Below are 62,895 nucleotides of genomic sequence, written 5' to 3' on the forward strand. Positions count from 1 at the left end.
AGTGTAAATAGGAGACACAAGAGACTGCAGATACCGGAATCTAGAGCAACAAACTGTTTGCTGGGGAAACTCAAAGGGTTGAGCAACATCTATGGGGGGAAAGAAACTGTCGATGTTTCAGGTTGAGACCCTGCATCAGAGCAAGAAACAAGGAGAACAAGGAGTCAGAACGGAGAATAAGTCGCAAAGGAACAGAGCAGGGATCTGGGGCTACAGGATCCCCCTCACTGAAAGCAGAAACACAGATTAACAAGGTCACGGAAAGCAAACCAGTCACTGGGAGCCATTTCCAGACAAAAGAAAAACGAAACAGTTTTGTCCAAATTGAGATCAAACGTAGGCCACACAGGGTATACCATGCACAGTTCTGGTCTCCATATCCCTGGATTAGACCACACTGGGAGCACTGTGCACAGTTCTGGTCTCCATATCCCTGGGTTAGACCACACTGGGAGCACTGTGCACAGTTCTTTTCTCCGTATCCCTGGGTTAGACCACACTGGGAGCACCGTGCACAGTTCTGGTCTCTGTATCCCTGGGTTAGACCACACTGCGAGCACCGTGCACAGTCATGGTCTCCATATCCCTGGGTTAGACCACACTGGGAGTACTGTGCACACTTCTGGTCTCCATATCCCTGGGTTAGACCACACTGGGAGCACCGTGCACAGTTCTGGTCTCCATAGAAAATGAATATAGAGTCACTTGACAATGTCGAGAAGGTTTAAATGACTGGAGATGCTGCACCATATGACAGACTGCTGAAGTAAGTGAAAGCCCCAGGACCTGAGCAAGAGCATCAAATCGGATTCAAACTTGGCTCAGTGGGATGAAGCAAAGTGGTATGGTTGACTGGAGCAGTTACCAGTGGGATCCACAGGGTCAGTACCCTGTCCCTCACTCTGAGTTGTAGAGTCATAGAGTCATACATCACAGAAAAAAGCCCTTCAGTCCATATGTGTCCGTGCTAACCAAGATGTATATTCAAACTAATCCCATGTCCCAGCACTTGGTCCATATTCCTCTGAACTCTTGTCATTCATATCCCTGTCCACATAGATGTATCTAATGTACCTGCCTCAACCACTTCCTCTGGCAACTGGTTCTATATATCTATCGTAGAACATGGAACAGTACAGCACAGGAACAGGTCCTTCGGCCCACGATGTTGTGCCGAACTAATTAAATTAGTAATCAAATGCCCAACTAAACTAATCCCTTCTGATTACTCAATGTCCATATCTCTCCATTTCCTTCACATTTATGTGTCTATCTAAGAGCCTCTTGAAAGCCTTTATCATATTTTCCTCCACCACCACCCCTGGCAGCACATTCCAGACATCCACCACTCTCTGTGTAAATCAAAACTTGCCCCGCACATCCCCTCTGAACTTAGTCCCTCTCACCTTAAATGCATTCCCTCTGGTATTAGACATTTCAATCCTGGGAAAAACATACTTGCTGTCTACTCATAATCCTATAAACCTCTATCAGATCTCCCCTCAGCCTCCAGGTTTATCCAACCTCTCCTAATAGCACATGCACTCTAATCCAGGCAGCATCCTCTTCTGCACCCTCTCCAAAGCCTCCACATCCTTCCTGTAATGGGGCGACCAGAACTGAATGCAATACTCCAGATGGGGCCTGACCAGAGTTTATAAAGCTGCAACATAATGTCCCGACTCTTGAACTCAAGCATGCCATACGCCTTCTTCACCGCCCTATCAACCTGTGCAGCCACTTTCAGGAAGCTATGGACTTGGACCCCAAAATCCCTCTGTACATCAACACTGTTTAGGGTCTTGCCATTAACAGTGTACTGTCCCTTTACACTTGATTTCCCAAAGTGCAACACTTCACATTTGGTTGGTTAAACTACATCTGCCATTTCTCTGCCCATATCTGCAACTGATCCATATCCTGCTGTATCCTTTGCCAATCTTTTACACCATACACAACACCACCAATCTTCATATTGTCTGCAAACTTACTAACCCACCCATCTATGTTTTTATCCAGGTCATTTATATACATCACAAACAGCAGATGTCCCAGTACTGATCCCTGTGGAACACCACTAGTCACGGACCCCCAGCCAGAATAAGTCTCATCAACCACCATTCTCTGTCTTCTATGGGCAAGCCAATTCTGAATCCAAATGGCCAATTCACCATGGATCTCATGCATCTTAATCTTCTGGATGAACCTACCATGATGGACCTTGTCAAATGCCTTACTAAAATGCATGCAGACAACATCTGCAGCTCCACCTATATCAATAACCTTTGTCACATCCTCGAAAAACTCAATGAAGTTAGTAACACATGACTTGCCCTGCACAAAGCCATTCTACTGTCCCTAATTAGGCCATGGTTTTCCAAATGCTCATATATCCTATCCCTGTGAATCCTCTCCAATAACTTCCCGAACATTGACTTGAGACTCACCAGTCTATAGTTTCCAGGATTAATCCCTATTTCCCTTCTTAAATAATGGAACGACATTAGTGACTGAAACTCCAACTGAAATTTCATTCTTCGCATTTCGGATCCACCCAAGATTGCCTACACTCAAGCTACTCAATGTTCTCAATGCACACTGAGGTCCATAGTTAATGCCAAACGTTGACACGTGCATTCTGTTGACCTCTCTCTACAACATCAGTCCACTCCATCTCAAAACTGTCCAGGGCCACAGTTCCACTTCACTCTTTGTCGCATTTGCTGCTTCAACAAATGGCTTTTTTTTCCTTTTCAGGCATCAATGATCACAAACTTCAACAACTCGAACTCCAAAACTCCTTTGCATCATTCTTCCTCTTCATTTTTCTCCAAGCCCTTCTCCACACACCCCTTGCTGTGCTTTCATTATAGAACATAGAACAGTACAGCACAATACAGGCCCTTCGGCCCACAATGTTGTGCCGACCTTTTAACCTCGCCTAAGACTATCTAACCCCTTCCTCCCACATATCCCTCCATTTTAAATTCCTCCATATGCTTATCTAGTAATGTCTTGAATTTGACCAAAGTACCTGCCTCCACCACCACCCCAGGCAGCACATTCCATGCACCAACCAATCTCTGGGTAAAAAACTTCCTCTGATATCTCCCTTGAACTTCCCACCCATTACATTAAAGCCATGCCCTCTTGTATTGAGCATTGGTGCCCTTGGCAAGAGGCACTGGCTGTCCACTCTATCTATTCCTCAATATTTTGTACGCCTCTTTCATGTCTCTTCTTGTTCTCCTTCTCTCTAAAGAGTAAAGCCCTAGCTCCCTTAGTCTCTCCTCATAACGCATACTCTCTAAACCAGGCAGCATCCTGGTAAATCTCCTCTGTACCCTTTCCAATGCTTCCACATCCTTCCTATAATGAGGCGACCAGAACTGGCCACAGTACTCTAAGTGTGGTCTAACCAGAGTTTTACAGAGCTGCATCATTACCTTGCGGCTCTTAAACTCGATCCCTCGACTTATGAAAGCTAACACCCCGTAAGCTTTCTTAAATACCCTATCCACCTGTGAGACAACTTTCAGGGATCTGTGGATATGGACCCCCAGATCTCTCTGCTCCTCCACACTACCAAGAATCCTGCAATTAACTTTGTACTCTGCCTTGGAGTTTGTCCTTCCAAATTGTACCACCTCACGCTTCTCTGGATTGAACTCCATCAGCCACTTCTCAGGCCAGCTCTGCATCCTATCAATGTCCCTCTGCAATCTTCGACAATCCTCTACACTATCCACAACACCACTGACCTTTGTGTCGTCTGCAAACTTACCAACCCACCCTTCTACCCCCTCATCCAAGTCATTAATAAATATTACGAAAAGCAGAGGTCCCAGAACCGATCCTTGTGGGACACTGCTAGTCACAGCCCTCCAATCTGAATGCACTCCCTCCACCACAACCCTCTGCTTTCTCCAGGCAAGCCAATTCTGAAACCACATGGCCAAGCTTCCCAGATCCCATGTCCTCTGACCTTCTGAAGAAGCCTGCCATGTGGAACCTTGTCAAATGCCTTAGTAAAATCCATGTAGACCATATCTACTGCACTACCCTCATCAATCTGTCTGATCACCTCCTCAAAGAACACTATCAGGCTTGTGAGACAAGATCTTCCCTTCACAAAGCCATGCTGGCTGCCCCTGATCAGACCATGATTCTCTGAATGCCCATGGATCCTATCTCTAAGAATCCTTTCCAATAGCTTGCCCACCACAGACGTAAGGCTCACTGGTCTTTAATTCCCTGGACTATCGCTGCTACCTTTTTTGAATAACGGGACAATATTTGCCAGCCTCCAGTTCTCTGGTACCATTCCCGTGGACAATGAGGACTCAAAGATCCTAGCCAAGGGCTCCGAAATCTCCTTCCTTGCCTCGTGGAGCAGCCTGGGGAATATTCCTCTTTACTCCTATCCTAGTCCATGACAATGCTGAAGGTTAGGGAGCAGTGGTCATTGTTCCCCAAATGCTCATCCACTGAAAGATCTGTCACCTGACCCGGTTCATTACCTAACACTAGACCTAATATGGTATTCCCTCTAGTCGGCCTGTCATCATACTGTGACAGGAATCCATCCTGGACACACATAACAAACTCTGCCCCCTCTAAACCTTTGGTACTAAGCAGGTGCCAATCAATATTTGGGAAGTTGAATTCTCCCATAACAACCCTGTTATTTCTGCACCTTTCCAAAACCTGCCTCCCGATCTGCTCCTCAGTATCCTTGCTGCTACCAGGGGCCTATAGAATACTCCCAGTAGAGTAACTGCTCCTTTCTTGTTCCTAACCTCCACCCATACTGACTCTAGAGAGGATCCTGCTACATTATTCACCCTTTCTGCAGCTGTAATAGATCCCTGACCAGTAACGCCACCCCTCCTCCTCTTCTCCCCCCCTCCCTATCCCTTTTAAAACACTGAAATCCGGGAATATTCAGTATCCATTCCACAGCCAAGTCTCTGCAAGACCCACGATATTATAGTTCCATGTATTTATCCAAGCTCTCAGTTCATTACCCTTATTCCTGATGCTTCTTGCATTTAAGTAAATGCACTTTAGCCCATCCACTTTACTACTTTTATACCCTGTACTCTGCTTCTCCTTCCTCAAAGCCTCTCTATATGTTAGATCTGGCTTTACTCCATGCCCTTCTTCCCCTGACCTATCCCTCCAGTTCCCATCCCCCTTCCAAACTAGTTTAAACCCTCCTGAATCAACATGTACCATGACTTCTGGCTGCTTTTCCTCCTGCACAAGAACGCTGTGGACCTGATCAGAGACATCCCGCACCCTGGCACCTGGGAGGCAACATACCATTCTGGATTCTCGCTCACGTCCACAGAACCTCCTGTCTGTTCCGCTGACTATCGAGTCCCCTATCACTATTGCCCTCCTCTTCTCCTCCCTTCCCTTCTGAGCAGCAGGACCAGTCCCAGTGCCACAGAACTGGCTACTGCTGCTTGATCCCTGTAGGTCATCCCCCTCAACACCATCCAAATCGGAACAGCTTCCGGGGTCCTCTGCTCTTGTCTGTCTATTCCCTTTCTCTTTCTTTCCCCTGACAGTCACCCATCTATCTGTCTCCTGGACCCTCAAAGTACCTGCTCTAAGGTAGGGGTGACTGCCTTTTCACGCACAGCATCTACATAACCCTCTCCCTCCCTGATGCTCCGCAGTGTTTGAAGGTGTGACTCCAGCTCATCAATTCTGAGCCGAAGTTCCTCCAACTTCAAGCACTTACTGCAGATTTGGTCACCGTGCACCACAGCAGGGTCCACTCGCTCCCACATCATGCAGCTGCAGCACATCATCTTGCCCTCCATCTGAACTATTTTTTTTCTTACCTAGCTGCAGTCTACTTAAAAGTTATAACAATAACAGTAAACCTGCTACTCACCAGTGTTGTTGCAGTTATTGTTGCACCAATGTTCTTCCCCCTCTGATGACAAACAATCTGTTCCCAGCACAGGCTTCAGCTTCATCTCCTACATCCCTCTCTCAATGAATCCTCTCACTCACGCTCTGACGTCCTCAGTCATCTCTCACTTACACCTCCTGTAGACAGATTGTTTACATCTGCAGTGCATTTCACTCACCATTTACAGTTATGTAACAGTCATCCCCCAGCCGGATCTGTGCCGTGCCCTCACTGACGGGGTTCCTGGCCTCATACCTGTACACAACGTCCTCCACCTCTGCTGTGTGATGAACCTCTACCGTCTCTCCGTGTTCCCAGAGGTGATGGGGGCTGTCGTTTCTCACAGCTTCTCCTCCCCTCCACCACCTGAAGCTGGTGAGGTCGCCTGAGGTCACGGAGCAGGTCAGGGCGAGGTTGCAGGTCCCGGGGATGTTCTGAACTGTGATGTGTGTTCCTGACACGGGCTCTGAGGTTGGGACGGAGAGATGAAAGATGAGTAAAGGAGATCCTTCTGGACACCTCGATCTCCAACGCCCCCGTCCCGTCCCCAACAGTCCCGAGTGAACTTTAAGCCGATCCCAGCTCATTTCCACCCACCAGTTTAACCCTTCCCTCACCCTTCAGTTCAGCCAGTTGCTGCTGGAGGAAGTTCCCACGTGGGCTGCGCCCTCTTTCCCAACCACTGCCCGCGCTCATCCACAAACTCTCCACCATGTCCTGTTTATGGATCTGTATCCCGGGAATTCTCTCTAGTTCCACGTCTTTTGTCACCCTGTGACTGGTCCTGGTGTCCTTTATACAGCTGAGTGTGGCCCAGTCCAAACCTGCCCTGTATCTGGTCCAACAGCAGCAGCCCTGAGACTGCGATCAGCACAGACCAAGACTGGGATTGTGTGCGGTGTTCCAGAGTGAATCTGGCACTGTGCAGATCCTGGATCACACACCCTCTCTCCCACAGAGACATTGATGAGTGCACAGATCGAGGGTGTGTCACGAACCAGCAACAAAAGAAACACACTGATCATGATTCAGTGTTAAAAACTATTTTATTAATCACTACTTATGATAATACGTAAAATAAAAGTAAAAATGTTAGTATGTTAGAATTCAAAAATGTTAAACCTTGAACGTTAACCCCAAAACTAAACTCTTCGTGTGTGTGTGTGTGACAAAGTCCCAAACTCCAAGTTCCGGAATGGTTCTTAAAGTTCAGTTCCGCAAGCCATAAGGTGAAACATGGGCAAGGGCTTCTTCAACAACCACCGTTGTCAGAAGATAAGACGTAGACGTAGAGAAACATAGAGAGAGTAAATACGAAATCCAAATGTTCCACGATGGAACCCCAGCGACACTTCAGTGTTTACTCGGTAGTGACTTCCTCACCCCGAAAAGCATCCAAATCGTGGTCGTCCACACACAAATACCTGTTTCCTTCTACAGGTCAGCAACAAAGTGAACTCCACCGGATTACTTCCAACTTCCATACATGGATTTCAGTGGCAAACACAGTTATTGTTTCTCATCCATCGATAGAGAAAACTAGCAGGCTGGTGTCTCTTTCCCTTCTCTTTCTCTCTCTCTCTCTCTCCTTCTTCTAACTTCTTCAACAACGTCATTACGTCCTTTATCTTCTATTGATGTAAGCACGCCCCACACACACATACACACCCACTCTCTATCTTAAAGGGACTTTCACTGAGTCCGTAACACCTCCCACCTAAAAAAAAATTTTTCCCAAGAAAAATTTAACCGCGCATACAGTTAGAAATGTTAATAATTATCATTTTACACAACTACAGACTATCAGATTAGTACAGATACATGTTTCCCATTTAACATCGGGAAAGACAATCAGCAATCACATTACCTTTGCCTTTAATGTGAGTTATCATGAGATCAAACTCTTGCAAAATTAAACTCCAGTTTAACAGCCTTCTGTTCTTGTTTTTGACTCGGCTCAGAAACACCAATGGGTTATGATCTGTATACACAGTCAATGGTTTCTGAGTGGTGCAAACATACACACTGAAATGTTGCAAGGCTAAAACAAGTGACAGTAATTCTTTCTCTATGGTAGAATAATTCTTTTGATGCTCATTAAATTTCTTTGAAAAGTAAGCTACAGGATGGTCAATATCATCAAAGTCACCCTTCTGCAGCAACACAGCTCCTGCAGCTTCATCACTGGCATCTACTGCTAACGAAAATGGCTTTTCAAAGTCAGGTGTTTTGAGCACAGGATGGTAGCATAAAATGGCTTTCAGCTTCTCAAATGCTTCTTGACAAGAATCTGTCCAAACAAACTTTACTCCCTTCTTCAGAAGATTAGTTAGGGGAAGAGCAATATCAGCAAAATTTTTACAAAATTTTCGGTAATATCCAACCATTCCTCGTACCTGTGGGAATAGGGGACTCAGATATTGCTTGAACTTTTGCCTGAACAGGAGCTTGCTTGCCTTGACCTACAACATAACCAAGATACGTTACAGTGGCATGGCCAAATTCACTTTTAGCCAAGTTAACTGTAAGGTTAGCCTTGGAAAGTCTTTCAAACAACCTTTCTAACGCAGATATGTGATCTTCCCAAGTATCATTCCCAGTCACTAAGTTGTCAATGTAGGCATCTGTATGTTTTAACCCATGAATCACTGAATTAATCATTCTTTGAAATGTTGCCGGAGCATTTTTCATTCCAAATGGCAAAACATTGTATTCATACAATCCAGAAGGGGTTACAAAGGCTGAAATCTCCCTTCCTCTATCTGTTAATGGAACACACCAGTACATTTTTAATAGGTCAATCTTTGTAAGAAATTTTGTTTTTCCCACTCTATCTATGCAATCATCCACCCTAGGAATAGGGTAAGCATCTGACTTCGTTACAGCATTCACTTTCCTGTAATCTGTGCAAAATCTAACAGTTCCATCAGGTTTAGGTACAATAACACAGGGTGAACTCCAATTTGAAGTAGAATGTCTAATAATATCATTTTCCAACATGTATTTTATTTCCTGATCAACAAGTTTACTTTTTTCCACATTCATTCGATATGGGTGTTGTTTGATTGGTTTTGCATCCCCAACATCAACATCATGGGTAATTATCAATGTTCTGTTTGGAACATCTGGGAACAAATTTTTAAATTTTAAAATTAATTCTCTCATCTGTTGTTTTTGTGAAACTTGTAAATGGTCCAACTTCGTTTCAAGGTTCTCCAGGATATTTTGGTTTTTTAGTTTCGATGGAACAATATTTGGTCTAAATTGGCCTTCCTCAACATCAACATCAGGCATTCTAGAAACAACCTTTACACCATCCACCAAGGCCACAACTGAATCCCTCTCATAATAAGGCTTTAGCATGTTTACATGACAGAGTTGTGTTTTCTTGCGTCTATCTGGTGTTTTGATTATATATGTTAAATCAGTCACTCGAGATTCAATAACATAGGGTCCAGAAAAACGAGATTGCCAGGGATTATTTTGGCTAGGGAAAAATACCAACACCTTTTGCCCCACTGCGAATGTCCTAGGCCGAGCACGTCGATCAAAACATATCTTCATTCTTATCTGGCTGGTTTTCAAATTCTCTCTCGCTAGCTGGCAGACTCTCTCCAACCGAGTTTTAAATTTTTGGACATAGTCCAACAGACTCAAGTGCCCTTCTTCATTAACCCATTGCTCTCTTAACAACTCCAAAGGTCCTCTCACCCTATGTCCAAACACAAGCTCAAACGGACTAAATCCTATTGACTCTTGGATTGAATCTCTAATGGCAAATAAAAGTAAATGAATACCTTCGTCCCAATCCTTTGTGTTTTCAAAGCAATACGTCTTCAGCATATTTTTGAGAGTAGAATGAAATCTCTCCACAGCTCCTTGAGATTCTGGGTGATATGCAGATGATACAATCTGCTTTGCTCCCAGCTCATAGACTAGTTGTTGAAAAAAATTTGACATAAAATTACTACCTTGATCAGATTGGATTTCTTTTGGCAAACCAAACAAGGTAAAATATTTTAAAAGAGCCTTTGACACCGTCCTGGCCTTAATATTTCTAAGGGGTATTGCCTCTGGAAATCGAGAAGTGGCACACATGATGGTTAACAAATACTGATTTCCAGTTTTAGACTTTGGTAATGGGCCAACACAGTCCACAATCACCTTTGAAAAGGGTTCACCAAAAGCAGGAATTGGTTTCAACGGAGTCACAGGGGGTTTTTGGTTTGGTTTACCTACCATCTGACATGTGTGATAGGTTCGACAAAACATCACCACATCTTTTCTCAAACCAGGCCAATAGAATTGTTTCAAGATCTTCCCTACAGTTTTATTCACCCCAAAATGACCACCCAAAGGCATACTATGGGCCAGGTTTAAAATTTCATCCCTATAAACTTTTGGAACAACAACCTGATGAATAACTTCCCATTCCTCATTAACAGGAACATGAAGAGGTCTCCATTTCCTCATTAACACTCCATTTTTGACATAATATCCAATTGGCACTTTTTCAATCTCCTCACATGAGAGAGCTTTTTCTTTCAATTCTGTCAACTCAGGGTCCTTTGTCTGTTCCACCATAAAATCCTTCCTCGACAAAGACAAATCTTTAAATTCAGGCTCACTATAAGGATGTTGATCCTCCAGTGAAGACAGAAAAGTCTCAGATAAGGCATCATAATTTTCTTCCTGTTTAGGACTGTCACAAGGAACCACATCAGACTGCACCGGACTGTCTGTCTTGGCTAATTCTTTAGCTCTAGCTCGAGTCACCGCACATGATGGGTAAACATCTGGATCATTCTCAGACTCATCAATCCTTGGTTTGGTTGTTAACCGTACCACAGGATCACTTTCTCCATCTGCAAGGTCATTTCCCAATAACAAAGAAACACCTTCCACTGGCAACCTGGGTCTTATCCCTATCTCGACTGGTCCTTCTACGAACTTTGACTTTAAAATCACCCTGTGTAAAGGGACAGATATGGTGTCATCTGTAACGCCTCACACTAGATTTACCTCACCAGTGTCACTTTCTTCACCAAAATTTAAAACACTGTCCAGCAAGAGAGATTGGCAAGCCCTGGTATCTCTAAGAGTTTTCACTGGCACCTGGGGTGACTCATCATTCAGTGAAACAAAACCCTCTGATACATAAGAACGGAATTCCTTTCTCACCTCCTCCAACTTTTCCGCTTTTACCTCTTGCAAGGACTGATCTTTAACAGCATCTCCTAAACCTTTTTGATTTTTAATTGCCTGAAAGCAAGCATTGGGCACAGCTTCCTTCCTTTTCTTCAAAAGGGCACAATTAGATATCACATGGCCAGGTTTCTTACAGTAATAACAAGTACGCTCAACAGGTTTCTCCAGCCCTGGCTTCTTTTCATCTTTTCCTTTTTGATTACCTCCCAATTTAATCTCTGGTTTACCTAGATTGTCCTTGTAACTCTTTTGAAAGGTTTTAGGTTGTCCCCATTTGGATTTATGGGTTAAAGCATAATCATCTGCCAACCTAGTAGTTTCTTGTAAAGTTTCCACTCCCTTTTCATTTAAATATGTTGTTAATTCAGCTGGAACACATCTTTTAAAGTCTTCCACTAATATCAATTCTTTTAATTTATCAAAATCCCCATCTATATTTTTAGCCATGTACCATCGTTCAAAACGTATTCTCTTTCCATTGGCAAATTCCATATAAGTCTGATCTGCAGATTTCCTCAAGTCTCTAAATTTTTGTCTGTAAGCTTCAGGTACCAATTCATAGGCCTTCAACACAGCTTGTTTTACCTTGGTATAACCAGCTGCATCCTCAACAGACAAAGCAGAATAAGCTTTTTGAGCTTTACCTTTAATCAAACTCTGTACCATAAGAGCCCATCCTTTCCTTGGCCAGTTTGAACTCACAGCAACCTTTTCAAAATGTTGGAAATACTGATCAACCTGATCTTCCTCAAAAGGAGGGACTAATCGAACCTCCCTGCTGGCTGAAAAACCATCATCAGAATCAGATTCCAAACTCTTTCGCTTCATTTGTAAATCATGCTGCCTCTGTTTCTCCTTCTCCTCACTTTCCAGCTCCATCCCCTTCAATTCCACCTGCTTCATTGCTAGATCAGCCTCTATCTTCATCTGAGTTATCTCTCGTTCAGCCTCTAATTTCTTTTGTTCGGCCTCTATCTTTAACTGGGTCTGCTCTCGTTCAGCCTCTAATTTCTTTTGCTCTTGTTCAGCTTCTAATCTCCTTTCTCATAGACTGCTTTACTTCTGTAAGGTTTAACCTTGTAGCAATCTTTATCAGATCATCCTTTTTCGCCACCTCCAATCCCTTTTGGGTTGGTGACTCCAAAAATGCCTTAATATCCATTGCTGCTGGTTTCCACACACACAAGCCAATTAAAAAGAATTTATCAGACCTCCCTCAAAAATCTTTGGATTGGATCCCGAACAAATCTCGTCAATCTGGGGAACGATCCCAGACGACACTTGTTAATCTTTGGACTGGATCCCGGACGAATCTCGTTAACCTTGGGAACTATCCCGGACGAGCCCCCAATTTTGTCACGAACCAGCAACAAAAGAAACACACTGAGCATGATTCAGTGTTAAAAACTATTTTATTAATCACTACTTATGATAATACGTAAAATAAAAGTAAAAATGTTAGTATGTTAGAATTCAAAAATGTTAAACCTTGAACGTTAACCCCAGAACTAAACTCGTCGTGTGTGTGTGAGACAAAGTCCCAAACTCCAAGTTCCTGAATGGTTCTTAAAGTTCAGTTCCGCAAGCCATAAGGTGAAACATGAGCAAGGGCTTCTTCAACAACCACCGTTGTCTGAAGATAAGACGTAGACGTAGAGAAACATAGAGAGAGTAAATACGAAATCCAAATGTTCCACGATGGAACCCCAGCGACACTTCAGTGTTTACTCGGTGGTGACTTCCTCACCCCGAAAAGCATCCGAACCGTGGTCGTCCACACACAAATACCTGTTTCCTTCTACAGGTCAGCAACAAAGTGAACTCCACTGGATTACTTCCAACTTCCATACATGGATTTCAGTGGCAGACACAGTTATTGTTTCTCATCCATCGATAGAGAAAACTAGCAGGCTGATGTCTCTCTCCCTTCTGTCTCTCTCTCTCCTTCTTCTAACTTCTTCAACAACGTCATTACGTCCTTTATCTTCTATTGACGTAAGCACGCCCCACACACACACATACACACACACTCTCTATTTTAAAGGGACTTTCACTGAGTCCGTAACAGGTGTAATTAGGAAGTTAATTCCAATCTGGGCCAAACGAAGGCAAATGGGACTACCTTGAATGAGTATTTTGGTCAGCATGGACCAGTTGGGCTGAAGGGCCTGTTTCAGTGCTGTACGACTATGGTGATGTGGCACATTCTGAGAGGGGAAATAAGGAGTCGGAACAGAGAATAAGTCACAAGGGACAGAGCAGGGATTTGCGATAACAGGTATACCCTCACTGAAAGCAGAGACACAGGTATAAAGGCCAAAACCTGGGTAGGAAACCTCCTGATCACCAGCTCCCACCCTCCCTCGGCTGATGAACCAGTCCTCCTCCATGTCGGACAACACTTGGAAGAAGCAGTGGGAGCAGCAAGGACACAGAATGACCTCTGGGTGGGGACTTCAGGGTGTCCATCACCAGGAGTGGGTCGGTAGCACCACCACGGACTGAGCTGGCCAAGTCCTGAAGGGCAGAGTGGCCAGACTGGGTCTGTGGCAGGGAGTGAGTGAACCAACACCAGGCATAAACCTACTTGACCTGGTCCTCCCCAGTCTACCGGTGGCAGGTACATTTGTCCTTGACACCACTGGTAGGGGTGACCACTGCACCGTCCTTGTGGAGGCGGAGTCCAGTCTTCACACTGACGACTCCCTCCATTGTGTTGTGTGACACTACAGTCGTGCTCAGTGGGATCGACTCAGAACAGGTCTGGAAGCCGAAAACTGGGTGTCCACGAGGGTCTGTGGACCATCAGCGACAGCAGAAATGTCCACAAATGTGACCTCCTGGCCTGACACATTTCTCACTTCGCCACCACTTTCACCCAGGGGATAAACCCTGGTTCACCGAGGAGTGCAGAAGGGCATGCTGGGAGCTGCACCAGGTAGACCTGGCCTGGTGAAGCTGTAACACAGGACGACATGCAGGACAGGACACAGGACTGCAAAACCAGCCGCAGTGGACAGAGCTGAGGGATCTCACAACCCATGGATCAGTTCAAAGCTCTACAGTACCCCCACATCTGGTCATGGATGGTGGTGGACAGTTCACGAGAGGAGGAGGCTCCAAGAACATCCCCACCCTCAAGTGACGGTGGGACCCAGCATGTGAGTGGATGATCTCCCCCAGCTACCCCCTGAGATCCCACCGACACATAAACCTGTCTCCAGACAATTCAGTTCACGCCAAATGACATTAGGAAACAGCTGAGAGCTCTGGATACTGCAATGGCTATGGGACCAGACAACACCCCAGCTGTGATATTGATGACCTGTGCTCCTGAATTGGCTGCATCTGTGGCCAAGCTGTTCCAGTACAGCTACAACAATATGCCCAGCCATATCCTGTTCACAGAAAGCAGGACAAGCTGATTATCCCCCAATCAATCTACTCTCGATGATCAAGGGAGGCATTGTCGACAGTGCTATCAGGCAGCAGTTACCTAGAGATTGGTAATAGATGCTGGGCTTCCATTCATGCTCATATCCTGAAAAAGTACATTGGTTTTGGTGAGGAGGAGATGCCTTGCCAACAAGGGGTTTTGCCAGCATTGCAGGCTTCCCCAAGGTGCAGGCTGCCAGCCAGCACAACCATGTGGCTATATGGGTGTCCCTGAAAACTCTGATCTCTCCTTGAGAGACGGCTTACTATCAGTGACTGCATTTGGTGCAGAGAGTGCAATATGACCATGTTGCTCAGAGACCTCCATCACTAAGTGGCATCTTGTGTTTCCTTTAAACTCAATGTCTCAAGAGTCCAAGTGACTATGTCAAGAGACCTGAACTTGCTGACAGGAAAGGGACTTTGTTGACTTTCACAATGGCATGAGTCCTGCATGCTGCTCCACAGATGATGTAATAATATCTTTTCCTCTCCACCTCTTTGCATTAAATGATAATTGTTGACCAGTGGGAAAAACTTTTCGGACATTTGAGTAGCCATGTGGTGACTCAGCTCCTGGAGAACAGTAAGCTGCTGACGGGTTACAGCTTAGCTACCCCTGGATAACTGCAGCAGGCTGCAAATGTGGGATCTGACAGCTCTTGACAAAAATCCCATGTGGCAGAGACTAGTGTGAAGCTCCACAGAGGCAAAAGGACAACCAATCAATGGGCTCTGCATGTTTATTGGTTTGTTATTGTCACATGTACCGAGGTACAGTGAAAAACTGGTCTTGCAACCGTTCATGCAGATCAAATCATTGCATCAGTGCATTGAGGTAGTACAAGGTAAAGCAACAACAGAATGCAGAATAAAGTGTTACAGTTACAGAGCAAGTGCAGTGCAGGTAGACAATAAGGTGCAAGGCCATAACGAGGAAGATTGTGAGGTGAAGGGTCTGTCTTATTGTACTAGGGAACCTTTCTATAGTCTTACCACAGCGGGAAAGAAGCTTTCCTTGAGACTGTTGGTATGTGCTTTCAGGTTTTTGTATCTCCTGCCCGATGGGAAAGAATGTCCAGAGTGGGTGGATTCTTTGATTCTGTGCCTCCTCAGCAGCAGCCTCTTGGGGAATTGTTGATGAGAGATAATTTTTATCAAGAGTGACTGCAACTGAGAGACAGAGACAGAGAGACGCGCACAGTGACTGAGAGAGTGAGGGAGAGAGAGAGAGGGAGAGATGTGTGCAGAGATCGTGAGAGAGAGATATGCACACACAGACACCTTGAGAGAGAGTATGAGCAATAGACTTTGTGAGAGAGAGAGAGAGAGAGAGAGAGAGAGAGACGCTGTGTGTGTGTGTGTGTGTGTGTGTGTGTCTGTCTGTCTGTGTGAGAGAGAGAGAGTAACTGAGAGAGCGGAAACTGGGTGAGAGAGAGAGCAGAAACTGTATGGGTGAGAGAGAGAGCGGAAACTAGGAGTGGGGGTGAGAGATATTGATAGAGGCCAAGGAAATTTTGACTGAGAGACAGCCAAACACAGGAAGAGGTGTAGACAGGGGCTGAGGGACAGAGACCAAAGGACATGGTGGATGAGTGAGACAGAAACAGAGAGACCAAGAGAGGCAGGGTCTGGGAAAGAAGCCATCTGAGAAAGAGGGACACACACACACACACATACACACACACACACACACCCGAGAGAGGCAGAGACTGAGAGACACACACACACAAACAGCCACACACGCCCTGAGAAAGAAAGAGACTGAGACACAAACATAGGTGCACACACACACGCACATTCTAACAGAACGATACCCACACAGAGACTGAGACAGGAAGAGAGTGAGATGCACATCCACAGAAACCAACAGAGGCAGAGACTGCGATACACAAACACAGACATGCACACACACAGACCTGGAAGGCAGAGACTTGTGAAACACACACAGACTGAGAGAACCAGAGACTGGGGGACACAGAGTGAGAAAGGAAGAGACTGAGACACACACAGAGACCGAGCGAGGCAGAGACTGAGACACAAAGACCGAGATAGGAAGAGACACACACACACACACACACACACACACACACACACACACACACACACACACACACACACACACACACACACACACACACAGACAAAGACCGGCAGAGACACGAGAGGTAAACACACACACAGACCAAGAGAGGCAGAGACTGAGAGAGATGGACAGATGGATACCGAGAGAGAGAGAAAGGTCAAGAGAGAGGGAGGAAGAATGCAGCAGACTACAAAGATAAGGGAGATAGAAGGGAAGGGAGATAGAAACTGAAACAACAGACAAGGCTGAGAGAGACTAAGGCTGAGAAGAGAGAAGGAAAGAAACTGAGAACGTTAAACAGAGACCAAGGGAGATAGAGATGACATGAGAGATGCATGCAGAGGCTGAGTGACAGAGTCATAGAATCATGCAGCATGGAAACAGACCCTGCAGCCCATCTTGTCCATGCCAACTGTGTTGCCTAGTGAGTTAGTCCCATCTGCCTACATTAGGCCCATAGCCCGCTGAACCTCTCCTGTCCATTTACTTATCTAAGTGAATTTTAAATGTTGTTAATGCGCCTGCCTCAACCACTATTTCTGGCAGCTCATTCCAAACACGCATCACCATTTGCGTGAAGAAGCTGCCCTGAAATCCCTTTTAAATCTCTTGCCTCTGATATTAAACCTGTGTCCTTTTGTTTTTATCACCCCCTCCCTGGGAAAATGACTGCTTTCACCCTGTCTATGCACCACATGACCTTATATATCTCTATCAGGTCACCCCTAAATCTCCGACGTTCCAGGGAATAAAGTCCCAGTCGACACAACCTCTCCTTGTAACTCAGGCCCCCAAGTCCAGGCAACATCCTGGTAAATATTTTCTGCTCTCTTTCTAGTTTAATCTTTCCTCTAAAAGGGTGACCGAAACTGCACACTATACTCCAGTATGGCCTCACTAACATCTTATATAACTGCAACAAAATTTCCCAATCCTATACTCAGTGCCCTGACTGATGAAGGCCAGTGTGCCAAACACCTTCTTCACCACCCTATCTACCTGTGGCACCGTTTTCAGCGAACAATGCCCTTACGCTCCAAGGTCCCTCTGTTCCATAACACTCCCCAGGGCCTTCCATCCACTGTTTAAGTCCGACCCTGGTTTGATCTCCTAAAATGCAGGACCTCACATTTTTCTGGATTGAAAGCCATTTATCAATCTTCAACCCACATTCCGAGCTGATCAAGATCCCTCTTTAATTTTTCATAAACTTCTACACTGTCTACAGCATAACCTGTTTTAGAATTATCCACAAACTTACTAACCGTGCTTTGTACATTCAGATCCAAATCGTTTCGATAAATCATGAACAACTAAGGTCCCAGCATTGACCCCTGTGGCACACAACTAGACTGAGGCCTCCAGTCCAGGAAACAACCCTCGACCATCACGCCAACACCGAGCCAATTATGAACCCAATCTGCTGTGTCCCCCAGTTCCCATGTGATCTAATTTTCCAGACTAGACTGTCATGAGGGACCTTGTCAAAGGTCTTACTGAAGTCCATATGGACAACATCCACTGCCCTACCTTCATCTACCCTCTTGGTTACCTCTTCAAAGAACTCCCAAGAAATTTATCAGATACAACTTCCCACGCACAAAGCCGTGCTGACTGTCCCCAGTCAGACCCTGTTTCCAATTGTTGGTAGATACTGTCCCTCACAATCCCCTCCAGCTATTTACCCAGCACTGACGTCAGACTCATCTGTATGTGGTTTCCTGGTTTGATTTTGTTACCTATTTTAAACAATGGTACATTAGTCACTCTCCAGTCCTCCAGAACCTTACCTGTGGCCAGGGATGAAGCAAAAATCTCTGCAAGGGCCTCCACAAGGTCCGAGGATGCACCAGTTCTGGCCCTGGGGATTTGTCCACCTTAGTGCATTTTAAGGCCTCCAATACCTCTTTCCTGCTAGAGAGGTACCAAGAAAAACAGACCGAAGTAAAGAGACAATGTAGGAGAGAGACAAACAGACTGAGGCAGAGAGTCAAAGGCAGACAGATACAAGCTGCACAGACTAAGAGAGATGCAGGCTTGAGAAACAGTATCTGGACATGTAGCAGCCTTCTGGATTTGATATTGAACTCTGCACATTCAGGTAAGTTGCTTTCGCTGCAACAGAATTGTGCTACTTTATAATAGGAGGGGATTTCATCTTCTAAATAAACAATCCTACCTGGCTGAGAAGAGGTGGAACCTTTTCAATCCTTTTTAAGCTAGTGTGCAGATAGCTCTCCTGGATTAGGGGCAGTACTGCACCTAATCTTTGGAAATGTAGCTGGGCACGTGATTGAAGTGTCAATGGGAGAGTATTTTGGAGACAGTGACTAACTGTGAGTTTCAAGGTAGTTGTGGAAAGGCTGATATCAATATCATAAGAAAGAACATGATAAAAGTGGACTGGAAGCAGCTACTTTCAGGTAAGTCTACATCCAGCAAGTGGGAGTCATTTAAAAATGAAATGACAGTCAGGGCCAAGGTGTTTTCATAAGGGTGCAAGGTGTGAACGGCAAGTCCAAGGAACGCTGGATGTCAACAGATATTGAGGGTCAAATAAAGACAAAATAGAAGTATATGGCAGTTTGAGAGAGTTGAACAAAGAACAGGACAGAAACAGGTCCTTCAGGGCCCTGGCAGAGATATGTGAATCTTTCCTGGCCACAGGTGAGATGGCTAATGACTGGAGGACGGGAAATGTACCTTTATTCAAGACAGGCAGCAGGAATAAGCCAGGCAGTTACAGGCCTGTGAGTCCAATGTCAGTGGTAAGGAAGTTATTTGAAAAAAAATGAGGGACAGGATTAATCTGCTCCTGGAAAGGCAGATATTGATCAAAGGTGATCAGCACAGGTTTGCTAAGGGAAGATTCTGTCTGTCTAATTTGAATTTTTCAAAGAGGTAGCAAAGTGCACGTATTAATGTAAAAGATGGTAAGATGAGCAGAGTAATTGGCAGGTGGAATTTAATCCTGGTAAATGTGAGGTGATGAACTTCAGAAGGACTAATAAAGATAGAAACACATTAAGAATGGTTGGGCTTGAAAGAGGTTTGAGGAACAGGTCCTCTGAAGGTGGCGATACAGGCAGATAAGGTGGTGATGAAGGCATATGGTATAGTTCATTAACAAGGGCATAGAATATAAGAGCAGGGAAGTTATGGTACAGCTTTATAAAACATCAGGCCACAGCTGGAGTTTTATGTGCAAAGTGGTCAGCATTTCTGTGTTCTCTCCCTTATAAACCTATCAGCTGGATGCCTTCATCTGCAGCTCATTCCCCATGGCAGCCCTTTGTCCTATCTAGAGAGAGGGATGAACAGAGACTGAGACAAGATACAGAGACTGAGACAGCCAGAGTCTTTAAAGATACAGGGGGAAATTTATGGGTAGACAGGCAAAGATTGAGTCGGTCAAAAATCTGGCGATGCTGGAAACTGAAGAAATCTGAAATAAAAATAGAAAATGCTGGAAATTCTCAGTAGGTCAGGCAGCATCTGTGGGAAGAGAAGCAGAGATAATATTTCAGGTCTGAAACCCAGGAAAGAGAGAAAACAAGTGAGTTTGCAGTTTCAGAGAAAGTTGGGAAGCGATGGGTTGAATGAAGGAAATGTTTCAGATACTAGAGAGACCAAATGGATTAAATTGGCAATTATAATCCGATAATGCTTCTTAATGTTGTTTGGCAGGTCTGTGATACATGCACCACTATAAAACAAACTGCTGGAGGAACTCGTTGAGTCAAGCAGCATCAGTGGAGAGAAATGGACAATCAAGACCCTTCACCCTGGACCATCTTGCTCCACGTTCCATCATCTGCATTCTCTTGTGTCTACATGAACAGCAAACCAGACTATACTAATGGAAGGAGAAAACCTGAGCCAAAATCACCTATAGATGACTGGCAAAAATAGCCAAATATGATAACAGAAAAAAGAAAGAGTAAGTTCCTTGAAGCTGTGTAATTTGATAAGAAGTCTGGAATGCTGCCTCATACCCAGATAGAAGATGAAGTGTTTATTTCCGAGCTTGCATTGGGCCTCTTTGTAACAGAATAAAAGGTCAGAGTGGGATGGGGAAATAAAGTGACAGGTGCCCAGAAGCTCAGGGTTACACATGCGGACTGAATGCTGGTGCTCTGCAAAGTGTTTATCCAACGTAGAGGAGACTACCTTAGGTACACAGAATGCAGTTCACTAGATTGGAAGAAGTGCAAGTGAATTGCTGTTTCACTCAGGAAGACTGTTTGGGTCCCTGGATATAGGGAAGGGAAGGGATGAAAGGACAGAAGTGGCAACTTTTGCAGTTGCCTGGAAAGTGCCATAAGACGGGGTGGTTGTTGGGGATGGTAGAGCAGATCAAGGAATTGGGAAAGAAGTGACCTCTTTGAAACATTGAAAAGGGAGGGGAATACGTGTCTAGTGATGGAATCTTGTTGGTGATGGAATTTTGTTTAAACTGGTGGAAATTGTGAAGGCTGATCCATTGAATATGGAAGGAGAGAACTAGTGGAACTCTGTCCAGGAATAGAGGAGGTGAGAGCAGTGGTGTGAGAAATGGTTGTAATGGAGTCAAAGGTTTTGTCCAGTGGGGAAACCATGGTTCAGGAAGAAGGAAGACATGTCAGAAGAGCCTGTGCAGAAAGTCTCATTGGAGCAAATACAATGGAGATGGAGGAGTTGGGAGAATGGAACGGAGTCCTTCCAAGAGGCAGGTTGGGAGCAAGTAAAGTTAAGATCGCTATGAGAGTCTGTGGATTTGTAATAGTTGCTTGTGACTAGCTGAGCACCTGAGATGGTGATGGAGAGATCCAGACAGGAAGGGAAGAGTCTGAGGTGGGTATTGTGAAGGTGAGAACAAGGTGGAAATTGGCAACTAAACAGATGAAATGTTCAAGTTCTGTATAAGTGCAAGAAGCAACATCAGTACTGAAAAGAGCTGAGGGAGTGGGCCTGAGTAGGGCTGAAACAAAGACTGTTGCACATATTGTAAAAATCCCAGTCATGAGGGAATAGAAGACTCATGGGATTAAAGTCATCTGAGTTGCCAGGATCTGATGGCCTCCACCCAAGGGTTTAAAGGCAATAACTGCAGAGAAAGTGGAATCATTCATAGAGCAATACAGCAGGGATAAAGGCCCTTCAGCCCAACCATTCCATGCTGACCATGTTGTCCACCCAGCTAGTCCCAATTTCCTGCGTTCGGCCCATCTCCCTCCCAAGCCCCACCCTTCCATGTACCTATCCAAGTGTTTATTAAATAATACTATTGTACATTGAAGGAGTGCAGAGAAAATTTACATGGATGTTGCCGGGACTTGAGGACATGAGTTATATTGAACCGTTGAATAGGTTCGGACTTTATTCCCTGGAGCACAGGAGAACAGGGGAGATCTTATAGAAGTATACAAAATTATGAGGGGTATCGATCGGGTGAATGCATGCAGGCTTTTTCCCCTCAGGTTGGGTGAGACTAGATCTAGAGGTCATGGGTTTCGGGTGAAAGTTGAAATATTTAAGGGGAATCTGAGGGGGAGCTGCTTCACTCAAGAGGATGGTGCAAGTGTGGAATGAGCTGCCAGCAGAAGTGGTAGATGCGGGTTCAATTGTAAAAGTTAGAAAAGTTTGGATAGGTACATGGGTGAGAGAACTATGGATGGCTATGGTCCGGATGCAGGTAGATGGGACTCGGAAGAAAACCAGGCCGGCATGGACTAGTTGGGCCGAAGGGCCTGTTTCTGTGCTGTAGTTCTCTATGACTCTACATGCTTCAATTACTTCCTCTGGCACTCATTCCATATACTCGCCATCCTCTGCATGAAAAAGTTGCCCCTCAGGTCCCTTTTAAATCTTTCCCCACTTGCCCTAAACCCATACTCCCTAGTTTTGGACTCCCCTACCCTGGGAAAAAGATTGTTACCTTATCTATGCGTCTCATAATTTTAGACACTTCTATAAGGTCACCCCACATTCTCCTGTGTTCCAAGGAATAAAGACCTAGGTTGGCTAACCTCTCCCTGTAGCTCAGGCCCTCTAGTCCAGGCAACATCCTCATAAATCTTTGCTGCACTCTTTCCAGTTTAACCACGCCTTTCCGATAACAGGGTGACCAAAACTGCACACAGTTCTCCAAGTGCAGACTAACCAACGACTTATACAGCTACAACATGATGTCCCAACTCCTATACTCAGTGCCCTGACTGATGAAGGCCAGCATGCTAAATGCCTTTTTCACCACCCTGTCTATCTGTGACACTGCTTTCAACGAACTATGCACTTGTACTGCTAGGTCCCCCTGTTCAATTACACTCCTTAGTGCCCTACCCTTCATAGTATAAGTCCTACGCTGGTTTTACTTTCAAAAATGCATCACCCCACATTTATCTGTATTGAAATCTATTTGCCACTCCTCAAACTGATCAAGATCCCCCCTGTAATCTGTGAAAACTTCTATCACGATCAACAACACTGAACATGCATTGTGCATTCGCATCCCAATCATTTATATAAATCACAAATAGCAAGGGTCCCAACTCCAATCCCTGTGGCACACCACTAGTCACAGGCCTCCATTCCGAGAAACAACCTTCAACCACCAACCTCTTGCTTCCTACCTCTGAGCCAATTTTGAATCCACCTAACCCTCTCCCTGGGTTCCATGGGACCTAACCTTCCAGTCCAGCCTGTCACGCAGGACCTTTTTGAAGGCCTTGCTGAAGTCCAGATAGACAACATCGACTACCATACCCTCATCTACCCTTTTGGTTACCTCTTCGAAAAACTCTAAAGAATTCATCAAACATGACTTCCCACACACAAAGCCAAGCTAGGTCCTAATCAGACTCTGTCTATCCAAATGCTGGTAGATCTTGTCCCTCAGAATTCCCTCCAGTAATTTCCCCACTACTACTATCAGGCTGACCAGCCTGTTGTTCCCTGGTTTATCCTTGCTGCCCTTCTTAAACAATGGTACGACATTAGCCACCTTCCAGTCTTCAGGAAGTTCACCAGTGGCTAATGATGAAACAGACATCTCTGCAAGGGCCTCTGCAATTTCTTCTCTCGCCTCCCACAAAGTCCAAGGATGCACTCAGTCAAGCCCTAGGGATTTATCCACCTTAATGTACTGTAAGTCTACAAATACCTCCTCCCTGGTAATATGAATGTTCTCCAAATGATCTCTACTTGTTTTCCTTATTGCTTGAGCAGCCATAATTTTCTCCTCAGTAAATCCCAAGGAGAAATGTTTGTTGAAAATCCTACCCATCTCCTCTGGCTGGGGGCATAGGCAGCCCTGCTGATCTCTAAGGGGACCCATTCTCTCCCTAGCCACAATTTTACTCTTAATAGAGCTATAGAACCTCTTGGGATTTTCCTTAACCTTCCCTGCCAGTTCTGTCTCATACCCTCTCTTTGCCTCCTGATTCCCCTCTTAAATGTATTCTTAATCTTTTTAGAGTCAAGGTATTCACTCGTCCCCGACCTCTTAAACTCAAGGTATGCTTCCTTCTTTTTCTTGACTCAATATCTCCTGTCAGCCAGGGTTCCCCAGACTTGCCAGGTTTACCCTTCACCCTAACAGGAACATGCTGCCACTGGACTCTTGATATCACACTCTTAAAAGGCTCCCACTTGCCATTCATTCCTTTCCCTTCAAACAGCCCCTCCCAATCGACCTCTGCTAGATCCTGCCTAATTCCCCCAAACTTAGCCCTGCTCCAGTTTAGGACTTTAACCTGTGGACCTGTCCTGTCCTTTACTGTCTTGAAACTAATAGAATTATGGTCACTAGAGCCAAAGTGCTCCCTGACTGCCACTTTAGTTACTTACCCTTCCTCATTCCCTAAGAGGAGGTCCAGTCTTGCACCCTCTTGAGTAGGGCCCTCTATATTATTGACTCGGGATACTTTCCTGGACACATTTCTCAGATTCTACCCCATCCAGGCCATTAACACTCTGGCTGCCCAATCAATACTGGGGAAATTAAAATCTCCCACATACAACCCTATTATTCTTATAACTATGAGCAATTTCTCTCCCCAGCAGCTCCTCAAGTTCCCACTGACTATTCAGGGGGTGGGGGGGTGTCTACAATACCGCCCCACTGGACTGAACCTCCCTTTCTTGAAAGTTCTACTCATATAGCCACACTGAACGATCCCCCAAGAATGTCATCTCGAAGCACTGCTGTTATCTGCTCCTTTTTCAAAAAGGCAACAACCTCTCCTCGCTTACCTGTACCTTGCTGAATTCATTGAAAATTTGTTGAAATTTTTCAAAACTCACTGAATTCCAGGGATGTACCAGAAGATTTGAAAACAGCAAATATGATTCCCTTGTGTAAGAGGGGAGGAAGACAAAAGTTTGGAAACTATAGGCCCGTCAGTTTAAATATCTATTGTTGACAAGATACTGGAGTCAACAACCAAGGAAGAAATAGCTAATTATTTGGGAAAGCTTAAAATCAAACCAAGTCAAGATATCTTTATGGATGGTAAATCATTTTTGACTGCTTGCTTAAGTTCTATGTGGATGTAAACAGCAGAGATGATAAGGGGAACCTGTGATCTTGTGTATTTAGATTTCCAAAAGGCATTTGACAGGGTGCCGCATAAGAGACCAGTGAACAAATTAAGAGCTCTTCCTATTTCTGGATGTGTGATAGCAAAGATTGAAAACTGGCTACTACATGGAAAGTAGAGAGATGGAATCAATAGATAATTTTAAAATTAGAGGAGTGTAATTAGTGGAGTACCCCAGGGATCAATCCTTGGCTCAAGATTATTTATATCAATGACCTGGAGGAGGGGGCAGAACGTAAGGTTACAAAGTTTTCTAGTGACGCAAAAGCAGGTAGAAGGGGAGGTGGCAATGTGAATATGGTGACTGTGCAATGGGATATACAGTGTATCCCTGCATTACAGCGGGTTTCTGTATCAGGATTTTCCACAACACAAACCCTTTTTTCTCATTGAATACCATGTTATTAAGCCTCTCAACAGTAATGCCCTGAGGCTGCGTGGTCCACAAGCAAGGGAATTCTGACTGTATTTTAGGCAGAAGAGAAAGGGTTGTTTTACCAAAGCAAATCTCTTAAATGGCCTCCCACTGTGAACCAGCAATCAATTTTTTTTTGTTTCCACAACTTTAGTACAAGCTGTTGGCTGAATAATCTACAGAAAGGTGAGAACCATAACTCAGTGTCATGTGAAAATATTGTGCAAAACGGATCAAGTGATGGTTCTCTTTTTAAAGAGGTACTATAAATGAAATTTACAGAATGATTTGAGTTCATTCACTTGGGGAGGAAGATTAAGAGACAGTAATTTCCATTTCCATTCTGTGTAAAACCTTGAGTCATTCCTTTTACTAACATGCATAAATTACAGCATATACTTTAGTTCATGCTGACTGTAATGTTTTGAACCAATCCACCATCCAGAACAAAGTTATTAGCATGAAGCAAATAGAATCAAATGCCATTTTATGTGGGGAAAATGAAAGATCCTATCCTATTAATGCAACAATCTTCTATGAATGCATTTGACTCATTTTAGTATCAATAGAAGAGGTTGATTGGCAGTTTCCAAAGCTTAAGTGGCATCCCAGTGTTAACCAACAGCCTGTGATCATTGTCCTTGGTAAACTAGCTCAGTTCTCTGGTTACATTTTGCGTTGCTTATTTTTTTTCACATAAATTCAGTATGAGAGAACTTTTTTCACATCTCAAATTTTTTGGTAGTGACTTGTGAATTCTGTAAGGACAAATTTCCATTGTCCGAAGTGCCGCAACGCAGGGGTACACTGTGCATAGTTGGAGTGAGGGGAATGGTTAGAGTGAGTAAAGGAAGTGGAAAAATTAAGAGATCGGTTGAGCTAGAAAGTATGACGTTTCTGTTAATTACGTGCCGCCTCTGCTCACGTAGATTAGTTCTGCTAGACCGTGTGGTTATGACGAGGTCAGTTCCTGCTCTTACTTCCTTCTCTAAAAATATCCAGATCTCCAATCTTTCAGTCAAGCTTGAAGATGTGGGTGTCTTTGAGGAGCATTCCTTGCCCGATCTGTGCCTTTGTATTTGTCATCTGTGTGGGTAAGGTCAGCTTTTAATGTTCAATTCTGGTTATAGAGCAGTGCGATGTGTGTGTGCCTTATCGAGGTTCTCAGTGCGTGCAAAAGCCTTTCGTCGTGGTCACGTCCAAGCTCTGCTGGTTCACACCCTACGACTGAACATGCTGACTTCCACTTTCTTCCTCATTTTAATTCTTTCTCATCCTCAGTCCCTTTTGAGCTCTCTGGATCTCCATCTATCTCACTCAGTCTCTCTCTGTCTACACACTTTTACTCTCTGTTTCTCTTTTAGTCTCTTTCAGTCTCTTTCAGTCTCTTTCACGGTGTTTGCTAGTCCTTCAACACCTCCATTAGTTTCTCTTTGCACATCTGACTGCCGTTCCCTTTGTTTCCTGGTATATATATCTAAATATAAATATACACCAGGATATGTGTGTGTGTATATATATATATATATATATATATATATATATATATATATATATATGTGTGTGTGTGTGTGTATATATATTTTTATATATATATATATACACACATCTACATATATATATCCAGAGGTTCAGTACCATTTTCTGTTTCACATATTTCTGTTCATCAGTAATGATCCTCCAACCACTTCCTGCCGCCATTTCACACAGCGTTTGATGAACACCGTCCTTTCAAGGTTCAGCTCATCAACACACTGACAGCAGACTCCTGATCTTTCGTTGAGGCTCTAGGCACTCAGACCCACCAACTCAGATCCTCCAGTGCCTGCTTCTCTCTTCATCCCCATGGACCATCAAGATACAAGAGAGACAGTTCCCTCGCAGACAGAGCGAGAGAGCATATCCCATTGCTGAACCATTTGTTTTGGGATGGTTTGACTGGTCTACATGGAGTTCAGTGAGGCTGTTGACGAGGTTCCACTTGACCGGCTGGTGAAAACAGAAGAAGCCCACAGGATCTGAGGAAGAGCAGTAAATTGGATCCAAAATAGGCTCAGCAGGAGGAAGCCAAGGAGAATGGTTGACAGGTGCTTCTGTGACTGGAACTGTTATCAGTGGGATCCATAGGGTGCAACACTCTGTTCCTCACTCTGTGAAGGAACTGTGAAATGATTCTGGAAGACCCCAGCTACAGCACTGGGGACAGTTCAGGTCCCCACATCCCAGGAGAGATGGGGTCATACTGGAGAGGGTACTGGTATTGGTATTGGTTTATTATTGTCACTTGTACCAAGGTACAGTGAAAAGCTTGTCTTACAAACCGATCGTACAGGTCAATTCATCACACAGTGCAGTTTACATTGAGTTAGTACAGAGTGCATTGATGTAGTACAGGTAAAAACAATAACAGTACAGAGTAAAGTGTCACAGCGACAGAAAAAGCAATAGGGTGCAAGGTCAGGTAGGACGTAAGGTCATAGTCTATCTCATTGGATAAGGGAACCGTTCAATTGTCTGATCACAGTGGGGTAGAAGCTGTCCTTAAGTCTGGTGGTACGTGCCCTCAGGCACCTGTATCTTCTACCCGATGGAAGAGGAGAGAAGAGAGAATGTCCTGTGTGGGTGGGTTCTTTGATTATGCTGGCTGCTACACCAAGACAGCGAGAGGTAAATTATTCCATGATGCTGTGTGTAGAGGGAGCCTTACTCAGAAGCAACCATGTTTTATCTTTCCTTGGTCCATTCCCCAGTCTCCCTTTTTGTGTATTTATCTATTCTCAAAATAACTTTATTGGAAATAAAAAAGAAAAACAAAAGTTAAAATGGAGAGCACTCTGACACAGAGTGCCAGGCTTTGAAAAGGTCCCAGTAAAAGCCAAGCCAACTCTCTCAGAGAAGTGTGTGCCATCTTGAATGGCAGTGCCCTGGCAAAACAAAAATCACCATCCAGGAGGACACTGTGCAGATTTTGAAGACAGAGAGTCATGACCTGGGTTCAGTCACACACCTGACCTCCCTCCTCTTGCCCCAGCAAGATCCATCAGCTTCTTCTGGATCTCAGCAGCAAAAGCAGGGAAGCAGAACCAAAGGGACAAGTACCCCAGCATGGAGGTCACCAGTTGGTGTATGGCCAGCGCTCAGCCTCTGGAGGAAAGCACTCAGAGTCATCCTGTCTATCACTCTAGCCGAATGGTAATTCTTGCCCCTGGTTCCTGCCAGTTTGTTGATCATGCCTGGCCCATGCAGAACCAAATGTGACAACCTTCTCTGACAACACAGGAATGGCACCATGCAGATGGGATACAGCTGGCCAGACATGGGCATCCCTGATACATTCCTTTCCAAGGCGAAGGGTGTCATCAAGGAGCTGATAACTTTAACCAGACATTCTGCGACAACGTACAGAAGCTGTACCCTGACATGCACAGAGCCCTGCTGAGGTATTCGTGATCCAATCTGTTGACACCTTTTCCTAGTCCAGTGAGAAAAGGCTGACTGAAAAAACAGCCCTCTGGAAAAGGTGAACCAGGTCCCAGACTAGATGAATGTTGTCCCAAACACTGGCCCAAGACAGTGTAGGACCATCGTCAGGATGGATTGTGTGGGCAGAATGGGGTACGGGCCATTGATATGGTTGGACAAAGATCCTGTGATCCATTTTGAGGAGGGAGACCAGGCCCCAGTTTGTTAAAAGTGGTGATGACCCCTCTTAAGCAATGGTACGATGACTGACCTGCACCATAAGAGGGACAATCGCTGGTAGCCAGACTTTCCAAAGGACCCACACCGAGTTGCCTGCCCACCCAGGAATCCCAGAAAGTCCTAAGGAATTCCATGGTCAGCCTATCAAATCCTCAGACTTGCATCTTGAGCTATTGGAGGGTACTGGACAAATTCTCCCACAAAACTGTTCTTGCTGTTGTACTCCTACTACAGTGTCAGATCCTTGACAAATCAACCTAGGTATAGCTTCCAAATGAACACCTCCCTCTCAACCCTAACTTGGATCCCTGCCTCTTGTCAACTCCTTCACATATTTCTGACAGAAGAGATGGATATGAGTCTTGCCAACATCCTACTATAGCCTCAAGGTTGGAAGTTCTCCTGCTTTCTTCTCCAGTCAGCTGAGAATCCTCGGAGTGAATCCTGAAATCGTCTGTCCTCCTGCAGCCAGTTGGAGTCTCAGTACATGGAACCACCAATATGCGCAAGGGGATGAGCTCCACCCATACCATTGCTTTTCTAAGCATGGCATTGGCTGCATGGAGGCCACCGCAGGAGATGTACACCTGCAAAATGTACAGATGGTTGATTCAGGAGTATCCTCCTGGGTGGAGGTACTGGAGTTGGGATGACTTGCCAGATGTCCACTGAGTTGAGGGAGCCAATAGTTCTCTCAGCTTTGCCATGATACTTGGCCGTGCTGGGGACGGGAATGATCCCTCTCCTTGACAGTACAGTCGAAATCCCCCCTCCTTCCAAGGTTGATACCCTGCTATCACCAGAGGTCATGAAAGCAGACACATCTAAAGCACCAGGCCTTGTGTGGTTATGTTCACCAAGTGTGGTGGCACGTCACCCAACCGCACAGTAATATGAAGCAGACAGCTCAGCAGAAGCTCTTTGACCCTCAAGATCTCCAGCTGAAAAATCAGACCGAACGGGATAGTCATCCCACTGGAAATAATATGACTCCGTTTCCAGTGGAATAGCTATGTTGTTAGCCCTCCTTGCCAACACAGGAGCCAGGTGGCTTCACCTCCCAAATTAGTAAAGGTTTCCTACTAGAAACACACTGCATATCTACTATCCTTAAGGGCGGAGAGAGGTTGTGAAACCTGCAGAGAGACCCTCTGCTGCCATTGATGTTGAGGTTTGTCATTGTTATCTTCACACTATTTTAAAATATTTTAATCCTCATCCCATCACCATGAGGAGGGAGCAGAGGCGATTGTCACCCTCCACTCCCTCAACAGTTCAGTGAGGAACACCTTGAAATGGCACTGTTCAACTGAGGCCACACCTGTGCCACTCTCCATCTTTCTAAGGACGGCACAGACAGATACCATGAGCAGTGCAAGTTGCAACCATATTGCAGCAACCTCTGTACATCCCAGTGGGGATGAGAAGAAACTCAACAGGAAGCATAGGGATGTCCACCACCTCACTGGCGACGGACTCCAGTCTTTGTTATTTTTTTGTACCACACCAGCCCTACCTCCATTATGACCTTACACCGGGACTGATGAGAGAGGAGACCTTCCTGGGATTGTGATAGTCAACCCGCGCTCTGTAATAAATCAGACAACAGCAGACAAGTTTTTCACTGTACCTCGGTACAAGTGACAATAATAAACCAATACCAATACCAAGGAGTGTACAAGAAGTTCTTTATTGTTTAATGCTAGCAGGAGTAGGGGGTACACGGAAGAGCAAACAGCCGTTCTGCTCTTCCCTGCACATGGCCTGATTCAAGGAATACGGGGTGCTAACAAACTTAAATACATTGTTCTCCGGTGGGTGTCCGCCAACTGCACAGGTATACCCATATTTGGGTATGCTTGACCAGCTCACGCTGCCATTGGTCCCAGACAGCTTAACACACCTTTTGCAGTTAGTCTCAAAAATAACCCTCTTCTTGGGGCCTTGAAGTCAGCTTGGCTGATGAGTTGTTGCTAAGCTTCACGAGCAGGTGGCTGAAGCTGCTTATCAGTAGAGAGAAAGAGAGAGAGAGAGAGAGCGAGAGAGAGAGAGAGAGAGAGAGAGAGAGAGAGAGACACCCTTTGTTCACCAGAGCTCCCTTCCCATTGTCTTCCACAGAATAGAAACCCTTCACACAGGACAGTGCAATGGTGGTGCAAGGCTTAGGAACTGCAGCAGGACTCAGATCCACCTAACAGGTGGTTTCTGCATCTCGGGGACCCCCCTCCACATTGAGGGAGTAAGGCCTCCTCCTCTTTCCTGAGTTACTGCATCTCAGATACCTCCATTGCAGAGATTTCTGTCTCCACATCCATACTCCTCTGCCAGTTTCTCTGAAAGCCTAATTCAAATCTTCTTGCAATTTACACCCACACACCATTTCCCCTCCTAATTGCTTGCTGCACCTGTATGTTGGCTTTCTGAGACTTGTATGCAAGGGCATCCAGGTTCCTGTGAACAACAGCAGTTCCTAATCTCAGTATTTCTGCTTTTTATACCAAAGTGGATAACCTCATGTTTTTCTACATTGTACTCCATCTGTTATGTCTTGCCCACTCTTTCAGCTTGTCAATATTCTTGAAGCCTCTTTGCAATCTCATCACTACTCACATTCTCACTTAGTTTTGTATCATCAGCAAACTTGTAAACATTATATTTGGTCCCCTCAGTCGAATCATTGATATGACTGTGAATAGCTGGGGCACAAATAATAATCCATGTGGTACCCTACTAGGGATAGCCTGCTGGTTGTCAAGGACTTTTTTACTCTTTTTTTCAATCTGTTAACCAACTCTCAATATACAGAAGTATATTATCCCCAATTCCATGTTCTCTAACCTTGTTGACTAACCTCCTGTAGAGAACCTTTGTGAAAGTCTTCTAAAAATCTAAATGCAGCATATTCAATGGTCCCTCCTTATTTACTGTACGATACATCCTCATACAACAAAAATTGCTAAAACATGATTTTCCTTTCAGAAATTCATATTGACTATACTCAATCATATTTCCTATATGTCGTGATATCACATCATTCATTGTAGATTCTAGGATTTTCCCTACAACTTACGTTAGGCTAACAAGTATGTAGTTCCCTGTTTCCTCTCTTTCTCCCTTCTTAAATAGTGGGAACAGATTTACTACTTTCCAATCCATAGGAACCATTCCGGAACCAATGGAGTTTTGAAAGACACTAATCAGAGCATCCCTTATCTCCAAAGCTGCCTCTTTCAAATCTCTGTGATGTTGGTCTCAGGTCCTTTGGCATTTGTCACTTTTCAGCCTTATTAACTTCTGTGATATTTCTTTTACTTCCTCATTTACACCAGACCATTGGTCCTTTGATACTTCTGGAAGATTTTATATGTCCTAAGTGATAAGAGGCTAGTATTTCCTTACTCCCCATTTTACGTTCTCACATCTCTGTCTGTAGGGGACCCACATTGACCCTCACAAGTCTTTTCCTTTTTACATACCTATGGAAGCTCTTACAGTCTGTTTTTATCATTGTTGCCTGTTCACTATTTTCCGTTGCTATTTTCCATTTATCAATTACTTTATCATCCTTTGCTAAAATACTCCCAATCCTTAGGTTTACTGCTTTTCCAAGCAACTTCCTATGCCTTCTCCTTTAATTTAACACTACCTTTGTTTTCTCCTGTATTCCATGTTTGAACTATTTTGTGCCATAAAAGAATGCATATTGATTTGCAAATCATGTATTTTTTTTAAATGCTAGCAATTATGTGTACACTGCTACATACATTAAAGTTGTTTCCTAATCTATCTGAGCCATCCGGTGCCTCATACCTCATAGTTTCCTTTGTTCAGATGCAAAGCCCTGGATTCAGACTGAACTACAACACTGTTGAATTTAATGCAAAATACTATCATATTATAGTCACTTTTTCCCAGGAGCCCTCTACAATAAAATTAATAATGAACACTGTCTTGTTGCACAGTACCAGGTTTAAGATGGCCTATTCCTCAACAACTGATCTAAAATTCATCTCCATGGGTTGTCCCTCACGTATGGTCCTGAAATTTATCCTCTGGATTAGTAGTATAAATTTGATTTGCCCAGTTTATGTGTAGATTAAGGTCCCCGGCATTCCTGTATTACCACTATTACATATACTTCACTTCTACCAAGCTCTACATCACTACCAGAAGGCAGGAAACAATCTCATTGCTGTTTTCTGCCCCCTACTGTTGCTTACCTCCATCCAGACTGATTCTAATTCAACACCACGGTCTGCTGAGCCAAGATCCTTTCTGTCATCCTCACTTTCATTTCAACATTGAAGGTGTTGGAACTCAAATTGAAACCAGGGTCAGATCTAAGAAAGGAAACTGGGAAAACCTGAGGCATTGAGTTGGCTGTGATGGATTGGGAAACTACACTGAAAGGTACTGCAGTAAACAGCAATGGCTCACTTTCAAAGAATTAATACACGCTTTAGACATACCTTTCACAAATACCCAACAGGAAAGTTGTTCATCCGTGGTTAACAAGAGAAATTAAATATGATGCAGGGTTTCAGTCAGCAATTCCTTTCCCCCCCACAGATGCTGCTCGACCTGCTGAGTTCCTCCAGCAGATTGTTTGTTGCTGGAAACCCCAGCATCTGCAGTGTCTTGTGTCTCCAAGCTAAATATCATATTAAAGTAAAAGACGTATAATGTTGCTAAAAAGAGCAGTAAGCCCAATGTTTAGGTTTATTTCAAATCTCAGCAGAGGAGGACCAAGGAATTGGTTGTGGAAGCAGAACAAAAAATAGTAGCAGGTATAGGCTAATAAGAAACAAAAGCAGACCATAGAACATAAACATAAAATGGTCCTTTGGCCCATCATGTCTCTGCCAAGCATGATGACAATTTAAACTGCACATATGCATGCACATGGTCTGTGTGTGTGTTAATTCTCTGCTTATTTGTGTGTCTGTCTAAATGCCTCTTAAATGGTACTATCATATCTGCTTCCACCACTTCCCCTGCAGTACATTCCAGGCACCTGTCACTCTCTGTGTGAAAAAAACTACCTCATAAATCTCCTTTAAACTTTCCTCCTCACACTTTAAACCTGTGCCCTCTAGTGGTTGTCATTTCCAGCCTGGGAACATGACTATGACTATCTACCCTATCTGTGCCTCTCATAATTTTATAAACTTCTGTCAGGTAGCCCCTCAGCCTCTGATGCTTCCAAATTTGTCCAACTTCTCATTCTAATCCAGGCAGCAACCTCGTGTATCTCTTCTCAACTCTTCCTAAAGCCTCCACACCTTTCCTATAATGCAGTGACTAGAACAGCACACAATATTCCAAATGTGGCCTAACCAAAGTTTTATACAGCTGCAACATGACTTCCCGACTTTTATTCTCAGTGCCTCAACCAATGAGGCAAGCATGCTGTATGCCTTCTTTACCACCCTATCTATGTGTGTCGCCACTTTCATGGAGCTATGGACTTGTACCCCAAAATCCCTTTGTACATCAGTGCTCCGAAGAGTCCTGACATTTACTGTATACTTTCCATTTATATTTGACCTTCCAAAGTGCAACACCTCACACTTGTCTGGAACTCCATCTGCCATTTCTCTACCCGTGTTTCCAACTGATCTATATCCTGCTGAATCCTTTGACAACCTTCCTCTCTATCCAATTTTTGTGTCATCTGCAAACCTACTAATCAGCCCAGCTACATTTTCGTCCAGATTGTTTATACATATCCCAAACAGGGGGATCCTTGTGGAACACCACTGATCACAGACTTCCAGTCAGAATATCACCCATCTGCCACTACACTCTGTCTTCTATGGCCAAGCCAATTTTGCATCCAATCTATTAAGTCGCTGTGGATCCCTTGTGCCTTAATCTTCTGGATCAGCCTATCATGATGGACCTTGTCAAAAGCTTTACTAAAGTCAATGTCTACAAGATCCACAGCCCTTACCATCCCTTATCAATCATCTTTGTCGCCTCCTCAATCAAACTCAATCAAGGTCCCTCATGGTAGGCTGATAGGACATGACCTCCCCTGAACAAAGCCATCCTTACTATCCCTAATAAGTCTATGCTTTTCCAGATGCAAGTAGATCCTATCCCTAGAAATCTTCTTCAATGATTTCCCTTCCACTGACTTAGGCTCACCAGCCTATAATTTCCTTGTTTGCCCCTATTGCTCTTCTTAAACAGAAGAATAACATTGTCTGTTGTCCAATCATCTGCGACCCCACCTGTGGTTGGAGGTGATATGAAGATCCTTGTCAAGGCCCCAGCAATCTCCTCTCTTATCTCTCTCAGTAACCTGGGATTCATCTCGTCAGGCCCTAGGGACTCATCCACCTTAATGTTCTTTAAGAAACCCAACACCTCTTCCTTCTTGACATCAACATGTCCAAGAATATCAGCATACCCTCCCTGATCTTGCTGTTCTCCATGTCCTTCTCCTTGGTGAATATCGATGTGAAGTACTTGTTTAGTACCTCGCCCACTTCCTCTGGTTCCAGGCATAAATTCCTTCCTTTGTCCTTGAATGGTCCTGCCCTCTCCCTAATTACCCTCTTGTTTTTACTGTAAAATGCCTTGGGACTCTTTTTAATCTTACTCACTTAGGATATTTCATAACCCATTTTAGCCCTCCTGATTCCCTGTTTAAGTTTTTTTCCTGTTTCCTTTATATTCTTCGAGGACCCTGTCCAATTTTGACTTCCTAAATCTTACATATGCTCCTTTTCCCCTTCTGCAACATTTCTTGCATCCCAAACCTTACCATCTTTGTTTTTTCTTTCTCACAGGAACAAGTTGGTCCTGAATTCTGACCAGCTGGCCTTTATATGACTCCCACATGTTAGATATTGTTGTACCCAATAATAGTTACTCCCAATCTACTCTCCCCAGCTCCTGCCTAACACTGTTCTAACTAGCCTTTCCACAATTTAGCATTTCCCCCCCGAGGTCCAGTCTTATCAAGAATTACCTGGAAAATTACTGAGTTATGATCACTGTTCCCAAAATGCTCCCCACTGAAACTCCTATCACCTGTCTAGGTTTATTTCCCAATACAAGGTCTACTATGGCCCCTTTCCTGGTTGGACTATCTACACACTGTGTCAAGAAACCCTCCTGATGTACCTAACAAAGTCTACCCCATCTAAGTCTCTGGTACTAAGGGAGTCCCAGTCAATACTGGGTAAAGTAAAGTCATCCACAACTACTGTTGTTTTTGCACCTTTCCATAATCTGCCTACATATCTGTTCCTCTGTCTCCCGCTGCCTGTTGGGAGGCCTATAGTATGACCGCATCATAGTTAATGAACCTTCTTATTCCTGAGCTCTACCCATATTACCTCACTGGATGCCTTCTAGGATGTCTCCTTTAAGTGCCACTGTGACATTCTCCCTGATCAGCACTGCAATTCCACCAGCTTTTATACATCCCTCTCTCACTAGTTACCCTTTTACTCTTAATATAATTATAGAATCCCATAGGATTCTCCTTTATAAAATAAGGTGCCAGTCATTTAAAACTAAAGTGCATAGAAATGTCTTCTCTCAGAAGTACTGAATCTCTAGAATTCTCTGCCCCCGAGGGTGGTGGAGGCCAGATCATTAGATATATTTGAGGTGGAGATAGATTAATATTTAAATAATCAAGGAGATAGAACAAAAACCTGCTGGCACTCACAGAGGGCTAGAGGGAACTTGCAAAGAAGAAGAGTTGAGGCCTGGAGCAGATCAGCCATGAAGCAGAGCGACTTCAGTGGATACATGCACTGTGTAATGAATTGATCTGTAGAACGATATGCAAGAAGCTTTTCACTGTACCTCGGTACATGTGACAATGATAATCTAATTCCAACATAGACAGGATAGGTGAATGAATCTGGACAGAGCAATTGGAATATAACGTGGAAAATGTGAAGTCATCCACTTTGACAGAAAGATAGAAAAGTAGTGAGAAATTGAAAGGCGATGTTATTTAGAGACACTTGAGTGTTTGTACATGAATCTCATTCAGTAGACATTCAGGAAGGCAAATGGCCATTATTGCAAGAGGGTTTGGGTACAAGAGTACAGATGTCTTGCTCTAATTATTCTGGGACCTAGTGAGATCACACCTGGAATATTGTGCAGATCTGGTCTTCATACTCAAGAATAGAGGGAGTTAACAAACAACCAGGAGTCAGAACCTCAAAGTAAGAGGTTGGCCATTCAGGACAGAGATGAGAAGGAACTTCTGCACCCAGAGAGTCGTAAATCTTTGGAATTCTCTGCCCAAGGGGACTTCAGAGACTCAGTCATATTCAAGACGATAGATTTATGGATACTAAGAGTAGTGAGGTTAATGCAGTAAACTGGCGCGAAGGGAACAGATCAACCCACTCGTACTGAACACCAGAGCATGCATGAGGGGCCAAATGGCTTATTCCATCTCTTATGTGCTCATTATTCCAAAGGTAACCACCTCAGATTGTCTAGACTTGAACTTATCTATCAGCCCCATCTTTATAAATATCACACCATTTTCAGCGATCTAAGGGTGTGCATTCCAAGCACCTTCTGTCTCACCATACCCCTCACTCCCTCCCACTTACTCCGTGTTTCCTCACCATTCACCCTCCCAAAACACCCCCAACCCACTTCTCCAGGCTGGGTCCCATTTGCCGTGTCTGTGCCCCCCTGACCCGTCCATCGATATCTGGCTGCAGGCTGCAACTTCCTTCCTCAGGGCCGGGTGCAGAGAGTCTTCACTCTGTTCCCCCCGTGGGCTCACTGTGTGAGGTAGGAACCGTGGGCCGGGTCCCTCACAGGGCCGGGAGCCAGTCGAAGGGCCGCATGGCCTGCTCCTGTGTCTGTCATTCTCTCAGCTCCGATTCCTCCTCCGGTCACTGTGCTCACCTGCTGACTGCCTCCTCCTGTCTCCTCAGCTGGGACTGGGGCTTCCACTCCCATTCTGAACGGAGCTGTGGGGCACTCGGTCTCCTTGCATCCTTCAGTCATACTTGGATGGAACAATGATGCTGTGTGGAAGAAAGCACCAAACGTCACAATAACAAAGTCCTCAGATGGCAACATTAAATACTATGGTCCTGAGGAGTACAAGCGACGGGTAACTTTTCATCCCACGAACTACAGTCTGGAAATCCGTGATCTACAGAGAGACGACGCTGGTGATTATGAACTAACAGTTACAGATGAATTAGGAGGTGATAAGAAGGGGAAAGTCCGACTGGAGGTATACGGTGAGTGAGACTGCCGCGGAGGGGCCCGGGTTTCACTGGTTCCTGAAACACTCCTAGTTAATGGGTGAGGGCAGATCCCGTGCTTTCCCCTGTTTACTGAACCCCACTGACTGCCAGTGTCCAGAGCTGGGGGTCATGGTCCTGGTGTAGTGGGGCTGAGGCAGTGCTAGGCTGGAGTACACACCCACCACATCCCCAGAGACTGGGCCAGGGGCCATGAAGGATCAAACCATCAACAGGGAACCTCGTGGCTCCGAGGCTGAAGGAGCTGAGCACACAGAGAGGAAGGAATGGAAGGATGGGCTGATGGGGTGGGAGCGGCTGGAGTGGATGGGCTGAAGGATCTGTATCCGTGGGTCACATTTAAACAGATCCCAGTGTATCCCCAGGTCAAAGGCCTGGTCTGTCATGTTCATGGATCCCAGTTGTTCCGACTGTTTCCCAGAGCACTGCTTGTTAATTCCCCAGACTGAAGTCTGAGCTCAGCAAGGCGTTTATTCCTCAGCCTTCATGCTGTGCTTTACTGAGCAATGGGTCAGTGAAGAAGGTTATCTAAGATTACAATGGGATCTTGATAATCTGGGCCAGTGGGCCAAGGAATGGCAGATGGAGTTTAATTCAGATAGGTGTTGTGTTTTGTTAAGATAAACCTGGGCAGGACTTACACGTAAATGGCAGGGCCCCGGTGTGTTGTAGAACAGAGAGACCTAGGGGTGCAGGTACATAATTCCTTAAAAGCAGCGACACATGTAGAAGTTGTGGTGAAGAAGGCGTTTTGCAAGCTGGACTTCATTGGTCAGGATATTGAGTACAGGAGTTGAGATGTCAGGTTACAGCGACACAAGACCACATTTGGATACCGCATACATTTCTGGTTGCCCTGCTCCTGGAAGGATGTTATTAAACTGGAAAAGGTTCAAAAAAGATCTACAAGGATGTTTCTGGGACTGGAGGGTTTGATTTATAAGGGGAAGCTGGATCGGCTGGGACTTTTTCCCTGGAGCTCAGGAGGCTGAGTGGTGACCCCACAGAGGTTTATAAAATCATGAGTGGCATAGATAAGCTGAAGAGCCAAGGTCTTTTCCCAGGATAAGGAAGTCCAAAACTAGAGGGCATAGGCTTAAAGTGAGAGGGGAAAATTTAAAAGGGAACTGAGGGGCAGCTTCTTCATATTGAGGGTTATACGTACATGGAACCAGCTGCCAGCGAGAGTGTTAGAGGCAGGTTAATGGATACAGAACATAGAACCATAGAACCATAGAACAATACAGCACAATACAGGCCCTTTGGCCCACCATGTTGTGCCACCCTTCAAACCACACCTAAGACTATCTAACCCCTTCCTCCCACATATCCCTCTATCTTAAATTCCTCCATATGCTTATCTAACAATCTCTTGAACTTGTCTGTTTCAGGGAGTCTGTTTCTGCTTGTCTGTTTCTGGGTGTCTGTTTCTGCTTATATGTTTCGGGGTCTCTGTTTCTGCTTGTCTGTTTCTGCTTGCCTGTTTCGGGGTGTCTGTTTCAACTTGTCTGTTTCGGGGTGTCTGTTTCTGCTTGTCTGTTTCGGGGTGTCTGTTTCTGCTTGTCTTTTTCTGCTTGTCTGTTTCTGCTTGTCTGTTTCTGCTTGTCTGTTTCGGGGTGTCTGTTTCTGCTTGTGTGTTTCTGCTTGTCTGTTTCTGCTTGTCTGATTCGGGGTGTCTGTTTCGGGGTGTCTGTTTCTGCTTGTCTGTTTCGGGGTGTCTGTTTCTGCTTGTCTTTTTCTGCTTGTCTGTTTCTGCTGTCTGTTTCGGGGTGTCTGTTTCGGGGTGTCCACCACCAGCCCAGGCAGCGCATTCCATGCACCAACCACTCTCTGTGTGAAAAACCTCCCTCTGATATCTCCCTTGAACTTCCCACCCATTACCTTAAAGCCATGTCCTCTTGTTTTGAGCATTGGTGCCTTGGGAAAGAGGCACTAGCTGTCCACTCTATCTATTCCTCTCAATATCTTGTATACCTCTATCATGTCTCCCCTCATCTTCCTTCTCTCCAATGAGAACAGCCCTAGCTCCTTTAGTCTCTCCTCATAATCTATACTCTCTAATCCAGGCAGCATCCTGGTAAATCTCCTCTACACCCTTTCCAACGCCTCCACATTCTTCCTATAATAAGGCGACCAGAACTGGACACAATACTCTAAGAGTGGCCTAACCAGAGTTTTGTAAAGCTGCATCATCACTTCGCGGCTCAAACTCGATCCCCCGACTTATGAAAGCTAACAACCCATAAGCTCTCTTGACTACCCTATCTACCTGTGAGGCGACTTTCAGTGTTCTGTGGATATGAACCCCCAGATCCCTCTGCTCCTCCACACTGCCCAGAATCCTGCCATTTACCTTGTACTCTGCCTTGGAGTTTGTCCTTCCAAAGTGTACACACTTCTCTGGATTAACTCCATCTGCCACCTGTCAGCCCAGCTCTGCATCCTATCAATATCCCTCTGCAAGCTTGACAGCCTTCCCCACTATCCACAACATGACCAATCTTTGTGTCATCTGCAAATTTGCTAACCCAGCTTTCCACCCCCTCATCTAAGTCGTTAATAAATATCACAAAAAGTAGAGGTCCCAGAACCAATCCCTGTGGGACACCACTAGTCACAGCCCTCCAATCCGAATGTACTCCCTCCACCACAACCCTCTGCCTTCTACAAGCAAGCCAATTCTGAATCCACACGGCCAAGTCTCCCTGGATCTCTTTGCCTCTGACCTTCTGAAGAAGCCTACCATGCGGAACCTTGTCAAACGCCTTACTAAAATCCATGTACACCACATCCACTACAGTACCCTCATCAATCTTCTTGGTCACTTCCTCAAAGAACCCTATCAGGCTTGTGAGGCAAGATCTTCCCTTCACAAAGCCATGCTGGCTGTCCCTAATCAGTCCAAGATTCTCTAAATGCTCATAGATCTTATCTCTTAGAATCCTTTCTAACAGCCTACCCACCACAGACGTAAGGCTCACCGGAGTGTAATTCCCTGGACTATCCCTATTACCTTTTTTGAATAAGGGGACAACATTCACCACCCTCCAATCCTCCGGTACCATCCCCGTGGACGAGGACTCAAAGATCCTAACCAATGGTTCAGCAATCTCCTCTCTCACCTCATGAAGCAGCCTGGGGAATGTTCCGTCAAGCCCCGGGGACTTACCTGTCCTAATATTTTCTAACAGCTCCAACACATCCTCTCTCTTGATATCTACATACTCCAGAACATTACCCTTACCAACACTGTCCTCAGCGCCATCGAAGCCCCTCTCCTTGGTGAATACTGAAGAGAAGTATTCATTGAGAACCTCACCCACTTCCACAGCTTCCAGGCACATCTTCCCACCTTTGTCTTTAATCGGACCTACCTTTACCCTAGCCATCCTTCTGCTCTTTACGTACGAGAAAAAAGCCTTGAGATTCTCCTTAACCCTATTCGCCAAGGCCTTTTCATGTCCCCTTCTTGCTCTCCTCAGCCCTTTCTTAAGTTCCTTCCTTGCTACTCTATATTCCTCACGAGCCCTGTCTGATCCTTGCTGCTTACACCTTACGTATGCTGCCTTCTTCCTAACTAGTCGTTCCACCTCTCTCGTCACCCACAGTTCCTTCACCCTGCCATTCCTTCTCTGCCGCACCGGGACAAATTTATCCCTAACATCCTGAAAAAGATCCCTGAACATCGACCACACCTCCATAGTACATTTCCCTTCAAAAATGTCATCCCAATTTACACTCCCAAGCTCTCGCCTTATAGCCTCGTAATTCGCCTTTCCCCAATTAAATATCTTCCCGTCCTCTTTGCTCCTATCCCTGTCCATGACAATGCTAAAGGTTAGGGAGCAATGGTCACTGTCCCCCAAATGCTCACCCACCTATAGATCTGTCACCTGTCCTGGTTCTTTACCTAAAACTGGATCTAATATGGCATTCCCTCTAGTCGGCCTGTCAACATACTGTGTCAGGAATCCCTGCTGGACACACTTAACAAACTGTGTCCTGTCTAAGCCTTTGGAACTAAGTAGGTGCCAATCGATATTTGGAAAGTTGAAGTCTCCCATTATAATAACCCTGTTATTTTCGCACCTTTCCAAAAAACTGTCTCTCAATCTGCTCCTCAGTATCCCTACTGCTATCGGGGGGCCTAAAGAATACTCCCAGGAGGGTAACTGCCCCTTTCTTCTTCCTAACTTCCACCCATATTGACTCTAGAGAGGATCCTTCTACATTATCTACCCTTTCTGCAGCTGTAACAGTGTCCCTGACCAGTATCGCCACCCCTCCTCCTCTTCTCCCCCCCCCCCATCCCTTTTAAAACACTGATAACCAGGAATATTCAATATCCATTCCTGCCCCGATGTCAGCCATGTCTCTGTAATAGCCACAATATCATAGTCCCATGTACTTATCCAAGCTCTCAGTTCATCTCCCTTATTCCTGATGCTTCTCGCATTTAAGTAAATGGACTTTAGCCCATCCACCTTACTACTTTTATAGCCTGTATTCTCTTCTCCTTCCTCAAAGCCTCTCTACCTGTCAGATCTGACTTTTCCCCATCCCCTTCTTCCTCTGACCTACTCCTCTGGTTCCCTTCCCCCTCACAATCTAGTTTAAACCCTCCTGAACCACCCTAGCAAACCTGGCCACAAGGATATTGGCCCCCCTCAGGTTCGGGTGTAACCCGTCCTCTCTGTACAGGTCCCACCTTCCCCAGAAGAGATCCCAATGATCCAAAAATCTAAAACCCTCCCTCCTGCACCAACTTCTCAGCCATGAATTTATTTGCCATCTCCTCCTGTTCCTACATTCACTATCACGTGGCACTGGCAGCAATCCCGAGATCGCTACCCTCGAGGTCCTGTTCTTCAGCCTTCTGCCTAGCTCGCTAAACTCCCTTTTCAAGACCTCATCCCTCTTCCCACCTATGTCGTTGATACCAACATGAACCACGACTTCTGGCTGTTCTCCCTCCCGCTCTAGAATCCTGTGGACGTGATCAGTGACATCCCGGACCCTGGCACCTGGGAGGCAACATACCATCCGGGATTCATGCTCACTGTCACAGAACCTCTTATCTGCTTCCCTGACTATCGAGTCCCCTGTCACTACTGCCTTCCTCTTCTCCTCCCTTCCCTTCTGAGCAGCAGAACTGGTCCCAGTGCCACAGACCTGGCTGCTGCTGCTAGGCCCCGGCAGGTCATCTCCCTCAACAGCCTCCAAAGCGGAGAACCTGTTACTGAGGGGAACAGCCTCCGGGGTCCTCTGCTCTATCTACCTGTTCGTTTCCTTTTTCCTTTTCCCTCCCCTGACAGTCACCCTTCGATCTACTTCCTGGACTCCAGTAGTACCTGCTCAAAGGGGAGGTGACCATCTCCTGATGTACAGTATCTACAAAACTCTCCCCCTCCCTGATGCTGCGCAGTGTTTGAAGCTGCAACTCCAGCTCATTGATTGTGAGCCAAAGTTCCTCCAGCCTCAAGCACTTACTGCAGATGTAGCCATCGTGGACCGCAGCAAGGTCCACGAGCTCCCACATCAAGCAGCTGCAGCACACCACCGTGTCCTCCATCTGAACTAATTGTTTTTCCCCCTAGTTTTTCTACTTAAAAATTTATAACAGATAACAGGTAAACCTTACCTTTACCTACCTACTAGCTACTCACCTGCCTCGCCCCTTTACGCCTAAGCCCCTTAAGCCGAAGCCCGACCACTCTGCTCCCTCTCACTCCACTGCCCGCTCTGACGCTGCCCGTTAGATATGGTGCTTTGCTTTTTAAACTGCCCACGCCTTACCTGCTGACGTCACGCACCTGCGCACTCCAGCCCCCACTATTCCCGATTAAAAACTTACAAAACAACTTAAAAAAGAACCTTATAAAATCTAACCCTAATAAAAACCCTATTAAAAAAAAGAAAGAAAAAAAAACTTATCTGCTCCGAAGTTCCGAAGTCTTCCGGTGAAACCCACAAAGCCTCCATGGATCCAGACATGGATATTCAACGTGGAACATAATACGTGGATGGGAAAGGCTTAGAGGGATATGAGACAAATGCAGGCAAATGGGACAAGCTCAGTTATGCAAGTTGGTTGGCATGAACAAGTTGAGCTGAATGGCCTGTTTTCCGTGCTGTATAACTCTATCACTCTATGATACCCTGTGTACTCTTTGCACAGAATATAGTACCTCAGTGAGTAAAGCAGAACACGTACACAACAGCACACTCACACCCAGCAATATAGTTCCTGACTCACTCTTACAATAACGTTCACAATGATCTCACCCAGCAACATCTGACTGCGAAATCTTCTTTCCTCCACCCCAGGGTTAACCAGTTCCCGTTGGAGGGGGGAGAACATTGGAATATGGGAAATAGGAGCAGGAGGAGGCCATTCAGCCCCTTAAGCCTGTTCCCTCACTGAGATCAGGGCTGGTCTGACCTTGGCCTCAGCTCCACTTTCCTGCCTGTTCCCCACAACCCCTGACTCCCCTCCAGACCAAAACTCTGTCTGTCTCGGCCTTGAACACATTCAGTGACTCGGCCTCCACAGCTCTCTGGAGGAGAGAATTCCAAAGATTCCCAACCCCCAAGAGAGGAGAAATTCCTCCTCATCTCCATCTGAAATGGGTGGCCCTTCATTCTGAAACTATGACCTCATTCTAGATCACCCCACGAGGGGGAACATCCTCAGCACCCACCCTGTCGAGACCCCTCAGGAATTTCTGTTCCCCCTACCCTCCCCATCACCGGAATCCTCCTGTTCCCCTCTACTCGTGTGTTTATCCAGCACCCCGTAAAACCCCTCACGGATATTCAGCATGGCCACTTCCCGTGGGAACAAATCCCACATTCCCGCTTCTCTGTGGGAAATGGAGTTTCTCCTGGATTCCCCATTGAATTTTTTTTTTCAGTTACCATCTCATCAGTGGCCTCTCGATCTGGTCCTACACAGAAGCTTAGACAGTAGGTGAGGAGGCCATTCACCCTGTTGATTCCATACCAGCTCCACTCTTATTCTCCAGCCTCTCCCCACAGCCCTGCCCATTATTTCCTTTCAGATCTTCACTCATCTCCCTTTGAACACTACAACTGTATCTGCTCCTACTCTTCGCTTGCAGCGGTGTCTCCCAGACCCCCACTGAGTGAAAACACCCTTCGTCTGTCACATTTTTCCCTGATCCCCTTCATCCCATCTCCCCGGTTCTTGACCCTTCCCCCCAATAGGAACAGTTTCTCTTAATCCCCTCTACACACACCATTCATGATGTTAAAATCCTCCATCAGATCCCCTGCTCTGATCCACAGGGAGCAATCCTGCTTCTCCCTACAATGGCAGAACTGAAGTCCCACTTCCCCAGAATCTTTGCGATAAATCTCCCCTGCACCCTCTCCAAAGCTTTCCGCATCTTTTCCAACATGCAACACCCAAAGCTGGACTCAGCCTTCCAGCCATGGCCAAACCAGTGGTTTCTGAAAATCCATCATGATTTCCATGCTCTTGTACTCGCTGCCTATGTGTACAAAGCCCGGGATTCTATACCTGCCCTGCACTTTAAATGAACTGTGCTCAAATTCTCATATTTCCTTAAAACATTCAAAGAAGCCATTTGACCGATCAGGTCTGTGTCGGCCCTCAAAGCAATTCCATCTCCCCATTTATTTCTCTGTAACTTATTCTCTCTCACATGCCCATCAACTCCACTCTGATTCTCCCACCACCACTCTCAGTGCGATTGACATTGGCCAATTAACCTTTCAACCCGCACATCTCTGTGACGTAGGAGGAAACTGGAGCACTCAGGAAATCTACAAGTCTCCGGGAGACGGTCACAGGGACTCTCAGGATTGAACTCAGGTTGCAGGAGATGTGAGGCCTGTAGCGCCACTGTGCCATCCTAGATCTCCCCATGCTTGTAGTCCTCTTAGAATCATGCCCTGCAGTTGATAATGCCTTTTCTCACTCTTCCTACCAAACTGTAACACCTGAGCTCAAGGCCTTTCCGCCATTTACAAGGCACAAGTGAGGAGTGTGATGGAACACTCTCCACTGCCTGGGTGGCTGCAGCTCCAACAGCTGTTGAGAAGCTCAACACCATCCAGCACAAAGCAGGCAGTCGATTGGTTCCCCTTTCACAACTCCCTCTCTCCACCACCGGTGCACAGTGGCTGCAGTGTGTACTGTCTACAAAATGCACTGCGGTTACTCACCCAGGTTACTCCAGCAGCACCTCCCAAACCCATGACCTACACCATCAAGGAGGCCGAGGGCAGTAAATGCAGGGGAGCATCACCACCTACAGGTTCCCCTCCAAGTCCCTCACCATCCTGACTGGGAAATACATTGCCGCTCCTTCATTGTCACTGGGTCTAAATCCTGGAACTCCCTCCCCAACACCAATATGGGAGCACCTTCACCAGAAGAACTCAGTGGTTCAAGAAGGCAGCTCACCTCCACCTTCTCACAATTAGGGTTGAGCAATACATTGCTGGCCTTGCCAGCAAGGTCCAGTTCCCAAAAAAGTGAATAAAACTAATTCTCAGCATTATTTTCCATTTGCTACCTACCCACCAGCTGAACTATATCTCCTTGAAGCCAACTACTGTCCTCCTCACAGTTCACTGTGCCTCCAAGTATTGCTTCATTTGGAAATTGCCATTTGTATACCTGAAGACCAAACCATTGACATATTTAAGAAACACTGTGATCCAAGTACTGAACCCTGAGAAACTTCACATGCCTCCAGTCCCCGATACAGCCTTTCACTTTCTGATTTCTTTTTCTGGTTACATTTCTTTCCAAATTGCTCAAATTCCCCTTGGAAGTGCCAATATAGCACAACCACATTTCCATCATTGACTCTATGCTAGTTCATCAAAGAACCCAACCAAGTTACTTAAACATAATTACCAAAGTGACTGTTAATTCTGTGTCCAGTTATCTTTCCCCACCACTGAGGTTTAACTGACTGATCTGTAGGTTTATCCTTGAACAAGGGTGTAACATTTGTCGATTTGCGTTCTTAGCACCTTCCCTGGATCTATGGACGCTTGGGAGATTACAGTCAGTGCCTCTGAAATTTCCTACCTTCCTTCCCTCATCAACTGAGGATGCATCCCATCTGGGCCAGGTGATTTATTCACCTCGGGGTCAGTACCTCCTCTTCACCAGAATCTTCATTTGGTGAGCCTCCAGCAGCGTCTTCTTCCTTGGTGAAGACTAATGTAAAGTTGACTATCAGTACCTCGGCCACATCTTCTGTTTCCAGGAGTAGATCTCTGTTTCTGTCTCTAATTGGCCCATCTTTCCTCTTACCATATCTTTCTTGTTCACAAGCCTATAGGATACTTTTAGATTTCCTTTTACATTTGCTTCCACTCTGGATAAGTGTGTGGCTCATCACTGGTCACATCTACCACCCCGCACCCCCCCCCCCCCAACTTTTCTGCTTTCAGCAGTCTCCACAACTCCCTGGTCTGCTTATTCCTCCCTACCCACCCTCCCCGACCCCTGGCACTTTCCACTGCAACTGTTGGAGCTGCAACACTTGTCCCTACATCTCCTCCCTCACCACCATCCAGGGACCCTTCCAGGTGAGGCAAAGATCCACATGCAGCTCCTCCGACCTCATTAATTGCATTCAGTGCTCTCGATGTGGCCTCCTCTACATCAGTGAGACCAAGGGAAGACTAACCAACTGTTTTGCAGAGCATATGCACTTTGTCCAGAACAGCTATCTTGAGCTTCCATTTGGAAGTTATTTCAACTCCACCCCCTACTTCCACACCAACCTGTATGTCCTTGGCCTTCTCCACTTCCAGGGTGAAGCCAAATGCAAACTGGAAGAACATTACCTCAGTTTCCTCTTGGGTAGCCTACAATCCAATGGTATGAACATTGAATTTTCCAGTTTCTGGTAACCAACACCCCGGCCAGTCCATCTATGTTCTCCCTCCCTTTATTCACCTTTTCCATTCCTCTACTACTATACCTGGAAGACCCCAGCAAAAAATCTGCACACAGTGGCAGATGTGTGATGGCTGTTGGGCACCTATTTTGGAGCAGGGGTGTCCTTCAGCTGCTGCATTCACAACTGAGCAGCCCTCTTCAGTATTACCCCTACTTACCCTGAATGAGTAGAAAATGGGCTTCAAACATAGGCTGTCTCATCTCTCTGGGCTGGGAAACTATTCCCCATGGGATCACCATTACCAAGGTGGAAACATAGAAGCCTTGGAACTTGGATATGAGAACGCTTGTTGACAACAGAAAGAGCAATCTCTAGAATGGCAACTTGCCACTGTGACCCAGGAGCACTGCATTGACATCGCTGCTTTCAGCAAAACTGAGCTTGCCGGAGGAACCCATAGAGGGAGGTCAGCATCCTCTAGAAAGGGAAATCAGACCATGAGCCTCACATGCACTGTTAGCTTCACTGAAGGGATAAGATCATGGTAATGCTCCGTGAACTCCCCTCAGGCATCATTGAAAGGCTGGTCATCCTCCATCTGTACTTCGGCTGAAGCCAATGTACCACCAACATCGATGCACACTCTGAATCCTGATGCTAATACAAGGAAAGCTTCCACTTGAGTCATGATAATGCCCTTGCCTTCATCCCCAGATACAACCAGGTCATTCTCCTGGCGACTGCAAACCTAGCATTGTACGTGACCAGAAATTAGGAATGGAACTATTGGCAAGAATGCCAACTACATCTTGATCTAGGTCAGCATGGCCTGACTGTGGCAAAAAAAATCTTCCACTGGAAAGACCAGCTCAAGACTACATGGAAACACTCGAGGTTGGGGCCCTGGCACCTCCTGGTACAGCAGTCCTATTATGGAAATATGCTTAAAGAGGGGCAGAGCAACATTACAGTTACAGGCTTTGCAGTCAAGATAGAGAGAGGGCAGTTTGGAGCTTTTGTCCACAGATCCTTAAAGGTCAGGTCGTTAAGGGGATTAAACTGGCATATAGGATATTCTGTATCACCCGAGGGAAAGCATATAAGAGCAGGAGGATTGTGCTCTTATTGTCAATAAAACAAAATTGCATGCAACACCTGTCGGGGCCTCTTTCCCTGGGCAGTGGGGACAGACACAAGGGGCACAGATTTGCAGTAACTGGTGGAAAGATCAGAGGGGATTGGAGGGAACGTGTTTCCCCCAAAGGGTGAGGGTTCTGGGACTTCACTTGCTGACTGAGAAGGTAAGAGTGCCCATATTTAAACAGCACTCAGATGAATTAAAGAGCTGCAAACTGCAGGGTGGATCCAAAGAGGGAAGGTGCAGTCAGGCTGGGTAGATCTGTCTCAACTGCCACAGACATCAGAGAGTCATACAGCATGGAAACAGGTCCTTCAGCCCAACTGGTCCATGCCAACCAAGATGCCTACCAAGGATAGTCCCATTTGCCAGGATTTGGCCCATAACCTTCTAAATCTTTCCCATCCAGGTACCTGTCCAACTGACTTTTAAAAGTTGTTATTGTACATGACTCAACCACTTCCTCTGGCTGCTCATTCCTCATGGATACCAGTCTTTGTGGAAACAAAAGCTATCCCTCAAGTTCCTATTAAACCTTTCCCCTCTCACCTTAAATCTATGCCCTCTAGTTCTTGATTCCCCAGCCCTGGGTAAAAGCCTGAGTGCATTCACCCTATATATTCCCCTCATAATTTTATAATTTCACAACTCTATAAGATGACCTCTCAGTCTCCTGCTCTCCAAGGAATAAACCATAGAACCATAGAACCATACAGCACAAAACAGGCCCTTTGGCCCACCATGTTGTGCCGTCCATCAAACCACCCTCACACTCCCTAACCCTTTCCTCCCACATATCCCTCTATCTCACATTCCTCCATATGCCTATCCAACAAGCTGTTGAACATGTCCAATGTATCTGCCTCCACCACCACCCCAGGCAGTGCATTCCATGCACCAACCACTCTCTGGGTGAAAAATCTGCCCCTGACATAAAGTCCTAGCCTGTCCAACCTCTCCCTATAACTCAGTCCTGGCAACATCCTCATAAACCTTTTCTTCATTCTTTCCAGTTTAATAACATCTTTCCTAAAGCAGAGTGACCAAAACTGAACTCAATATTCCAAGTGAGGCCTCACCAGCATTTTGTACAACCACACCTTGACCTCCCAACTTTTACACTCAGTGCCCTCCTTGATGGCCAGTGTCCCAAAAGCCTTTTTCACCACCCTGTCTACCTGTGACTCCACTTTAAGTGAAGTCCCTCTGTTCCACCCAGGGCCCTACCATTCACTTTGAAAGTCCCACTTGATTTGACTTTCCAAAATGCAACACCTCACGCTTCTCTGAATTAAACTCCATTTACCATTCCTCCATGCACTTACTCAGCTGATCAAGATCCCCCTGTAGTTTGAGATAACCTTCTTCACTGTCCACTATAGCACGCAATTAGTGTCACTTGCAAAGTTATGAACCATGCCTTGTGCATTCTTCTCCAAATCATTGATATAGATGACAACGTGATTGCCTTAGTGGACTCTATCTGTGTTATAAAGTTTCTATGATTCTGAGCGTGGTCTGGCAAAGATTTATGGAGAGACCAGAACTGTTGTGTTCACTGGGTAGTCTAACAAGTGATATAGGGACCAGAACAGTGCATTGTGTTCCCTGTGTGGTCTAACCTGGGGATATGGAGACCAGAACTGTGCACAGGGTTCCCAGTGTGGTCTAATCAAGGATGATCCGAATTTAGACAGAACTGTCAGAACTGTTTCTCTTTTTTCCTGAAATGAACCCCTGTGATTGGCCTTTCTTATAGCTAATTAATTTTTGTCTCTGCACTTAGAGTCATAGAGAGATGCAGCATGGAAACAGGCCCATGTTTACACTCTTTATTCTCATCTCACATTCTCATCCACAACCACCACCCCCACCACCCCAAGATTCTACCACTCACCTACCGACTAGAAACAATGTACAGTGGCCAATTAACCTACCAACCTGCATGTCTTTGAGATGTGGGAGGAAACAGGAGATGGAGAACATGCAAACTTCGCACAGATCTCTGGTGCTGGGAGGCAGTGGCACTCACCGGCCCAGAGCTGCTGCTGTGGGACCAGATTCAGGGCAGGTCTGGGCTGGGTCACACTCAGGTGTATCAGGGACACTGGGACCATTCACAGAGGTGACAAAAGACGTGGAAATGGAGAGAATTCCCGGGATACAGAGCCAGAAACAGGACACGGTGGAGAGTTTGCGGATGAGCGCGGGCAGTGGTTGGGAAAGAGGGCGCAGCCCACGTGGGAACTTCCTCCAGCAGCAACTGGCTGAACTGAAGGGTGAGGGAAGGGTTAAACTGGTGGGTGGAAATGAGCTGGGATCGGCTTAAACTTCACTCGGGACTGTTGGGGACGGGACGGGGGAGTTGGGGATCGAGGTGTCCACAAGGATCTCCTTTACTCATCATCCATCTCTCTGTCCCAACCTCAGAGCCCGTGTCAGGAACAAACATCACAGTTCAGAACATCCCCGGGACCTGCAACCTCACCCTGACCTGCTCCGTGACCTCAGGCAACCCCACCAGCTTCAGGTGGTGGAGGGGAGGAGAAGCTGTGAGAAACGACAGCACCCATCACCTCTGGGAACACGGAGAGACGGTAGAGGTTCAGCACACAACAGGGGTGGAGGATGTTGTGTACAAGTGTGAGGCCAGGAACCCCGTCAGTGAGGGCACGGCACAGATCCGGCTGGGGGACGTCTGTAACATAACCACACCTGGTGAGTGTCAGAGGGAGGAACCCAGGTTATTGAGAGAGCGGTGGATCCCGTTACCTGGAACAATGCAGAGGGAACATAACTCAGTATCAAACCTCTGCCCTGGCAGTGTGTCATAGAGCAGCATATGGGCCTTTACTCTGCATGTAACTTCTGCCGTGGAAATATTTAATTGAACATTTGGAGGGGGATTTATTCTGTACCCAACCTTTTCATTTCCATTTTTCTTAGCAAGCACCGTTGTTGTTCATTACACGTTCTCAAGTATGACCATGACATCTAGTCTATAGTGTTGCGATGTGTATGGAGATAGCTGAATAGACCAATCTGGGCTCTAAAGTTCCTTTCAGACAGGTGACATAGTATCAGTGGTTCTTGATTTTCTAGATTCTTTTTCCTCTTTGCCTCCTCCATTCTAAATTCCTCATGTGAACAAGCACTGATTTTTATGCAGGTACACCAAACAGGATGATCCAGTGCTTATTGTTCAATGTGGCATGTGTCAATGTTAAAACTCTTCAGGAATGTTCTAAGAAAGACTTTGAATCCCTTTTTCTGTCTAGCACAAGAACATTTGCCCTCAATCAGCTTTTCATAAAGTAGCTGCTTTGGTATTCTGTCATCAGACATTCTTCTGACATGTCCTGCCCACCTGATCTGTGATTCTTTAACAAAGTGTAAATGTTGGGGAGGTTTGAAACAAAATCTATGTATCTGGACTCTTGTCTTGCCCCTTGATGTTGAGTTTTCTGCGCAGACAGGTCATGTGGAAGTGGCTAACTGTCTGGTATGTCTACTGCACACTGTCCATGTCTCGCATTCATAAAGTGAGTATGACAACAGCCCGATACACCTTCAGCTTGGTGTACAGGCTGATTTCTCTTCATTCCCACACTTTACTACTCTGTCCTCCAAAAGCAGAGCTGTTTTTGACTTTGTCATCAATGTTGAATGACCTTGAGAGAGTGCTGCCAAGGCATTTGAACTTCTCCACTATTGAAAGCCTCTGACCATTCACAAAGAGGTTTGGTTCTGTGCATGGGGTGTTTGATGCAGGTTGGTGCATAATTTGTTTTCATCGTGCAAATTGTGAGGCCAAAGTTGCTTAATTAAAATTGTCTTCTGTGTCCAGAATGCACTCCATCCTTTTTGGTGCCCACTAGCCCCTGAAAGTTTCCAGTGTACCAGTGGGCATAACTTACTATCTCTGATTTAACACCCATGGACGGATATATCCTTGGAAGAAGGGCAAGCAGTCAAATGTCCACGTATGTATCTGCGAATGGCATACCACCTGGGAGAATGCTCAACATACAAATATCTCTGCAGAGTCCAACGGCAGAGAGTCACACCTGGGTTCAGACCCGCATCAGCGACTGACCACCATCCTCAATCAGGAGCTGTGGCTAAGACCCAGTGCTGCTTCTTTCCCCAGAAGAAATTCACCAGCTTCTTCTAGATCTTGACAGCAAAGGCAGGGGTTCGGACCAAGTGACCAACTGGTAACTAAACATGGAGACCATGTTAGTTTATGACCAGCACTTGGGCACAATGGAAAAGCACTTGGAGCAGTCATATCCAGCACCTTAGCTAGGTGGGGGGGGTGTCTGCCTTTGCCAGAGTAGGGCTCGGGTAGATTCCCAGATGGATGAAATTAAACAGAAAATGCTGGTAATACTCGGTACTCAGCCAGCATCTTTGGAGAGAGAAATAATGTTTCAGGTAGGTGACCTTCCACCAGAACTAGGAAAATTTGGAAAATAGCCTTGGAGACGCAAGAGACTGCAGATACTGGAATCTGAAGCAAAACCTAAACTGCTGCAGGAACTCAGCAGATGGTGAGGGAACGGGTGGACTGATGCAGGCACTTGACCCAAAACGTTGACTATTCCTTTGCCTTCACAGATGCTGCTTGACCCTTTGAGTGCCTCTAGCAGTTTAGAAAACAGGACATCTGAGATGTCCTCCTTCTTCATGAAAAAGAGCTTCTCACCACTGTGGTCAATGGAGCCTTCACCCACACCTCCTCCATTTCCCGCACTTCTGCTCTCACCCTGCCTCCCCCAGACAGAACAGGGTTAGAGTTCCCTTGGTCCTCGTCTTTCACCCCTCCACCCTGTGCATCCAGCCCATTATTCTTCAACATTTCCACCCGCTACAACATGATCCCACATCTTCCCCAGTCACATCTTCCCCTCCCCACTCCTTTCTACTTTCTGCAGTGACCGCTCTCTCCGTGATTCGCTCATCCCTCCTGCCCCTCCCCGGGCACTTTCCCCTGCAACCGTAGGAGGTGTGACACCTGTCCCTACACCTCCTCCCTCACCACCATCCGGGGACCAAAACGGCTCTTCCAGGTGAGGCAGACGTTCACATGCACCTCCTCCAACCCCGTTTCTTGCATTCCGTGATCTCGTTGTGGACTTCTCTACATCGGTGAGACCAAGTACAAACTAGGTGATCGCTTTGCCGAAAACCTGCACTCCATCCACCGTGGCCAGCTGGAAGTCCCCTTTGTAAGCTATTTTAATTCCCTTCTCTATTCTCACACTTAACTGTCTGTCCTCGGCCTCCTCCACATCCAGAATGAGGCCAAATGCAAACTAGAGGAACAGCACCTCATATTCCACCTGGGTAGTCTACAGCCTGACAGCATAAACATCGAATTCTCCAATTTCAAGTAACCCGCTCCCCCATCTGTTTCTTTCTCCCTCCTTTTGATCTGCTCAGATCCCCCTACACCATGCCTCCCCTAACCCCCTATCACTCACTTTCCCCTCCCCCAGCTACTCATCTGCCCATCACCCACACAATCCTCCCACTGGGTCCCCGGGAAAGGGGTGAGGTAATACGTCAGGGTCCCTCCTGGCAGTATCTGGGGAACCCCGTAAAGGCCTGTATCTGCCTGTGCCTCAAGCCAGTGGGCTAGGAATCCCAGCTCCTTCAGTTTATGACCCTCATTAACTGACAGGGTAATGTGAGGGGACATCAAGCCTGACTGATTCCACAATTCATTAGGCACTTGAACTAAAAGTGCTGCCCCCTCCTTACCCACTACTTCCTCTGAGATAGTAACAGTCACCATGCTACCCAGGAGGGGAGCATACAAAACTTCTAGCTCTTTTGAGACCACTGTGGGATCATAAGCTAGCGTCACATGTGGGTCAGAGGTCTTCAAGGGTGCGTCAAAATCTCTGTTCGTGAAGTCCACCATCTAGAAGTAGACTAGGGCCCTCCTCATGGCTTGTCGCGTATGGTCAGGCCAATTCATGTTATTAGTGCGGATAGCTGATGCTACTCCCTCAGGGATCATTGTAGTAGGAGGGCGTTAAACTGGGGGGAGTCATTGCCTCTATTATAGGCATCGTCCCCCGCATAGGTACCGTAAAGTGAACAGAAACAGTCCCAAAAATCTGGGCCGTCCTCACCCTGTTTCGGTCGGCATTGTAAAACCTTAGTTATGTCAATAGGTTGTTGGAGGGTTTTGCGAAGGGCAGTTCGAATGGTTGCTACCTGGTCCTGAGGCCGGACGGCCGCCTGAAAGGCTGTCCAATCTGCATAGTTTCCCAGGTGTTCTTTCCATCTTTCCGCCTCATTAGTTGTAAGGGCCATGCAACAAAGACTGAAAAGGTCTTGGGGTGTGGCCTGGTACATCTGAATTGTTCCGATCACATAATCTATGAAATCCTCCGGGTTGGTTTTACGGTTAAGCACCTGACTTGTGATTAGGCACATCTCCTGAGGCTTCCAAGGGGTGTAGATTTGGATCGTAGGATTAGCACTCACTTGGGCTGGATTGGGATTGGGAACACTCCTGTTGGGGAACTGTCTTTTATCCTTGGCTCCCTTTACCTTATTCAACATAGGTGGTGGGCCGGGATCTTTAGGGTCATCATTATCAGTGGTAGAATTGATGTCATAATCGGTGTCCATCTGAGGATCTACTAAAGGTCTGTCGTCTACCAAAAAATTCAGCCGCTTGTCTGTGGCCTTAGAGCCGTTTGTACACGGGTTTTCTCTCCATCTAAGCTGATTCCTAGTTCAGGACACAATAAGGCCATGGCATTGTCCTTGGGGCGGTACTTGGCTAGTAGTCATTGGTGGTGAGAGCGGAACGGTTTGCAGACTAGTCGCATTATATGGGGGCGGCAGTGAAACGGCGGGGTAGGTAGGGGCTGTGGGGCAGGCCATCCAATCCTCCTCATTTTCCTCCATATCATTACTTTGGAACAACAGGGGCACGCCAGACATGTCGGGAGGTACCTCCACTTTATCCTTATTTTTTCTATTTTTCTTCTGACGTTTTTCCTTATTCTCCTGATCTACCCCTTCCCTCTCCCTTCTGTTCCTCTCAGCATCGTGGTCTCCACACTGAGACTTCAGAACTTCCCAACTCTCGGGGTTTCCTTTTCATCACACACACTAATCCCCCTTCTGCGTGCATTATGTTCCCAACTATTCTGTTTAGATCTATTTGTTAGGTCTTTGGCCGTTTTTCTCCGAGTAGATATTAATATTTTCCATTTTTCCCCTGTATTGTGTTCCCAAATTGCCCTTTCTGCCTTTAGGCACTTATCCACATCCCAAGTTCCCCCTAATGGCCATATTTCATTTCCCAATTTTTTATTGAGGCATGCCGATAATTTACGGCAGTTACTCTCATTTTTCGGATCGTCTTTACATAACTTAGATAGTGGGGTATTGGACCCAGACTTATCGAGAGTTTGTCCCTTTTTTTTCCGAACGTACGGTGCAAATTGCTGTGATTATCTATAAGATCGGTCTCTTTCTTTCACCCACTTCAGGTTCCTGATCTTTCCATGGGGGATTTCCCCTCTTAAGAACTGGTCTAAGGCAGGGTGGTAGTACTGGAGAACCGATCTCAAAACTTAGAGCTCAAAACCTTGAAATTCACAAACTTAAAACCCAAACCTGGGGACTCGAACCCCAAACCTGAAACTAACTGGGGACTCGAACCCCTCTTACCTGTGGCACTCAGACAGGTTTGCGAGGATTCCGTCAGAGGATATTCGACAAGCGAAAGGATCGATCAGGTGTCCGACTCCCTGAGAGAGATCAAGGTGAACCTTACCTTGTGGGCCCTTCCGTCTCAGGTAGTCGTTATCCCCGTCAATCGCTCACCCCGCTTCTGAAACCTCGTCTTGGACTCCTGGCTGGCTCGCCAAATTGTCGTCCCGATTTTAAGTTCCCACTTCTGTCCGCTGCAAAGTAACACAGTGCCACCAGGTTGGTTTGATAAAACGCATTTATTAGCAGCATACTGCTAGGGAGAGGTCTCTTCAGCACTCGTTGAGAGTCACTTCCCGAGGTCGCCACAGTACAAAGGAGCAGACAGTAATTTATACAGATATTGTCAGGCACACTTAATGAATGCGGTGCCGCTGGTTTTGGTCAGGCCTCAGAGATCCAAAGACAGACATCGCACCTATTGTCCAACATAATTGAGTTATAATCAAGAGATTCAAAGACAGGTCTCACCCTCATTGTTTAGGACAAGCTTCCCACTTGCTGTTTATTGTACCCATCACCCTTATTGTCTGGCATAACTGGTCTGCAACCAAGGTTCCGGACACAGTAATTATCACCTATCCCTGAGTCAGTAGCTTGCGTGCTCTTGCTTGTGAGGTATTTTTCCATCAGTTATATGTACAGTTACAGTCAGTCACAGTTTCTTAACCCTTTACTTCCTCAGATCCATCAATCCCATGTCACTGGGAGTATGAGGATGGAATTAATCACAGAATCTTTTCTCCTCCCCAGCTCCACGTAACGGAGAACAGAATACTGTAGTATCTGTCACTGTTGGACTCGTCCTGTTATTATTGCTCATTGTTGGAATTGTGTGCTTCGTAAAAAGGCGTTCAGTTCGCTCACAATATTTTACCCAGAGAGGAAGCAAAACAGGAGAGAACAGGTCTGCAGGCAAGTGTCTCACCAACCCCCCACCCCCAGGACCAGGGGTCTCAGCCAAGTGAGAAGAGCAGGGGACAGCAGGAGAGGGGGTATAGGCAAGTGTCTCACAACCTGACCCTCGCGGCTCTGGGCAGGAGGTGGGAGGGGGAATGAGGTGAGGGTGAGAGAGGGTGGGGACGACAAGAAAGGGAGCAGAGGTGGGAGAGGGAGGAGGTGGAGGGTTGAGGAGGGGACTGGGTGGGTGGGAGGGAAAAGGGTGATCAGGGAGTGAGTCAGGAGGGGTGAGAGTTTAGCAGTGGATGTGGTGGGACTCGGTTAGGAGGGGAGGGAGAGAGTGGTGACAAGGAGGGGGTTTTGTGTGACTGGGGTGTGAAGGAGACAGTGTAGTGGGGGCAGGTCCTCATCACCTCTCCCTCTGCTCCACAGACACAGTGCCCGCAATGACTGTTTACGCAGAGGTTCAGAGACCTGGAGCCAGCCGGCAGCCTCCAGAGGGCAACGAGATGGTAACGGAGACATATTACCCCAGGGAAGGGAGGGGAACGGGGGACTGAATCCTTCAATGTCCTAAGACCATCCTCATCATCCACGGGATAGGCAGATTACCCCAGGGTGGTGGGGACGGGGGGGGTGAACTCCCTAATCCCCTGGGACCACCCTCACCAGCCCCAGGACAGACAGGGTAATGGGTCCCACTGACACACAGCACAGCCCCAGGCTCATCTAGAGCTGCTGCTGAGTCAGCTCACAGCTCTGTCACTGATTCTGCAAAGCTAAGCAGTGCACACACAGGCATGGCAAGATCCCAGGCAATCAACAAAGAAGTTGCTCATGAAACTGAACAATTTCTTCAGTGACCTTCACGTTGGTTCAGTTGGGGCAAAAGAGTTGGGGATTCAGTCCATTTCCACTCTCCCACTGGGGTACACTGTCCCCCACACACCCAGTCACTGGGGTACACTGTCCCCCCCACACACCCAGTCACTGGGGTACACTGTCCCCCGCACACCCAGTCACTGGGGTACACTGTCCCCCGCACACCCAGTCACTGGGGTACACTGTCCCCCCCACACACCCAGTCACTGGGGTACACTGTCCCCCGCACACCCAGTCACTGGGGTACACTGTCCCCCGCACACCCAGTCACTGGGGTACACTGTCCCCCACACACCCAGTCACTGGGATACACTGTCCCCCGCACATCCGGTTACTGGGGTACACTGTCCCCCGCACATCCGGTTACTGGGGTATACTGTCCCCAAACACCCGGTTCGTGCAGACGCTGTCCCCCATACATTTTCTGTGTCCAGGGTTGGATCTCCCTTCTCTCTGAACTCTCTGTTCTTTCTCTGCAGCATCACTGCCAGGAGGAGAAGAAGGAGGATCCTGTCACCGTGTATGATACTGTCAAGTGTCCTGGGACCCCATACCACATGACCCAGTAGAGGGTCCCTTGCCCATTGTGAACCAGGAGGCTAACTGGTTCAACTCAATCCAATTAGACTGGCTCTCCCACCAACAAAGCCATGTTATCTTTGATCAACCTTGTTCCTCAGAACATTTCCGAAATAAATTCCCTGCCACTGACGTTAGACTCACCAGGCTGTAATTACCTGGTTTATCCCTGCTGCCATTCTTGGATAAAGGCACCAGATTCCTTTGGTAGCCTCTGGGGAGCCCGTCCCAGGACGGCAGGAACTTGTGTGGGCTTTCTGGCAGTTCATTGCAACTGAAAGGCTTGCTGGGACATTTCACAGGTCAGTTAAGAGTCGACCACAATGCTGTGAGTCTGGAGTCATGTGTAAGGTCACACCAGGCAAGGATGGCAGATTTTATTAACTTCCAAAATGCAAATTTGAATTCATCACCATGTGCTGCGGTGGGATTTGAACCCAGGTCTTGGGTATCTGGATTATTAACCCAGTGATAACCATTGCTGTCTCAGGGAAATGTTTCTTTTTTTCTTGCTGATGTACTTTGTTTATAAAATATGAATATTGTGATGATTTCTATGCATGCTTCTGTCTCTCTTTCATTGGGGTTCAAAGTTACTGCTGTTCTCAAAGGAGAAATTAACACCAATTTACCTTCAATTGTCGTGTTCCCTGGGCAATGTTGGACACATGTCCACTGCACATTCCTAGGCCGTGCACCGGTCCACATCCAACTGTTTCTGAATAAATTTCTCTCAGCTACCAGGCCAGCCTTGATCCAGAACAATGCCAGGGGATCTGTCCCTGGAACACACTGGGGGATATGGAGAGGTGGGAGGTACCCTATCTACCCATCTCTAACACCCCCCCACCCCCACCCCACACTCTGTCCCAGAGCAATGCCTGGGGATCTGTTCAGTAAAGACGCAGTGAGAGATGGACAGATGCTGGAGGGATGAATGACCTCCATATGTTCTCATGTGACAGGCACGGGAGGGGTTGAACAGTCTCCTGTCCCTGTATAACAGGCTAATGGGGCTTTGTGGGTAACGGGTTGGAGAGGCTGAATGAATTCCTCCTGTTCCCATGTCACAGGCAGAGGACAAAAGCTGGCACCTTTAATGGCACCAAGTATTCCAAGGAGGGAAATCAGACGCAGTGCAGCAAGGAACCTGGTGCTAGTGGATTGAGACATGAAACCAAACACTTGAGCACAGAGCAGGTCTTCAAGAAGCTGTGGCCGAGCTGAGTGAGAAACCTGTACCACAGCCCAGGGAGCTGGAGGTATGGCTGGAAATAGGAGGGCTCAGTCATCGAGAGACTAGAGCCAGGGAGGCTGGAGCAGGGCTGCAGGGTTTGGTTGAGGTCTCAGAGACAGGGAGCAGTTACAGAGATGGATGTTACACTGATAGGGAAGGGTGTGGGGTCTGGAGGGGTTACCTGGGATGGAGTGTTTCAGTTCTGAGACTGGAGAAGCTGGTTTGTTTTCGCTGGAGCAGAGAAGGCAGAAAGGGGGTAGAGGGAGATAGTTTGAGGTGCACAAAACCTTGTGGGCCATAGATAAGGTAGACGGTGAGGAACATATACTCTGAGCAGAGAGGTCAAGGACCAGAGGCAAAGAAAGTCATACAGCCCAGAAAGTGGCCCTTTGACCCACCGAGTCTGCACTGACCATCAAGCACAGATGTACACTAATCCCGTGTTACTTTCCCCACATTCCCGTCAACTCCCCCCAGATTCTCCCATCTAGCTACACACCAGGGAAATTTACTGTGGCCAATTAACATACCAACCTGCGCGTTTTTGGACCGTGGGAAGAAACCTGAGCATCCGGGGGAAGCCTACGGGGTCACAGGGACAAGGTGCAAACTCCATAGAAAGCACCGGAGGTCAGGATCGAACCCGGATCCCTGAACCTGTGAGCCTGCAACTTTACAGGCCACTGTGTCACCAGAGGTCATAGATAAGCTCATGGATAGGAGATTCAGAGGGAATTGGAGGAGGGACGTTTTCACCCAGAGGGTGGATGAAATCTGGAACACACTGCCTGAGGGAGTGGTGGACGCAGAGATTCTCACAGCATATAAGAATATTTAGATGAGCATTTGAATCACCATTAGCACAATAGGCTGTGGACCGAGTGCAGGAAAATGGAATTGGTAGTTAGATTCTTGGCACGGTAGCATAGTGGTTAGCGCAACGCTATTACAGCACCAGCGATCGGGGTTCAATTCCCATCACTGTCTGTAAGGAGTTTGTACGTTCTCCTGTGTCTGCGTGGGTTTCCTCCGGGTGGTCCGGTTTCCTCCAACATTCTAAAAGATGTACGGGTAGATCAATTTGGGTCTAAAATGGGCGGCGCGGACTTGTTGGGCTGGAAGGGCCTGTTACCACGCTGTAAGTAAAAAAAAACTGGTGCAGCCACATGGTCTGACGGGCCTGTTTATATGTTGTATGACTTCTTCCAAACATCCATCTGCCAGTCTCATTGATGCTCTGTTACCATTTAGATCCCTGCATCTTCCGCACGGCTGATACAAGGTTAACTGTGGGTCAATATCTACTCTTTCCCTCCCTTTATAAATGATGCGGTCACATTTGTTACCGGCAAATTCACAGGACCATTCTCAAATCTATGAAATCTTGGAAGATGATATCCATTCTCTCCATATCCACCTCCTGCAAACCTTTGAGATGCAGGTCATTGGTTCCTGGGGATTTATCTCCTTTCAGTCCTGTCAGCTCCTCCAATATGAGATTTTTATTAATGCTATTTTCTTTTAGCTCCTCATTCACTCTAGACCTGTGATTCTCCATTTCTGGGAGCGCTTCTGTATCTACCATGAAGACAGACACAAAATATTTGTGTAATTTCTCTGCTATTTCTTTCTTCCCCTATATAATTTCTCCTTCCTCAGTCTGTGAGGGACCCACATTGACATTTGCCAATCATTTACAATTTACAAATCTATACCAGTTCTTGCAGTTATTCTCACTCAGTGCTCTTGTATCCTGCTTCCCCTTTTGTTATGGACAGCATGATCCCTCACTGAATTCTGAAATGTTACCCATCCTCAGGCTTACTGCTCTTTGGTAACATCTAACACTTTCCTTTGATCTAATATTTTTAACTCATTAGCC

General features: G+C 46.1%; 1 protein-coding gene across 1 annotated transcript; it reads left to right on the forward strand.

Annotated features, from left to right (window-relative positions):
• The first annotated feature begins 26,614 nt into the window (after positions 1-26,614).
• LOC127580911 (SLAM family member 5-like) lies at positions 26,615-60,317 on the forward strand. Its single transcript, XM_052034893.1, has 6 exons — positions 26,615-26,746; positions 38,285-38,599; positions 52,103-52,390; positions 58,169-58,330; positions 58,748-58,827; positions 59,677-60,317. Exons 1-6 carry the CDS (start codon positions 26,683-26,685, stop codon positions 59,764-59,766), a joined length of 999 nt encoding a protein of 332 aa, XP_051890853.1. The 5' UTR covers positions 26,615-26,682; the 3' UTR covers positions 59,767-60,317.
• Positions 60,318-62,895: the final 2,578 nt, after the last annotated feature.

The sequence above is a fragment of the Pristis pectinata genome, chromosome 20 (genome assembly GCF_009764475.1).
Source record: "Pristis pectinata isolate sPriPec2 chromosome 20, sPriPec2.1.pri, whole genome shotgun sequence".
NCBI lineage: Eukaryota > Metazoa > Chordata > Chondrichthyes > Rhinopristiformes > Pristidae > Pristis > Pristis pectinata.

Coding starts and splice junctions, on each gene's coding strand:
- LOC127580911 (XM_052034893.1), top strand. CDS start 26,683: ATGTGGGTGTCTTTGAGGAGCATTCCTTGCCCGATCTGTGCCTTTGTA. Junction 58,331..58,747: donor AGGAGAGAACAGGTCTGCAG/GCAAGTGTCTCA, acceptor TCTGCTCCACAG/ACACAGTGCCCGCAATGACT. Junction 58,828..59,676: donor CTCCAGAGGGCAACGAGATG/GTAACGGAGACA, acceptor CTTTCTCTGCAG/CATCACTGCCAGGAGGAGAA.